The sequence below is a fragment of the Euwallacea similis genome, chromosome 36 (assembly GCF_039881205.1).
Source record: "Euwallacea similis isolate ESF13 chromosome 36, ESF131.1, whole genome shotgun sequence".
Lineage (NCBI taxonomy): Eukaryota > Metazoa > Arthropoda > Insecta > Coleoptera > Curculionidae > Euwallacea > Euwallacea similis.
In genome coordinates this window covers 147,629-219,717 of record NC_089644.1, presented here as the reverse complement: position 1 = coordinate 219,717, position 72,089 = coordinate 147,629, and the positions used below count along the sequence as shown (strand labels likewise).

The 72,089-nt window shown below is 37.6% G+C and overlaps 3 protein-coding genes and 1 long non-coding RNA gene across 4 annotated transcripts in view; 1 reads left to right on the top strand and 3 right to left on the bottom strand.

Moving 5' to 3' along the window:
- LOC136418591 (uncharacterized) overlaps positions 1-762 on the bottom strand; it is a 1,014-nt gene extending 252 nt beyond the window's left edge. Inside the window, exon 1 of the mRNA XM_066404694.1 lies at positions 1-762. This exon is cut by the window's left edge and continues 252 nt beyond it. Coding sequence (XP_066260791.1) covers positions 1-762 — 762 coding nt within the window.
- Positions 763-1,183: 421 nt separating this feature from the next.
- Positions 1,184-5,631, bottom strand: LOC136418590 (myosin-2 heavy chain-like). Its single transcript, XM_066404693.1, has 5 exons — positions 4,125-5,631; positions 3,316-3,962; positions 2,852-3,199; positions 2,116-2,805; positions 1,184-2,044 (listed from the first exon to the last, which is right to left on the bottom strand). The coding sequence occupies exons 1-5, from the start codon at positions 5,629-5,631 to the stop codon at positions 1,184-1,186; spliced, it is 4,053 nt and encodes a 1,350-aa protein (XP_066260790.1).
- Positions 5,632-23,868: 18,237 nt separating this feature from the next.
- On the top strand, positions 23,869-26,417 carry LOC136418637 (uncharacterized). Its single transcript, XR_010752938.1, has 3 exons — positions 23,869-24,014; positions 24,075-24,395; positions 25,211-26,417. It is a non-coding gene; the product is annotated as an uncharacterized lncRNA (long non-coding RNA).
- A 13,216-nt stretch (positions 26,418-39,633) lies between these two features.
- Positions 39,634-44,943, bottom strand: LOC136418588 (uncharacterized). The gene has a single exon (XM_066404692.1). It carries the CDS (start codon positions 44,941-44,943, stop codon positions 39,634-39,636), a length of 5,310 nt encoding a protein of 1,769 aa, XP_066260789.1.
- Between the last annotated feature and the right edge of the window lie 27,146 nt (positions 44,944-72,089).

Below are 72,089 nucleotides of genomic sequence, written 5' to 3'. Positions count from 1 at the left end.
TTTGAGCTTTCTCATGACGATCTTATAGCCGTCTCCCCAGATATCCTCGTCGAGTCTCGTGCACAATTCGGTCCAGCTCGCTTTTTTCCGCGAGCTTATCTCCTTGTGGAGGGACTTTTTCGCGTCTTTGTACCGTTGCCACGACGCCTCCTTTTCGACATCCGCGACATTCGGATTTCCGCGTGCGTGAATCGCACGACGTCTGGCTTTCAGGCAATTCTTTCTCTTTTGTTCGACTTGTTCCGTCCACCAGTACGGATTCGACTGTCCTGTTGCGACGTTGCGGTTTTCCGCGCACGCCGCCCGAAAAGCGTCTTTCATGACCTTGGAAATCTCTTTTCCGCCGTTCACTTCGGGACGACGTTCCAGTAGATCTCCGAAGGCTTGCACGAATTTCTGCTTGTCTGGCTTGTAACAACCAGACAATCGAGTTTTTCGCGCCGATATGCTGCCAATTTCGAAACATATGTATTTATGCGGCGAACATGGCTCATTTTCTAGGATTTGCCAATAAAGTGCGTGATTTACAAGTCCCAGACTCACGAATGTGACATCGATGCACGAGAACGTGGGTTCTCCCGTGTCGAGAGCCACCATTTCTAGGGCTCCCACCATCTGTAACAGCACCCCGCCCCTGGCATCTTCAATCGATGCACCCCAGTCCGGAGATTTGGCATTAAAATCGCCCATTAAAATTAATTTACCGTGTCGGCCGGCAGCCGCTTGTTGCAAGTCGTTCAAATATCGATCGAAGTGCTCCATTGTGCAGTTAGGCGAAATGTATCCGGCAATAATTGTATACTCTTTTCCGAAGAGTACAATAAAGCCGTTTCCGCGCGTTACTTTCGAGAACCTCGCATTGTTGGTTCTCGCCCAGATGGCTACATCACCCGAGTTGTCGCCCATCCATTTAGGGTTGTTTTTATTAGATTTTTGTTTGGCTCGCTGGCCACAATTAAATCGACATTTCGCTTAGCCGCTTCAAGCCATGTCGTGCGCATTAATCGAACGATCGGCACTGATCTGTAGGATTTTTGTTTTGAATTTTACTTTCATTTTATTGCAAATTATTTATGAACAAAACTAAACCAGATAGAATAAAGTTGTTGTCGAGAAAAAAGGTTTTAGGAAGTACGCTTTTTTTTGAAAAGGGAAAGAAAGTTTGTTTATTCCGATTTTTTTATTAACGATCTTCCGTGATCGTCGTATCGTTGTCCACGGCCGTTTCGCGCCGTTTTAGGAAGTCCCGACGTTGTTGTTTGGTCCTCTTAGCTGCTCGCGCGCCGTTAAGTGCTTCGCGGAATTTGGAGCACTTGCTGCTCCTCGGCCAGTGCCCCTTTACCTTGCAGAGGACGCATGTGCAATCCTCCTCTTTTTTGGGACAGTTTTTTCCCCAATGGTCCGGTTTTCCGCACCGGAAGCAACATTTCCTGCGGTCAGGACCGTTGCAGCTGGACGTCACGTGGTCGTACGCCCAGCATCTCGTACACCGTTCGATTTTGAGGTGCCGCTCCAGCTTGCACCTCACGAGTCCCACTCGAAGACGACTCCTGAGGATTTTTTCCGCGTGCTCTTCCGGGAGTCGCACGGTGACCGCTTCCTCGGATTTCGCGTACGGGCGCATTTTCCCGATCGCGACGTCCGTCTCTTTAAGTTCCGGGACTACCGATTTGAGTCCCTTGAAAACCTCTTGTTTAGAGACTGCGGCGTCCATGCCCCTGATGAAGATCGAGGCCTTCTCTTTACGTTCCTTGAGGAGACGGACGCTTTCTTTCCCGAGGGACTTCTCGATATCCCTGCCGATTTTCTCCAGCGCCGTATCATCTTTGTCCAAGGTAATGACTAGATTACCCTCGCCGTTCGTTTTGATGGTCTTGATTTTGTCCCTGCTATTGTTTCCGCCGAGGGACGTGTTTATTTTTCTTATTGTCTCCGCCGCGCTTTCTTTTTGCTTGTTTACGACGATCGCGTACGTCACAAAGTTTTTCGTTTGGATTGAGAGGGCGTTTTTCCCTCTGACGTCTTCGAGCGGGTCGTGAAGATCCTAACTTTCAGCCCGTCGCGGAAAATGAACTGCGTCATTTTCTTGAAGCTTAATAGCGACATCCGTTTTACGTGATGTAGCGCTAGCATTTTTTCGTAGCCGAATTCGCCCTTTAATTTGGCCATTTTCTCGAAAATATCCCTTTCTTTGATCGGGACGTTAACTTTGATGATCCTCTGTCCTGAGGATTTATCCGCTTTTTTTGATTTGATCTTCACGACCTGCTCGAGGACGTCAAAATCATCCAATTCCGCGAGTTCCGGGTGGCGGCTTTTAAATTGTGACTGAATACTCTCAGTCATTTCGCGGTCGTCTTGTTCGACGAAGACGACTTTTGTTTCCTCTGGGAGATTGTCTTCCAGAGGGTTCCCGATTACCACCGAAGTAGTCGCAAACACGGTGTTTGACCAAGTCCTGGATTCGCATTGCTTCCAGGCCTGGTACGAATGTTCTGACGGGAGTTGCTCGACCGCCGATTCTTCGCCCGTTTGGACGCTAATCTCGCGCGATTGCGGATTAGCCGTGCCGATCGTTTGGGTCCCGATGGATGCTATCGAGACCGATTTTTTTGGCACACCGATATTTGCTGCTTGCTTGAGGAAGATTTGTTCCCCCTCATACAGCTTATCGGTAAAGCCCTGGATTTTCCGCGCCGATTGCTTAATCTCGCGCTTGGTATTTCTATTGGCCCTAATAAGAGCCATTAGGTTCCTCCCTTCGAGGAACATGGCGTTGATGAGGAGCTTAAGCTCCTCGATCACCTGGTTGCTTTCCGCTTTTTTCGAGGCTTTTTTCACGGTTCCGCACCGTGCCGTCGCTTCTCCCGATCGCCCAATTTTCTTCTTCCCTCTTCGGAAACAGTTCCTCTATTACTTCATTTTCTTCCTCTATATTCATTTCCAAATTTTCAAACTTCTTTATTTTTTTTAATGCTATTTTATATCCTTGCCCCCATGGATTTTCGTTTATTTCCTGACAAAGTTTCTTCCATTCATTGTTTTTTGATTTTCTAATCATTTTTTTCAGTTCTCTTTTCTGTTCTTTATAGATCTTCCTTTTTCTGTTTCGATTTTCTTCTGTTTCCTCCCTCCTTTCATTCGTTCTGCAACTGGCTCTTTTTGCTCTAATGCACTTTTTCCTGGCTTCATCTATGTTCTTTGTGCACCAATATACTTCTTTTTTTTATTCAGTGTTTCATGCTTCAGTATTGTATTTTCTCCTGCCCTTTTTATAATGTTCTCTAATTCTTCTATTGTTAGTTCGTGGTCTACCTTGTCGAATACCATTCTTAGTTTCTCCTGGAATTTATGCTTACTTTTTTCGTTAATCCTCCATCTTATCTTCTCTGTTTTCAGTTTCTTTTTCGTTTCTGTATTTAGTGTCTCTCTTTCTAGTATGTAGTAAACATTATTATGATCACTCAGGTTCTCTTCTTCCCCCACTGTCCAGTCCCTTACCTTCCACTTTCCGTTATTTGACGCCATTGTAATATCTATTATTGAACTCGCTGTTGTTGTTTCAAAAGTTGGCTTATCTCCTCTATTGCACACTATCATATCCATTTCCGCCATAAATTCCTCCATAATTTTTCCCCTTTCTTCCGTCTTACTCGCGTTCCATATTATATTCTTGGCATTAAAGTCTCCTGCTACTATTGCATTCTTTCTATTTTGTTTCAGTTTTCTCTTAAGCTCTTCCAAGTATTTTTCAAATTCAGTTGTTTTTTTATTTGGTGAAAAGTAGCAGGAGTATATTGTCACCCCCTTAACCTCCACCCCAACAAACCCCCTCTCTCCCTCTATCGCTTTACTCGCTTTAATTCTTCCATTACAGATTTTTATTGCCACTGCCCCCTCTCTATTCCTTATCCATTCATCCCCCATTTTCCCCTTTTTTGATTCAGACATTAGGCAGATATCTATTTGTTTTTCCTTTATTGTTTGGTATAATAGATCCATAGCACCCTTTCTTCTTCCTAAATTCACTTGTAATATTCTAATTAACATCTACTTTATTAATTTTCTTTTTTTCTCGTTTTCTGTCCTCATTTTTTCAACTAGATTTCTGTAGTGTCTACAACCCATACTATCCGTCCTGTGTCCTTCTTCTCCGCATGATACACAAAAGGGGGTTTCCCTACATTCTTTTGCTGTATGTCCCGGTCTGTTGCATCTTAAACATTTCCTTTCCGCACCGACTTTCTCCCCGCATTCGTTCATTCTGTGTCCTATTTTCACACAGTTATTGCATCTACTCGGTGATATTTTCTCCAGAATTCTACATCTATTCCATTTTATCTCTATTCTTCGTTCATTCAGCAGTCTAATACCCATTTCTTCTGACGTTTCAATGTATGCATACCTCATTCCGTTTTTGTTTTCTTTCGCCATTATTTCAACTTTTATTTCCTGTTCCTTTTGGTTCACGTTTTCGTTGTTTTTGCCAATTGCCTCCTTTATGTCTTCCTCATTTATTTCTCTTGTTATATCTCTAACTGTGAGTTGTTTTTTCTTTACTATTTCCTGCACTTTGGCCTTTCCGTCTAGTTCTTTTTTCATGTCCTGTTTCAATTTTTCTATATTTCTTTGATCTCTGCTAGTTATTTTTAACTTTAAGAATCCTCTTTTTGTTGTCTCTTGCCTCGCTATTTTTAGGTAGTAGTTCTTTATGTTTATTTTGTTCTTCATATTTTTTACTGCATTTGCATAAGTTTCGTTTCCCTCTTCTTCTTCTGTTCTTATCTCTATCATTTCATTATACCATCTATCCGAATTTCTTTCTATTTCACTTTCTTCCTGTCCAGTGATGCTTTTTCTTTCTCGCTTTCTGTATATACTCGCTTCCAGATTCGTATTTCTTAGTAAATCTTCTAAGATTTTTCTTATTATGGTTTCATTTGTCACCCCTTCTATTCCTATTCCAATTTTTTCCTTGCTTTTACTTTCGACCTTGCTTCCTATTTTCCCAACAATATTTTTAAGTCTCAATACGTATTCGCTTCTACTCATTTCATCCTTTTCTTTATTTGGTATTTCTGCGACCCACAATATTTTTTCCTCCGTATCGTCACCGTCCTCAATCCTGTTTGTTATTTGTATAATTTTCCCGCCTTCCAATTTCCCTTGTGATATTTTACCCATCAAGGGGGGATGTTCCTGTACTAAAGATTTCTTTAACCCTCTGTCAATGCCAGAAGAATTATCGATCATAATTATAATGTCCTCAATGTTTTCAGGTAGTAGCGGATTTCCATATTTTATTTTCGTTTTTCTGTAGGTCGTAGTTGGCCAATCTGTCTCTATTAATTCCACGTAGGTTTTATCGTTTTTTATTTGTCCTATTTTACCTATTATTCCTTCTTCTAATTTGTCTGTACAGTCTGTTTGGCATCTTATTGCTATTTTTCCTTTAATTTCTTTTTCAGTTTCGGTCCATTTTTCCATTAAATTACGTATCTTCTTGGAGTTTAGTCTTTCTGTTTGTAGTTTTAGACTTAGAGCGACCTCTTTAATTTCGTTCTTTGTATTTACGTTGTTCTTTACTAAATTGTTTAATTTTGTTACTTCTTTGGCCAGGCGTCCTATCATCTCTGTTAAGACTGTAACTAGTCACATCGGACTATTTTCTCAATTAAGATACCCGATGCTACGCCCCTGTATTTGTAATTTCGTTTTAGTTCCTGAATCCTACTAGGTTTTTTTTGTAAATTATTTTAGTAATAGTCACGTGCATTCAAGGAATTCTCAGCGTTAGCATCCATCATCCCCAGATGGTGGTTGTTTTATGGTTGGGATCTCCAGCAATGTTCTTTGTCGGAGCTATAAGGTCCGTCCAATTTAAACGCCGGCCTGGCCAACGAAGGTCGAGTCGGCTATTCATCCGGACGTTGCGCGTTAACACGATGAGTAGCCGGGAAGCCGACAATTGCTTCCAAGTTAGGGGTACGTCTATGAGTACCGGCCCTTAGCTCTACCATTTAAGGCCTAGAAATGTAGAAATCTCCCTCTCATCTATCATCTCTCAGTGCAACAACATCACGACCAAGACACTGTGAGATCCTCAGCTACCTCGCGCACCCCTTTCCGACTTGTAACAACCACTCCGGGCGTGAATTATTAAGTTACTTAAGTGCATTACTTCGTGTATTGTTTAATAGTACAATAAATGAATTGTAAAGTACTCCCGAGTTCATTGTCCGCGAGTTACGAGATCCTGTAAAATATTCACGAGGGTGGTGCTCGCGCCAATCGAGGAACGAACCCCCTAACCCGAACAATCTCCAATATTTCTTCTGTTCCCTCATTTCTAATGCCTTTTTCTTTTAAGTTTTTTTCTTCCCGCCTTTTCCTTTTTCTATCTTGCTCTTCCGGGGAATTTTCCATCGTTTGTACCGGTGTTGTTGCTACTCCTTCCCAACCAACTGGACTTCCCGGGGGCGTCCTTTTTAGCGAGAATCTTCTCCCAAAAATTCCTCCCTCCGCTTCACAGTAAGTATATTCAGTTCCCTTCTCCCTGTATCCTCTCTCCCTCTCCCTCGTCCTCACACCTCTGTGTTCTGTCGACTGGTCGCTTGCGCAGGGCGGGATTCCCCGTTCCCGGAACCCGCCTGGGGTACTCTGTTACTTGTTGCACTTTCCATTTCCCTGTCTTGTGTCACTCTTAGTTCTCCTTCTCCCCCTCCGCCCGTCCAGCTAGGTTACACCTGCCAGTAGCCACGCTACCGCTGACATGACCTTCGGGATCATTGAAGTCGTACAAGCCCTCCCACCACACCAAGGTAGAGACACCTCGGGAGGGAACCTGAACTAACCTTTTTTTTTTATATACAGGGTGTTTCAGTTTTAACCCGCATAACTTTAATAGTGTATTGAACGTCCAAAAATAATATCAGTTTGCTATATAAACCAACGTCCAAAAAGGTTTCCTTTAGTAGATACACGGGGTTCAAATTTAATTACAAAATTGAAAAAATTAAATTTCTTTAAAACGACTAGAGATTCTTTAACGAAATTTTGGAGGTATTAACGATTGTAAATGACGCATATGTTTTACTGAAAAAATATTTCTTAGCTTTTCCAATGGCGTGCCTACCTCCATGTTAGAAGATATTAAAAAAAAAAAAGTGGTACGCTACTGACTTTTCTGAAAATAAAAATTATTTTTGGATTCCTCGTTTAGTTCTGGAGAAATAGTTTCTCTTGAGATTTTTTCGTCCGACTCACCATTTCTAAGTAAAAAAATTAAAATAATGTTAATTTACGTCCTAAATAAATAATTAGAACGTAGTGGTACCATCACTTTACTGGAAATTTTAAAAGAAAAGGAAAACAATTCACCGCATTTATTAAAGAGTAAAGATAAGTTTTGAATATTTTTACGTCAAAAATTATTATTATGTACATATGTATCAATTTATGTAAGTATTAAATTAACATTAATATGTAAACAAACTAAACCTTAAATTAAGTTTTCAAAATGTCTGCCATCTACTTTCAACTTTTTTTTAACAATGAGTTAATATACAGTCGGGGACAAAATTGTGGGTACCATGTAAACATTTTTGGTTAATGTTATTTTTCTCAAAAATTACAAAGACTTAGGAAATATTAATTTGCGCAAAAAATAGTTGTGGTATCTAATATACTATAATGCATAAAATATCTATATATAGTGCCACAAGTTGCTTTTACAGGACAGAATTTTTTATAGATTGACTGAATAGGAGGGACAAAATTATGGGTACAGTAAATTAATTGTTTAATTTCTAATATGCAAGTTACAAAACTTTATTAATTAAATAGAATTAATATTTGGTCCATCCTCCTTTTGCATCCACAACAGTTTGAAGCCGACGGGGAATACTGTCTATTAGTTTTTCAATAAATATTTGGTCGATGTTGTTCCAGGCTACTAATAATTGGTTGTACAGTGATGTCTTGTTTGTAACGTTTGTTCGTGTTATGTTTTCATCGAGCAATGACCACAAATTCTCTATTGGATTTAAATCCGGACTTTGAGCAGGCCACTCAAGACATTGGATTTCTGCTTCTGCAAAATATGCTTTTGCAATTTTAGATGTGTGCTTGGGGTCATTATCTTGTTGTAAAATGAAATCCCCAAGCCCCATTTTTTCCGCTGAAACTTGCAAATTATCTCGTACCATGTTTACGTATGAGGCTCCTGTCATTGTACCGTCAATTTTTACAAGATTACCAACGCCACCATAACTGAAACATCCCCACACTAAAATATTGCCTCCTCCATGTTTCACCGTACTTTGAACCATGCCTTCTTTGTATGCCTCGCCTGCTTTTCTCCATACTCTTTTCCTTTTTTTGTGCCCAAACAGTTCAAATTTGCTTTCATCTGTCCAAATAACCGACTTCCAGAAGGCCATTGGCTTTGCTAAATATTTTTGTGCAAATTGCAATCTTCTTTGTTTGTTTCTTTGGCTAATAAATGGTTTCTTACGTGCCAAAAAGCTACCTCTTCCCGTTTCGACAATTCTTCTACGAATTGTTTTAAGTGATACATTCAAATTAACGGCTTCCCGCACTTCGCGCGCGGACAGATCAGGTTTTTATTAAATTTCTCGTACTATCCGTATATCGTCCCTTACTGATGTCTTCCTTTTTCTACCACGCCCTGGTCTGTTTTCAAGTGTTTTTGTATCTTTAAACTTTTTACATATTCTCACCACTGCGTTCTTCGATATTTTATATTTTTTCGCCACTTCGCCATAACTTAGACCAGTTTCTCTATCTTCAACAACTCTTTGTCTGATATCTAAACTAAATTCTTTTCTCGGAGCCATGTCTTCGCTAAATAACTGGATAAATGAAGGGATAAGTAAATAAATAAATATTACACCTTACAACTACCGTCTCATACCAGCGTTCGTCGACGCTTGCCTATAAACTGATACCGTACCCACAATTATGACCGCACTCACACGTGCATTATTTGGATGTTTCATCAGTTGTGCGAAATTGGCAAATTGGGATAGCGACATAAAGTAAACAACCTCTTTGTCGGTCTATAATAATTCCTCCACCATAATTACTTCATCCCAAACAACATGCATTTTTTACTTTTTAAACAATTTAATTCTGTTTTTGTGCCGTACCCACAATTTTGTCCCTGACTGTATATACAGGGTGTCCGGAAAGGTCATGTCATAAATTCTAGGCGTTGTAGAGAAGGCTAAAATAATGCTAGAACTTCATATAAAAAAAATTCCTAGCGGCCTTCCTTACTACGTTATTTGCTCTCAAAGTAAGAAATTAAAAAAACAATTTTGCTGTAACTTTTAAACAGTTATAACAGTAACAATGAAAGTTGGGTAGTTTATTAAATAACTCATAGTCATTCTTATTTTCATATGTAATAGAATGTTTCATGTCTTCCTTATACAGGGAAAGTTAAAATTTCTTATTTAAACTCGTATATTTTTTTAGTGACTTAACCAAATGAGTATTTTTTTCCATAGCTCGGTTTTATGGTAATTTTCCTATAAAAAAGGTATACCTTGCTTTAATCGATATCTCGTACCGTTTTTGAGAAAATCGAATTTTATTATCAACATGTATCATACACACCCATAATGCTATCGAGTTAGCCATGATATATGGCGATGACATCTTAAACAATATGATGGTTTAAGTCATTTGAATAATATTAGTGTTCTTTTAAATGTCATGGAATTTAGCAACGAAGAGTACGCAGATATGCATTTAATGTTTGGACTTGCAGAAGGTAATGCTGTCGAAGCATGTGGGATTGTGTGATTAACACAATTCCACAAGTTATAAAAAAGATTAGTTTATACTTTGATACATGCAGTAAACAAAATCCTAATCAATTCATTGCTGCATTACTGTTGTATGTCATACAACATACCAATATCAAGGGTATACAAAACAATGCTTTAGAGAAAGGCCATTCCTAGATGGAAGTGGACTCTATGCATAGTGCCATAGAAAAAGCAAAAAAAAAATTGTGAAATCTAAAGAATGAATGGCTTTCTGTATGTATTTAAGCCGACGCGCTCAAGAAGGGTGAAAAATAAGACAAGCGACCCATAGTACGTCGAGGAGTTACGATTCTGTGACTTTTTGGACTTAAAATATTTGGCGTCAGTCTTTTTGAAAACTCGTAATAAAGACGATTTAGGAAATCAAGTCTCTTGGCCAAAGCTAAAAGTGATGAGATATGAAAAGACAAAATCCGGTCGTATACTCTTTTAGTATAATTACAGAGACCCTGAATTTCGTGTCTTAAAGATTTTTATTAGATTTATGTATCCCGCTAGTCTAGACCCAAAAAGAAATAAATAATAATATTAAGTTTCATTTAAGAGCAAACGTCTAGACTCATTAAGAATATTGATGACTAGATAAAATAAACAAAATGTGAAATAGGACTGCATACCCCATATAGAAGAGGTTTGTAAGTCAGTCTTAAAAAGGATACTGCCCTTGCCTTTCGATAAGGAAATAAAACGCTCCAGCTTATATTAACATTTAGTGCCGTGTTTCATTCATACTCATTTTCCTATGAAAATCAAATAGTTTTTGGCAAAGGAAGACTGGCTGAAATTCCCAAAGATATTTTGCCATTATATGTCACTTTTAGCAATCCCTGAATAGATAATATTCTGCTTAAGCTATGTTTAAACAACATTATTTCACTGGAATATAATGCCTGGTATAAATCTATTCCAGTGGACAAGAAAAAAGCTGTGAGCATACCTGAACCAATAAGTGATTTAGAAAATTTGATCATAAAAATAAAATATAATATTGTAATGGAACTCGCGAAACAAAACTCGGGAACACTTTGGTAAGTTTTTATTCTGCTAGTTATGATACACATAACTCTTAATCATTTACAAAAACTTGTAGTGTGCCGGTAGGAAATAATTACACGAAGGACTATTACAACACCTTTTTTATTGGTTCTCTATGTTACAAGACTCTAGATTTAAGGGGAAGAGCTCGACCGTGTTTTCTTGAGCGAGGAAGAAATCGTAATATCTAGTATGTAACACTCAAAAAGGATCTTCCAGTACCTAACTAAGGAGGAAAGACCATATATCAATATAAGATGTCAACCGGAGCATTGTCCGATTGCAATATATAGATGGGCAGTCAGAGACAAAAGGGCAGTTAGAACAAACAACCCTCTGACCCCTTTTTGCCCATTTGAAACTCATAATTTTTAGTATTTTAAGGTCAACTAGACATTTCAATTCGTCTCGGAGAATGACTATTTGATTCCCACGAAATGGTACTGGGTGAATTATGGGACAGGTCCACATGTGTACCCAAAGGGTACTTTACAAACTAAAGATCTCGGGATTAAACTGACATTTCAATAGAGAGAGCCAAGAGTTAATGAGGGAAGTGACAAAATTCCGGGAGCGTCGAGTTATATTATTATAATCGTTATGGTCAAAATGGTTATGGTCCTTTTACAAGCTTCGGGGTATCTTAAGTACCAAATCTGGGGGTCAGTACCCATAGGCGTACTCCGGTTTTAAGCAATTAACAAGACAATCCACAGATGGTAACTTTCTAAATCCTTAACCCGTAACGTTAAGATAATGGCAAGAAAAGATGATTTACGGGGGTGTTGCAGCTGTAGTGGGACTTTAGCAAAAATGTGGATATTTTAGACTTTTGTCTTGACGAGGAAAAGGAGTGAAAGTTTTTATGAAGGGTAACCCTTATTGGAAGATAATGGGTTCCTAACATATGGCCATCCTGGACATACCACCAAAGTAATGAAAAAAAATTCATAGGCGTAGCCTAAGGGTACATTACAATATTATTATTTTTATTTTGGTTTTTTATTCATGATCAACTTAATTTTGAATTATTTTAACTTACATCATAAAATTCCCAAGTCATATTTTTTCAAAAACTTACATTTTAGTAGGTTTATTAAAAAATACAGTATTTCATACATCTATATTCTAAAATTCATATACTTGCCAATATTTTTTGATTTTACAAAGAGCTTTAATATTAAAATGCTCCTAAGAATTTACTATTTTAATTTGGTCACTTTTGGCAATAAGCCCATGATATTTGATCATTAATATGACATATTGATGGATAAACACAAAAAAGAAACCCAACAAAAAGCAATCCAGGCCAAGTGTGACAAAAAAAATTATTCCACCCATAATACCCCAACCGATTTTGATTTTAAACTGGTCTGCTAATTTTTTAGGTGATAGTTGGAAATTCAATTTGGAAATACAATGGACCTAATACAATGAACAATCAGTTATAGCAATCAAATTTGCCAGTCATTTGGGTCCTCACATGGAGTTGAATTGCATATTAAAAATTAAAAACTGGTTAGAATATTACATACCTTATGAAGTTTTTAAGCTTTTCCACAACAATATCTTTCTCTGGTGGGGTCCTCAGAAAGAGTGTAATTGGGGGTTTCTGAAAGCGTCGGTTCATTTTGATTCCCCTGTTTCCCACCTCTATGAACCCATCAAGTTGACGTGGTTGGAAAGCAATCGGGTTAATTTCATCGTCATCCAGAAATATAATAACGCAATCTTTATGTATTTTTAGACGAGCGTCGAACTGCTGATCCTCGATTTCCACTCTGACTTTTCTCAGCGGCATTTTGTGGAGACGATGTTCTCGGAACTGAATCCAATCTTCCATGCACATATCTATTTTATCTGAAAATTAAAAAAAAAACAGTTTTTTTCCCTTTTTTACAATTTAAGTATCAGTACCTTTTCCCATGTTGGGTCTAATTCAACAAAAAATTCACGTTGTTGATAACAGAAAGCGGTGTCTGGGTTATGTTTGTGTTTACCAATGTGTCGGTGTCGGTAACAGTGTAGCGTGCACCAGGAGTAAACAGATTCGATTTGTTTTATAGTTTCCGGTGGAAACACAGGAAGGATCAGTATTCAACCCGACAGAGAAATTGATCCAGTAGATTGAATATGCGCTTTTCCTACTAAATCACTTTATTTGTACTAGGTATCACAGCTTGATATCATTAATACTAAGGGTGATGTGGTACTTTACCTCGAGAGAACTTAGAGCTGAAAAAGAGATTTTTTTAGCGGTTATTTTCCCCTTTAAAGGCTAATTTCTCTTTCTGTTCATCTGTTCCTGTCACCCGGCAATTGACACTTTCCTGACAGTGTCACTTGCCGGTGTAGGTTTTCGGAGCGGGCAGTCTCTCGAGTGATACACTACAACGGAAAAACTTCGGAATACTGTGTGGCGAAGCCAGCAGCGCGGTGCATTGTCATCCGTCTATTAACGACAGTGACAGTGCACTGCGAACCAGAGCAACATCTCGGTTCTGTAGAGAATTCAAACAACGGCGGAAAAACATTTTCGGTAACGGTTTCTGGCAATATATTTCGGATTGTTCGACCAAAACTTTATAAAATCGTTGATCACACCAACAATTTCCTTTTTCCTTTTTTAGGCTCTGTTTTCTCTATATGTACTCCAACAACTGGTAACATTAATGCTCTATACACAGTAGATATAAGTTTATTCTAAGTGTTGTAATAAAACATTCAGAAAGTTCCCGTTTTACGAATTCTGTTTGGAAATTCACGTTGGCGTAGGCAACTAACGAAAACGCCTAGCGATCTTATTCTGTGACCACGGGACAACTGATTGAATTTACAGTTGGCAGTTAGTGTAGCTGTCGAATTCCGAGGTGTTTGCGTATACCGATAAGGTGTTTTTTTTTTTTTGTAAAGGAGAAAAACCTTCGAAAGGTACCCGGTCTGGTGGTAGGGCGACCGGGTTATGTGGGATTCATCCCTCTGAAGGAGGGATGCCTATTTACTAAAAAACTCCCCTCCTCGCCTGGTTCCCATCTGGTACCGCCGTACGGGCATTCCTTCAGGTGGGGGCGGGTAAAAAAAAAAAATCTGCCTCCGTGTTTTCCCCGATGCATTAAATTATTTCATCGGAAGGAAACTTGCATCCTTCATTGATAGAGAATTTTCTCAAGCACGATACTCTCTAACATTTCCATTACTAATCTCCATGTTTTTTCATTTCGTAGTAGCAATTGTGCTACATTATCTTTCCGCACACGTACGCAAAACTCCCTTTCCGCTTTAGTTCGTCGCTCCTCAAGTTTGTTGCACTGAAAAATGATATGTTCCGGGGTGTCAATTTCTATGCAAAACCAACACTCATCTGTATCCACTTTGCCAATCCTTTTCAGATACGTGCCAAAGACACCATGCCCACTCATGGCTTGTGCACTGTAGTAACCAATGTCTCCAAATTTCCTCGTATACCAGGATTCCACATCTTGGACGAATATCTTCGTATATCCTTTGTATAGATTCCATCTTTCTTGCTAACCCTGTATGAGCGCCTTTCTAGCCTCTATCTTTGCCTCTTTATGTTTTCCCCACACATCCGCTCTCTCTTCAATCAGGGGATTGATCGGGGGCATGTGGGCGAGCATCTGCGCCGCCGCTAACGAAATTGTTCTATACTCCTTATAATGCATATCGACAATCTTCTATTTAGCCTATCGAGTTTGCAGAGGTGTGCCTTTTTCTTGGTTACATGGCCCCAAACAGGTGCAGCGTACAAAACAATTGATATGCCAACCGACGCTAAAGTCCTTCTTTTGTTCGTTAAGTAGCCGCCTGTCCTTGGCATTATTCTGCTCAGTGTGTTAATCATACCGTTAGTTTTTTTCACTATTTTATGTACATGAGTTCCAAAGTTTAAATCTCTTCCCACATACACTCCTAGGAATTTCGCATATTCACTACTATGTACAAATTCGCTATCTATTTTGAAACTAAATTCACGAATTTTTCTTCTACCCGCCAGCATGACCATTTCAGTTTTTTGTTTCGCAACCGATAGTCCCATGTGTTCCAGAGTGATGATCACTTTGCGTACCGTATAAGTAGTTTTCCTTTCCAGGATTTCTCTGTTCTTGCCTCTCACTATAATTGATAAGTCGTTTGCATAGGCAATAAGTTCTACACCTGGTAACGTGTTTATTTCCAGTACTTGATTATAGTAGATATTCCACAAAGCTGGCCCCAGGACGGGTCTCTGTGGAACGCCACAACTCATCGTGAAAGGGGAGATACCGAGACTATCTTCTACAACTATCTTCCTCTCTTCCAGGTATGACTTTATTAAATTAAACAGATAAGTACTGATTTTTTTCTCTTTAGTGCACTGATTACTCCTTTCCAGGGAGCACTATTGAAGGCATTAGTCACATCCAAGTATACCATAACACAGAAGTCTCGATTTCTGACACATTCCATCTTAATGTCATCAGTTATCTCCCTCATTTTCATTAATGCATCAATCGTAGATTTCTCCCCGCGAAAGCTGAACTGCATCTCTGACAAGGCGTTTTTCCACGATATCGGCATTTAATCTATCACAGATGATCTTTTCATAAACCTTCCCAGCCGTGTCTATTAGACAAATCGGTCTGTATTTGATTACTTCATTTCTGTCCTTTTTTGGTTTTTCCAAAAGAACCAGTTTTGCTGTCTTCCAAATTTTAGGAAAAATTCCTTCTTTGAAGTATCTATTATACATCTTTACAATTATCTTTTTGTGTTTGTTGGCAATCTTTACATATATTTCTCCGTTGATGCCATTGGGTCCAGGTGCTTTTTTTAGTTTGACATCTTTAAGTACTCGTTCCAGTTCTCCTTCATCAATATCCTTATACTCTTCTACGGGTATAGGCTCTTTTTCCCAGATAATTTCGGGGTTAATCGGAAAGAGAGTCTTTATTTGTTCAATTACCGTTTCCCTGGACTGCACCTTGAATGCTCCCAATTTTAAACGTTTGGTGACTATTTGATAAGCCCTTAAGTCAAAATTGATTTATTAAGTATGATAAGTTAAGTAAAAATTATTCATCACTTTGGTGGACAGCAACCGATACAATTTTGTCGTATGAAGAATTTGTAGTAAACACTATCGAATTTGAAGAGGTATCTTGTTGGTACTGAGGATCAATAATATGCTGCAAAGTATTTATTTTGCGGTGACTGGGTTTGATTTGCAGTGGTACACTCTTGAGAATGAGGAACATAAATGTTCTGCCAATTGTTTTGCAGTGCTGAATTTGAATAGGATATGTCTGAATATTGGCTTTGTAAAGTGTTAGCTTCACTTCTGCTATCGCTACTAGAACTTTGTAACGGTGTACATGTAGTCGAACCTTGATTTCTGTACATTCTCACGTCACGATCAAACAGAATTTGCATTATTTTAAATTCTGCTTGCGTGCGGGTATAAGCATCATAGTTGCTTAACTTGTTTGCTATATGCTCTCCAAAACCAACATACTCACTTCTCCTTTTTTCACCAGCATCACGTATAATCTTTTTAGCCGTTTCTAAAATTGAATCTGCAGTCGTGGACCTCTTAAAAACACGTGGTTTTTGATCGGGTTGTGAAGAAAGTAAATAGTCATTTGTTTCTAAATCCACGTCTTTTTGGGTAGCACTGATGTCAGTATCTAGGATTTCAGTCGTCTGAAAATCCCAGAAATAATTATAATACTATACAGGGTGGTCCACTTTTTTATAGCAGGACTTTAACAATCAATAGGAAAACTTATTTTGAGAAGAAAATTTCATATCAACATAGACCCATAAACGCTTCGTTTTAAAGATACCGGACGTTGAAAATAAAAAAAAAATTCAATTATTTTTTATAATACTCCAACCTTTGGAGATATTTAAACCAAATTTGGTGTACAGCATCACATTGTATGCTGCCATATTCTGTAATAATATCACGGCCCACGAGCAACCAGTGCCGGAGTTGTGGTGTTTTACTATCATAATATTCGATAAATTACTAATACGCTCCTGTCTAAAATCAAATTTCAATTTTTTTCCTAAATGAGTAATTCATTCTCTACAAAAAATGTCTCTTGACATTTTTTCGTATCTGTCTTAGTTGCGTAACAAATTTGTATTTTTTATTTAAATAGAACATCATTTTAATTAAAGACATTGCTCAAATAATGGGTTGTATTTTTTTTGGAAAAATACAAGTTTTTCATTTAAATAAATTAGCTAGGCTGGGAGAATGTGGAAGCCAAGTGACAGGCCATCTTCATCCAATCTATCTGGAAAATTATGGTCCAACCAGTTCTTTACGTTTCTATGAAAATGAATAAGGTGTAATAAATAAGTAGGGTGCCATGGGAAATAAAAAATCCACTTGGCAGATGTCATAATTTACACGAAGTGGTTGAGTGGTGCATAGTTTTCTTTAATTAAAAGTAAAATAATGCCTTTTCGATTTTCAAATCAGGAACAAGCCGATATCCATTTCTGCTATGGAGTCGCAAATGGTAACTCCATAGCAGAAATGTAAATGTCTGGGTAGGAATTTACAACAATCAAGCGTTTGGCCCATATTTCCTGCCACAACGCGTAAATGGGAAAAATTTGTTGCAATTCTTAAATGCAGAAATGCATAATATGTTGGAGGAGGTTCCGCTGAATTTGAGATTAATGGGTTGGTTTCAACTTGATGGTTGTCCAGCTCATTTTCATTGAAATGTAAGGAACTGGTTGGACCACAACTTTCCGGGAAGATGGATTGGATGAAGGGGGCCTGTCGCTTGACCTCCACGTTCCCCCGACCTAACCCCGTTGGACTGTTTTGTTTGGGGATTTTTAAAAGAAAAAGTGTATGCAACTCCTGTGAAAACAAGAGAAGAACTTATTGGCCGCATTAGAAATGCGTGTACTGAATTGAGAAACCATAATTTAAATGGTGTTCTCCGATCCATTAGACGTAGGTGTTCATATTTTGAACACCTACTTTAAATTAAGTGAATTGATTAACCGATTATTTGAGCAATGTCTTTAATTAAAATTATGTTCTATTTAATAAAAAATACAAATTTGTTACACAACTGAGCCAGATACGAAAAAATGTCAAGAGACATTTTTTGTAGAGAATGAATTACTCATTTAGGAAAAAAATTGAAATTTGAATTTAGACAGGAGCGTATTAGTAATTTATTGAATTTTATGGTAGTAAAACCCCACAACTCCGCCACTGGTTGCTCGTGGGCCGTGATATTATTACAAAATATGGGAGCATACAATGTGGTGCTGTACATCAAATTTGGTTTAAACATCTCCAAAGGTTGGAGTATTATAAAAAATAATTTTTTTTTTTTTAAGTTTTCAACGCCCAGTATCTTTAAAACGAAGCGTTTATGGGTCTATGTTGATATGAAATTTTCTTCTTGAAATAAGTTTTTCTATTGATTGTTAAAGTCCTGCTATAAAAAAGTGGACCACCCTGTATTAGAGCTTCTTCATTAATTAGGCCCCGAAAAACATAATTAATTACCCTTTGGAATGTAGACGGTGAGTTCTTTAACCCAAAGGGCATGCGCAAAAACTCAAAGTGTCCAGTACTAGTGTTGAAAGCTCTGTTCTCTTTGTATCTGTTTTTCCCATCTCTATCTGGTGGAAGCCAGAGGCTAGAGCCATGACAGTGAAGTATTTTGCTTTTCCAAGTAAGTCAAAGATTTCGTCTATTCGAGGAATAGGAAACTTATCGGCTTTTGTGATTTTATTAAGCTCACGGTAATCTATTACTAGCCTCCACTTAGGCTGAGCAGAATTATTTTGTTTTTTAGGGACAATCCACACGGGAGAATTTCACGGAGAAAAGGAAGGACAGATTATATTATTATCTAATAGATTTGAAATTTGCCTTTCAACTTCTCCTTTAAACGATTGCGGGTATCGATAATTTCTAGTTCGATAAGTTCTGGCGGATGATTTCCCGTTATAATTTTATGTTTTATCTCGTTCGTGAATGATAACTTTTCGCCATCAAGTAAGAAAATATCATGATATTTTAGATAAAGTTGTTCTATGTGCTGTTTTTCTTCTAAATTTAAATGTTGTAAATTCAGAAGATCTTTTATTTTCCTTAGGCGGCAAAAATTACTTAAATTTCCATTATTTGCCGCGCATGTTTTATTTATTATAATATTACTGAGAGGCTCTAAATTTATAGAAATGTCTTCTACCCGATGTTTGATGCCCGTATTATTGAATGTTGTTGTAACAAATTTGCCGTCAGTAACGTTAACTAGAGCATTGGGAATTTTAACGTTCCCGTTACAGATATTAGTTTCCTGACATAAATAATTTTTACCATTCCAGACGGTGTTTGTTTGTAAAACGACTATCGTTTGCGTTCCTGGTTCCAAGACTTGCTCCGATATAATCGTAGTCTTATGAATCGATTCGTCTGTATTTTGGTCTTTAATTACAACAGTGTCACTGATTTTTAAGGTCGCAAGGGAGATTCTCCGAGTAGCGGTTGTGAGAAGATGTTTGGAAAAATCAATTTGACAATTATGCGCTTTTAAAAAGTCTAAGCCTAGAATTCCATCGAAACAGGACTTAAAGTCGAGAACATAAAATTTATGGAGCTTATCTAGTAATTTTAAATGAATACTTTTGGTCGCCCTGATATTTTTCCCTTCGATACCGGAAACATTCATATTTTCGTCGCGAAACGCTTTTAACTTTTGGATTTTATTAGGTTTAACGGTTGTAATAGAAACTCCGGAGTTCATCAGAAATTTTAAATTAATGTTTTTTACTTTGCAAAAATAACAGTTCACATTCAGTCAGGGTTAAATTTCTAATTCGCTCATATCGTTGACAAGGTGAGATGGATCTAGGTTCTGACTTCTCGAGGCCGCTACACAAAAATTTTCGTCAAGTATTTCGCACTCCAAAATTTGATCAGCGGATTCATGTTTCGGTTGGTTATTGATAACAGACTGATCTGTACAGGTTTTAATTGCACTTGAAGTGTTTCTTCAGTTTTTATTGAGGCTCGTTTAGCGTAGCAAGATTTCACACTATGCCTGAGTTTATTACAAAAAGAACATTTTTTTAATAATAAGCTTAATTGGAGGTTTATTTGAAGAGATTTGAGGATGTTGCGGAATGGGGTTTGATGACAAAGTTTGTGAATTAGCATTAGTAAAACGAGGAGTGCTTTGTTTAAGCATGAATTGTTGATTTTCAAAATAATTTATTAAATTTATTAATTCTGCAATAGATGCGGGTTTCTGTAAGCGAATGGTTGTGCAAAGAGAATCTTTTAGACCATTCGTAAGGGTTAAAAGGGCGGATTTTTCATGATATTCGCGTAAAATATTCTGAGCAGATGCATTGTATCCAGTATCATATTTAATAATTTTTTTGGATTAGCAAAAAGGTGGTTTTCGACACGCTGAACAAATTGTAATGGCTTCTCGTCTATAAGTTGTTTCAAATGGGTCATTTTATAGGCTAAACAATGAATATCATGCGACTCGCCAAATTTCCTTATCAATTCATTTTTCATGGTTTGCCAATCATTTAGTTCCAATGACGCTACGTGGTCCAAAGCGGGACCTTCTAATTTTGCTTTTATAATAAATTGGAAAATATTCAGTTCTTGAGGATCAAAACGGTTGTAAGCGAAATCACTAACATCTATGAAATTATGCAATTGTGTTTTCGTGCCATCAAATTTTTGTATTCATTTAAATGCTTTATCATATGAAAAATAATTATTGGCAGAAGGTTGGCCTTGAGTAGGGCTTTGCGTCATTTTGACAAAATAAAACTGGGTGATCGCTAACTCTTAACTTAACGCGAACTAATAGATAGAAAAGAAAGAAAACAAATTTAGGTAGCAGTTTATATGGTGTAATCAACGACTTACCTTAGACTATTAGTAGTGGGGCGGGTCCACAGGTGATTCTAATAATCAGGGCAGTTGATCGTGAGGGCCAGGTTTGGGAATTTAGGTTTCTGGCGTTCTTCCAGATGAGTTTCCTCAGCGAGAATCAAAGGGTTTCGAAGTAACAACTAATGGTGGTCTTTGTTTTTTCGTCAAGTCGCCTCCAAAAGGTTTCACAATACCGAGATTAATGCGAAAATGCAAAAGATTAACGATGTCATCTTCTCGGAATCTTACCAACTGCGCCAGTTATAAATAATAAGGCAACGAATACCTAAAATCGTATATTGATTTTGAAAAACAAAATTTATTAAAACTGTTTATCTTAGAACGGACCAGTTGGTTCTGACACATCGGAATCAAGATCCGAGCTCGCAGGCTCGCCATAATAAACATAAAACCAAACAAACAAACAAAGGTTCAGACACTTGGAGAACGATGCCCGTTGTGTCTAACCAAATTACGTTACCCCACTGATTGTCACACATCACACAGGTTTTCGAAAATTAGAAGCAATCGAAGATGTGGTTCAAGAAGAATATGATGTGGAGGATGACATGCCATTGAAATCTTTAGTAGAGTTCTGGAAGAACGTAAAAGACATCGAGCCATCAATACAAGGAAATGACTTCATTCGGTTAGACGAAACACTATCAACTGAGGAGCTACAACTAAACTACGACAAAGAAAAAAACGACGTGAAGGTTAGTGAAGAAATCCTAGTTTTGGAAGACAGTGACAATGAAGAAAAAAAAGAAGACGATTCAGGAACTAGTTCAGAAATGATAGGGAATTATATTGAAGCTATACAAGTTGTAGAAAGCTTAAAGAAATTTTCTAAAGAGGATTTCATTGCTTTCGAATATTTAAAAAATCTTGAAACGCATTATGAAAAATATTATCTAGAAGCTAAGCGTAAAAAAACTAAGCAACTAAAAATTTCAGATTTTTTAAAATAGGTTTATAATAATAATATTTATTTTGAAATCTTATACATATTACAAGTTTTTAACATAAGTTTTGTTTATTTTTGTATTTATCCATTTTCTTTTGTCAACTTTCCCATGAACGGACAAAAATATCGAAACTGTCGGTGTCCGCTTGTGAGAGCTTTCACTAAAATATTTTATTAAAAACATAAGAATAATTCGTAATTTTACGGGGACAAAAGTATTGACACTCTTGATATTTTCTCCCAAACATTTCTAACTCTTTGACTGAATTAAAAAAAAAAACAATTGCAAAATGTTGTTTATATACATATCAATAATTAACAAATGCAAGACATTCGTTTGAATATCAGTCTGCATTGTAGATTGTTGTTAATAACAAAATGGGTCGTAAAGGTAAGGAAACCGCAGAGTCCGAACGAAAAATAATTCTTAATTTACATCGAGATAGAAAATCGTATTTCGAAATAGCAAATGTAATGGAAAAAAAGCCGTTTTACAGTCCGTAGTATTATCAAACGATTTAAAAACTGCAGTGATTTTAAAAATATGCCACGATCTGGTCGGCCACCAAAGCTGTCAGCCAAAGAAGAGAGACAAATTATTAAATAGATTAAGATAAATCCTCATATTTCAGCTTCGGAAATTACGTCTATGTTAAAAAAAAACACCATGAAGGTAAAGATGTTTCCGCGAAAACTGTTCGAAGAGTGTTGCATAGGGCTGATTACAGAGCTAGAGTTGCTAAAAGAAAATCATACATCAGCAAAATCAATCAGAAGAAGCGGTTGCATTTTGCAAATCAATATGTAAACCAATCAAATGAGTTCTGGGAAAACGTTATTTTTTCGGACGAAAGCAAATACAACATTTTTCATTCAGATGGAAAGTCTTTAGTGTGGAGAAAACAAAATACTGAGCTTGATGCAAAAAAATTGAGGCAAATCGTTAAACATGGGGGAGGCAGTGTGTTGGTTTGGGGTTGTAAGGCTGCAGGAGGTGTTGGAAATTTCATGTTTATCGACGAAGTAATAGATAAAATGGTTTATTTAAACGTTTTAAAGAACAACTTAAGACAGAGTGCTGAAAAACTGAATATGATCAATGATTACTACTTTCAACAGGATAACGATCCAAAGCACACGGCTTATATCGTTAAACGATGGATATGGAGTTAACAGGGTTCCCCATCAATTAGCAACACCTCCTCAGTCACCAGACATGTGAATCCGATCGAGAATTTATGGAACGATTTAGAAAAACGCATCAGAAAGTACCATTTTTCGAATAAGAACCAACTTAAAGATATTCTTCTTCGAGAATGGAATTCTATAAGTGAAGAATATAGTCGAAAATTAGTCTATTCTATGCAAAGACGGTTTCAGGAGGTTATAAAATGGAAAGGTCTACCGACGAAATATTAATTCTATTTTAGTACCATTCTTTTATTTCGTTGTGCCAATACTTTTGTCCACTTAAAATTACGAATTATTCTTATGTTTTTAATAAAATATTTTCCACATTAGCGTTTTAAATTTTAGTTTATATCAGAAATGAACTTAAAGGTTGAAAGTATAATATAGTATTATCCATATGATACGTATCCTTTTTATTTATAAGATATAAGGCTCTATTTTAAAAAATGTATGCTGTGCCAATACTTTGTCCACCACTGTAGGTTCTCGGAGCGGACGGTCTCTCGAATGGTGCACCACAGCAGTGTGGAGAGACCGTCCGCTTCGAGAACCTGCACCGACAAGTGACACTGTCACGCAAATCTCACTTGACGGGTGACAATAGCGGTCGAACAAGAGGAGGGGTCGTTAGCCTTTAAAAGGGAAACGACCCCCAAAATCTCTCTTTCTTCACCCTGAGCTCTCTCGAGGTAAAGTATAACCGGCATCACCCTTAGTATTGGTCGTACCAAGCTGTGATAATTAGTGCAAACCTTAGTCCTGTGTAAATAAAGTAGTGGTTCAGTAGGAAAAGCGCGCATTCAATCTACCGGATCAGTTTCTCTGTCGGGTTGAGTACTGATTCCTCGAGCGTGTTCACCAGGAACTATAAACTATAAACGTAAGACGAGCCCGTTCACTCCAGGTGCACGCTGCACCGTTACCGACACCTTGATCGGTACACACACTCACACATAACCCCGACACCGCTTTCTGTTATCAACAACGTGATTTTGTTGGGTTATAATCAACACGAGGAATAGTACGTATACTTAAATTGTAAAAAGGTGAAAAAAACTGTTTTTTTTCCCCTTAATTTCAGATAAAGTGGATACACTAAGAGTGGCTGGCTTGAAATTCAATAATTTTGTCTCCACAAAATGCGTATAAAGATCAATGTAGAAATAGGCGGCGAGCAAATTTACGCCGACCTTACGATTACCGATATATTAATAATAATAAACCCAGACGACAGAGACATACCCGTAATAAGTTTACGGAAAACCGACCTCGATGAGGTAATTGAGGTCGGAAATAGAGGCCTAAGGTTAAATCTACGTCTTGGAAGATGTCCTATAACGTTATTTTTCTGGGAGTCAAAAGAAAGGAACGTGGCTCTGAAAGAGATAGATGGGCTCCAGAGGTATGTAACATTCTAACCCGATTTTAATCTTTAATATACAGTACAACTCGCTTAACACGAATACCCGAGCGACAGGCATATTTGCTCACTGTATCGCTCACTCATTGTATTTCCAATGTACATGCATGTATGTGTATGTATGTAGACATTCGTATTGAATAGAGAGCACATGTTGAACAATATTTTCTTGGTTTATGCAATAAAACGATAGATAGATCGCATTTAACCTCTGAAAAAATATTAACGAAAAAAATTTGCCAAGTTTTTGCTCAAAACTTTTAACATGCACCAATCGACAGGTCACAATTACAATATTCCTTTGTGTGACAACTTCGAGTATCGATTGAAAAACCAAACTGAAAATTAAATACAATTCTAGGGTCTGCTGAATTCTTAAAAAACAATATAAGTTCAAAGGTGTCGGTTAATTTCTTTTGGTTGCCAAACTTGTTCGTTATATGTATATCTGAATATTTATATATTTATTTTTTTATATTAGGATTTGCAAATGTGCTCCTTTTAAACGGTACCTCACCTCGTTATAAACATACACAAATATATATGTGTTTATATGGAACTTTTGAGGGGACTTCATAGCCGTGATCTCGTATTAAGCGAGTCCTATCGTAGTTACGTCTACTTTACAAGCACCTATGGAAATAGTTTAAATGAAAATTGAAGGTCTGTCGCTGACGTTTAGCTGTGGTTTTGTTTGCTAAATGTAGCGGTTAGATATTCTTATTAATTCTTTTGAATGCAATCTGTGTTTTGCAGTTTATATTGTGTTGTGTAATGAACAATTATATTTTTTACAGAATTCAATTCACATCGCACAGGGATTGGCACTCGGACTCTGACTCTGACTCTGACTCTGACTCTGACTCGAACTGAAACTAGGATTAGTGAAGTTGAGAATCTGCCACGTGAAGAGTTGCAATTGTAGTGTGCCGAAGTGGAAATTATACTCGATCAAAAATGCAACACCATCATTAGTCAGTTAGGATAAGATACAGAGTTTTTCGTGTAAGCGTAAGAGAAGAACGACGAGTCGAATGTCGAATGTTCTTATTGAATTTTGTTGGACTCTAATTCTAGTAGTGACTCTCTTTAGAAGGGTCTCAGACTACTTATACTAGAGAGAACCGTGAACGTACCGTTGATGACACGAAATTTATCAAGGAATACATTATTAAGGGTAGTTTAGAGTTGGACAGAATTTCGACCTTTGGTAATCATGTTGAAACATTACCATCAAGTTCCCATAAGTAATTGCTTTTAAATATTGTAATTAGTAATTATGTAAATTTAATCGTAATTAAAGTTTTTACCTGTGTAAAATTACAATTTTAAAAATTTAGTTTTTTGAAAGTAAATTTTTTGGCCGAAATCGAATTTTATATTACTTAAAAAATATGATAGAATTCTTAAAATGTTGATTTTTTTAACGAAAGTGCCTTAAAAACGGAGCAAAATCTTGTATATATAAATATATGTATAGTACAAATAAATTAGGAATAGGGAATATCGAGTAGTAGTAGAGTTATTGTTTAAGTTGTTTAAGCTAATTAACATTACATCGTTGTGATATAAATGAATTGGGAGTAGAAAGTACTGAGTATGGTTATAGTGTATTATCGTTAAAGTCATTGATCAGTATTATCTAGAAAGGGCAGAGGGTCTGTTTTAGTCTGTATTAGTTCGTCTTAAGTTAAATGTGAGAAAATGGAGTAAGTTCTTTGAACGCGCGAAGAACGACGGAATGTGGTTTCTCAGACCGTTTGAAGGAAAACTGATGCACTCAAGGTGGCTACGACAAGTTGCATCGGGAGAATTCAACGTGTTCAATTCCCGGACTTGGGACAGTACGTTGTAAAGACTCGCATTTGTTTCATTCTTGATAAAAACCCGAACCACATACAGTAGACTCTCGATTATCCGTGCTGATGTGGGCTGTACCCATGCTCGGATGATCCGACTTACTTTTCCTTCAATAAACTATCGAAATAACGTGTGTAGGAGTACATATTTTATTTATTAATAAACTACATAAAATAAATATTATTGTTATTTAATGCTTTTTATTTTTTATTAAGTACATCAAAATCATTTTTAAGGGCAACACATCTGAAGGCGTAAACTCCGCTTGCTGCTCTACATATTACAGTGCTCTTTTTAAAGCAGCAAACCCTCCTTGACTAGAGATGCGCTGAACAACTGATGGCATATCTTCATCTTCACTTTCAGATTGGTCTGCCAAAGTTTGTTCTACCCGGGATTGTTCAGAGGCAGCAATTTCCTCTATTGATAGTTCATACTCGTGATCATCAGAAGCAATCCACTGTTGAACATCTTCTGCAATTTCTTCACATCCTTTTAACTTCTTCGTTAAGTCAAACAAGCTGAGTTCTTCCTCGTAATCTGTGTCGCTTTGAGTATTCTTCATTTTTTCACTAAGCTCATTTAGAGGTAAGTCATCTTCCGAGTTCTCTTCTAAGATCAGAAGATTGTTCCAGGACAGTTTTGTATTGTGGTAGATCGAAATATTCATAAAAATTAAATAATATAAAAATATACAATGGCTTGATATTTTTTACATTTCGCAGTATTCCTACTTACTGCTTCCGTTAAAAAATAAAACCAAACGGATTATTGATCATCAGCTTTCTTTTTGTGAGATTGATATTTTGACTCGGATGGTTCGCGTACACTTTCGGCCATGTCTAAAAATAAAAACAAATTCAATCTTCAATCATAATGTATAATCGTAATTATTTATGAATAATGATACCGATTTATTTTATAACTATTTAAATAATTAAAACTACCTGCATAACAATCGTAATTTTCGTATGTAAAACACATTACGAGAACCGACAACAACGACTTCTTCTGCACGGCTCAATACACTAGTTATATTTCGGAATTAAGCAACTTTACACCTTTATAAGATTATTTATTAAATTTGGGGTTACAAAACCGAAAGATCTACTAGCTACAATCAAAGCTTAAAAGGAAAAGACGATCTACAGAGATGCGTTTCTGGTTTTTTAAATTAATATGTAGTCTAAACAAAATGCGTTGAAGTTTACCTTTACCTTAGAGTAGGGAATTGTACGGGAATAACATTTTAAATGGGCCCGCGCATCTGATTTATTGAACAATATAATTCACTCACACAAAACTTAAACATTATTTGAAAAATTTGTTTTTGTTTCATCTGGATACCTTTAAAAACAAAAAAGTTACAGCTGATTAAAATGTTATCAAAGATATTGAAACGCCCTGTACATGTCGAATAAACCCTCCAAGTACGGAATCAAAATATTTGCTCTGGTTGACGCTAAATCTTACTATTTTAAATCTTGAAGTTTATGTAGGAACAACCACAAACCAAATGATGTGGTAATTAGACCGATTGAATCGATATCCGAATCTGGCAGGAACATATCCTTTGACAACTGATTTACCAGTTATGAACTGATAACAACATTACTCAAGGATCATAATCTGACATCTGTAGGTACTGTCCGGAAAAATAAAAGCCAGTTACCTTCAAGTTTTGTAGAAAGCAAAAATCGTCCAGAGTTCTTGTCGAAATTTGGTTTCTAAAAGGATATCACTTTGGTATCTTACGTACCTAAGAAATCGAAAATTGGTTTACTTATGTCATCACTTCATCACACCTCAGATATTGATAATGAAACCGGCGATTCATTAAAACCTGAAATAGTAACTTTCTACAATCGCACGAAGGGCGGAGTGAATATGGTCGATCAAATGTCAACCTACTACAACGTTTCACGTAATAGTAAGAGGTAGCCACTTACGATTTTCTATATTGTTTCTACTAAATTGTGCTGGAATCAATTCGGAAGTTATTCATAAATGCAACACAAAGGAAAAAGGATATTTTTTCTAAAAAATCTAGCTTATCAGCTTATAGCTAAACATGAAGAAGTTCGCTTCCAAAATCAATGACTCCCAAGAGGCCTTCAGATGAAAAAACGAAGCTCTGATGTTGAAGATACCGATGTGCCTGACAAAAGGCAGCGATTTTCAAAAAGGTGTCACTTATGTCCGCGAAATGTTGACAAAAATACGTTTTATAAAGGTGCTTCTAAACGAGCAATATTTTTATTACAATATGTGGCTGCAATATTGGCAACTATAGACTATCCATCATGACAACATTTAAATGGAGCATGTGGTTTGGCAAGACATATTTCGGATATATTGTCTGTAACAGTATGGTCAAACATTTTGTTTCGTAGATGAGCTACAAAATCGGGCAAGAATGGCTGACGAAATCATTCACATCACATCGGCTTATATTGTTTTAAATGAAAAATTAAAGATAAAAAGAGAAGATTGTAGATTCGGCCTTACTTTAATAGGCGTGAAACTTTAGACAACATAAGTCTAGAAATAAGTCTTGATAATAGCTTATTTAAAAATGTTTCAAGAATGTCAAAGAGTGACTGAATTTTTTTTTAAACATAATTGGACTAATAGTAAAAAGAAATGATACAAATATGAGAAAAGCGATACCTGTTACCACAATATTGGCGATAATTCTACGGTTTTTAACGATTGAAGGTTCATATAAAAGTTTGATGTATCTGTCCAGAGTGTCTAATGCTTCGATTTCTGTTATTGTTCCAAAAGTTTGTGCAACCTTAATAGAAGGATTAAAAGAATATATCAAGGTAAGTCAAAATTGATTTATTAAGTATGATAAGTTAAGTAAAAATTATTCATCACTTTGGTGGACAGCAACCGATACAATTTTGTCGTATGAAGAATTTGTAGTAAACACTATCGAATTTGAAGAGGTATCTTGTTGGTACTGAGGATCAATAATATGCTGCAAAGTATTTATTTTGCGGTGACTGGGTTTGATTTGCAGTGGTACACTCTTGAGAATGAGGAACATAAATGTTCTGCCAATTGTTTTGCAGTGCTGAATTTGAATAGGATATGTCTGAATATTGGCTTTGTAAAGTGTTAGCTTCACTTCTGCTATCGCTACTAGAACTTTGTAACGGTGTACATGTAGTCGAACCTTGATTTCTGTACATTCCCACGTCACGATCAAACAGAATTTGCATTATTTTAAATTCTGCTTGCGTGCGGGTATAAGCATCATAGTTGCTTAACTTGTTTGCTATATGCTCTCCAAAACCAACATACTCACTTCTCCTTTTTTCACCAGCATCACGTATAATCTTTTTAGCCGTTTCTAAAATTGAATCTGCAGTCGTGGACCTCTTAAAAACACGTGGTTTTTGATCGGGTTGTGAAGAAAGTAAATAGTCATTTGTTTCTAAATCCACGTCTTTTTGGGTAGCACTGATGTCAGTATCTAGGATTTCAGTCGTCTGAAAATCCCAGAAATAATTATAATATTAGGTGTACAACTTTGCTTCCGCCGTTTTTTTTCCGAATTTCGCGATTTTATTGTAAAAAACTAATTATACCTTTAGGATCCAAAGTATTGTCCATCGCTGGCCACTACTTTCTCCCATCTTTCGGGCAGCATACGAATCCCGTGTTGAAAAAATTGGACATCTTTTGAAGCGATCCACGATTCTATCCAATTTCTTACTTCTTCATAAGACCGGAAGTGTTGGTCAGCTAGCCCATGTGCCATGGATCGATACAAGTGATAATCAGAAGGAGCTAGGTCAGGAGAATATGGCGGGTGGGGTAGGACTTCCCATTTCAATGTTTCCAAGTATTTCTTGACCACTTGCGCAACATGGGGTCGAGCATTATCGTGCTGCAAAATCACTTTATCATGTCTCTCGTTGTATTGCAGCCGTTTCTTTTTCAATGCTCGGCTCAAACGCATTAATTGGGTTCGATAAAGAGCACCTGTGATTGTTTCAGTTGGTTGTAACAGCTCATAATATATTACGCCGAGTTGATCCCACCAAATACAGAGCATGATTTTGGAACCATGAATAGACGGTTTGGCCGTCGACGTGGAAGCATGGCCGGGATATCCCCAAGTCTTTTTGCGTTTGGGATTATCGTAATGAACCCATTTCTCGTCCCCAGTCACAATACGATGCAGAAATCCCTTCCGTCTTTGCCTTGCAAGCAACTGTTCACAAGCGAACAGACGCCTGTCAATATCTCTTGGTTTCAACTCGTACGGCACCCAATATCCTTGTTTCTGAATCATTCCCATGTCTTTGAGGCGTTTTGAGGTTGTTTGTTGAGTCACTCCCAATGATTGTGCCAATTCTTGTTGACTTTGACACGAGTCTTCGTCAAGTAATGCTTCCAAGTTCGCATCTTGGAAAACCTTCTTTCTTCCACCGCTATGTTGGTCTTCGACGTGAAAATCACCGTTCTTGAAGCGCTGAAACCACTCACGACATGTCCTTTCACTAATAGTGGCTTCCCCATAAGTATCTGAGAGCATTCGATGAGCCTCAGCAGCAGATTTCTTCATATTGAAGCAGAAAAGTAAAACCTCCCGCAAATGACGAGAATTTGGCTCGTACACTGACATTTTCAATCGCGAATAACTTTATGATGAAGACACAAATAGACTAATATTTTTATGAGGTTATGTTAACAGGTGCCCAAGGCTCCTGCATGCCCACATGGGGTTATTTATTTCGATCATTACTTACCGCTACATACATCTATTCAAAAACGGCGGAAGCAAAGTTGTACACCTAATACTATACAGGGTGGTCCACTTTTTTATAGCAGGACTTTAACAATCAATAGGAAAACTTATTTTGAGAAGAAAATTTCATATCAACATAGACCCATAAACGCTTCGTTTTAAAGATACTGGGCGTTGAAAACTTAAAAAAAAAAAAATTATTTTTTATAATACTCCAACCTTTGGAGATGTTTAAACCAAATTTGATGTACAGCACCACATTGTATGCTCCCATATTTTGTAATAATATCACGGCCCACGAGCAACCAGTGGCGGAGTTGTGGGGTTTTACTACCATAAAATTCAATAAATCATTCAAGAAATAGATGAAAATTCCTTTTCTGATAGTGACTCTGATGATGTTTCAGAAATTCCACGTTTAGTAACAAGTACTGATGCAGTGTCAACTTTTAACACTTGTATTGCTTGGGCAAAACAAAATAATGTTCCTGAACATCGAATGATTTTTCTGCAGGAACTGTTGGTTCAAGCGCAAGATGTCGCATTTAAAAATAAAAAATAGACTCAAATAACAAATTTTTTTACCAGCACGTCAAATAAAAAATAATTCTTAATTACTTTTCGTTGACACTCATTTAGGTATATGCCAGTACGTAAATACATACAAGACATATTTGATAATTTTTAAGAAAATTATTTTGAGTTCTATGTCATATAATGTATAAACGTAACATATGTACATAAGTGCTAATGTTAGGATTAATGTATATCTTGTTAAGATCAGATTAATACATGTCTAGAAAATATGCATTTCCATTCTGTGTTCGTTAATCCGAACCATTCGATAGTTCGAATCAGACCTGGCAATGTGGTGTTCAGATTAAAGAAGTTGCACTGTATTTGCATAGGTGCTTGTAAAGTAGACGGAACTACGGTAGAACTCGCTTAATACGAGATCGCGGTTATGAAGTCCCCTCAATAGTTCCATATAAACACATATATTTGTGTATGTTTATAACGAGGTGAGGTACCGTTTAAAAGGAGCACATTTGCAAATCCTAATATGAAAAAATAAATATATAAATATTCAGATATACATATAACAAACAAGTTTGGCAACCAAAAGAAATTAACCGACACTTTTGAACTTATATAGGTTTTTAAGAATTCAGCAGATATTGAAATTATATTTAATTTTCAGTTTCGTTTTTCAATCGATACTCGAAATAGTCACACAAAGGAATATTGTAATTGTGATCTGTCGATTGGGGCATGTTAAAAGTTTTGAGCAAAAACTTAGCACAATTTTTTCGTTAATATTTTTTTAGAAGTTAATGCGATCTATCTATCGTTTTATTGCATAAACCAAGAAAATATTGTTCAAAATGTGCTTTCTATTCAATACACATACAAGGTGTTTTAAAAAAGGGTTCAGGAATGAAGAATATGATTCCTTGGCCCATTCTAAGACAATTCAATTTCCTATTAATATGGTTCCGCAAACATACAGTTTTCGAGATACAGGATGTCAAAAAACCATGATTAAAAACAATTTTAACTTTTTTCCTTACTTAAAGAGGATGTTCTACATGTCCACCTGCCATTTGTACGCAGAATTCACATCTTCGCTGAAAAGCTCTTATTCTTTGGAACAATCCGGATGATGTCTAATTGTTTGACTCATTTTCTAATTGGTGCTGTAGTTCATCCATATTATTAATTGGCCTCGAATATACCAGTTGTTTTATATATCCCCAAATGCAAAAGTCAAGTGGGTTTAGATCAGGAAATTTAGGTTGCCATGATACAGGATCTCCCTGTTTTATCCGTTTGTTATGTTTCAGTTAAAAAACGTCTTACGGCAATAGCAAAGTGCGGTGAGGCCCCATCGTGTAAAAAGCATTGATTAGCTCTATCAATTAAGGAAACATTTTCAAGTAATAAGGGTAAAGTGTTAATTAAAAAGTGCAAATAATTTTCTCCATTTAAAGGATTTGGTAGAAACACCAATCAAACGATCTCTGAAGATGCCTAGCCAGACATTCACAGAATACTGGTATTCATGTTTTGCTTCCACAACAGCATAAAGGTTTTCATCTGCTTAAATATGGTTGTTGTGAAAGATTATTGTATTGTTTGTAAGAATTGTTTTTGGTCGTGTTTTTTTGACAAATTTTTTTTTTTTAAACCCTGTATCTCGAAAACGGTGCGTTTGCGGACCCATGTTAATAGGAACTTTTTTCTTAGAATGAGCCAAGGAACCACACCCTTCATTCCTGAATCCCCTTTTTAAACACCCTGTATATGTCTACATACATATACACTTAAGGGTGTTTCAATCTGAAGTGTTTTGACAGGAAAAACCTATTTCCTGACTAAATAGAAGAAAACTAATTTAGGTGTAACGAGCTCGATTTTTGAGAAATGTTTAATGCCAAAAACCGTTTTCCGATATCATCACAACTCACTAAGATACAGAAGGTTTTTCGATTCTTGGCCATTTTGAAAATTGCCTATAACTTTCTTATTTATTAAAATATTGGTTTTGCGTAAAAATACGACTATAGCAGTTTTTTAAGAGGAATCCAATGGAGTGCTCAAATTTTTTCTGCTGTTCACCATTTTCCTACAAATTGCTACAACTTCATTTTTTCAAATATAAATCATAGGTGGCCCTGGCTTAACAAAATAGTCAATTTTAAACCCTTTTCAACGATATATATGTTTTAATATTTATTACCGAAAATGATGGAAATATAACGTATTCATTTTTTTTACATGATTCGGCCATGAAAATTGTTGTCAAAGGCGTTAAAACCTAAGAAAAAAGATCATTTTTATGCTTTCTAATGAGATGAAATACATTTTAAAACATACTTTCAACGTAGCTATTCAAACTGAGCTCCTCCGTTTTGAATACATTGCAAACATCTTTTTCCCACAGAATTACAAGTATTTAACAGTTCCACAGCAGTGATTCTTGCAAAGCATGTCGAATGGCTTCTTCTAATTCTGCTCTTGTTTGAATATTTCTTCCCTTGAAGATAAGATCTTTTAATCTCCCCCACAAGAAAAAATCCATAGGAGTGAGGTCACAGGACCTTGCCGGCTACGGTATGGGACGGTTTGTTCCGATCCACTTCTGCTGAAACTCTTCATTTAAAAACCTAGTTGTAATTCTAGCATTATGAAGAAGACATTCGTCTTGCTGGTAATACAAGTCTTCAACATGAGCGAGAGGTGAATTTTCAAGAAACGGAATAAGGCAAGTGTTCAAAATGTGTAAGTAACTTTCAGTCGTTAAATGTCCTTCGTACAAATGAGGTCGACAAATCTCCCTCTAATATACAGGGTTATCCACTAAACGCGCGTCGGACGATTACGGCCCTATTTACAGTTTTTTTTGGAAATTCTCTTCACAGTTATATGTACGACCTTATAAGGTACATTTTAAAAATATTTTCATTTATACAGGGTCTGTCAAAAAAAAGATACAACAAAAAATGTTGTTTTTTTAAATGGAAAACCCTAATTATTATTGCATTTCTCGATTCTGCGTTCAATTTTAGTACAAGTTTATTAACACGTTGACATTCTTAGAATTAATAATTTTCAAGATATGTACAATTGAATATTAAAAGTGGCAGTTACTGATGTTTACAAAATTACAGATTGTTAACAAACGGAAAGGTATTTGGGAACTGCTTTTTCTCACAATACAATAGAGGATCTGTATTTTAGTATGGTATCAAGCCTTACTTAACACTTTCAACTGAGTGTTCACAAAAATAAAGCTAACTTGAATATCAAAAAATGGTCAAAACTTAAAAATTTCAAATGGGACTCTACTATTATTTTGATGTATTATAAAACTACATCAAAAAAGAGTTCATTTTCACATTTAATTACCTATACTAAAGTTGCATAATTTTTGGGTAATTTTGTTTTACAAGTTTATGCATGGGCTGTACATCCCTAATTCTAATTTATAATGTGAATATGATGAACGTATCTATGGAAACAAGCCAATAGAGATAATATCAGTTAGCGGTAGAGCCATAATGTGTCTCAGAAAAGTAATTTCTTTACCTAAGAAATCCGATTTATCGAGTTTAATTTTAAGGTTTATTTCTCTAAATTTTTTTAATATTATTCTAATATAATCAAGATGTTCCTAAAGGGATTTTGAAAATATTACGACGTCGTCCATATATATAATACAAAGCAAAATTTATAAAGAAAATCACGGAGAACTTCATCCATGATTCGTTGAAAAGTGGCGGGCGCGTTCTTTAAGCCAAAAGGCATCCGCAAATATTCATAATGACCGTTTTCAACGGAAAAAGCTGTTTTTTCGATGGTAGAAGGGGTTCATGTCTATTTGGTGGAAACCTTGGGCCAGGTTAGGAGTTATGAAATAAGTACATTTTCCAAGGTTATCTAAGATATCCTCAATCCATGGTAAAAGGTATTTTTCTTCTATTGTGACTTAATTTAGCCTCGTATAATCGACTACCATGCGAAATTTCGGTTATAAAGAAGCGTCGAGCTTTTTGGAAAAATCCACCCAGGGGCGGAGTATGATAATAAAGAGGGTCGAATAATTTTATTATCGAGAAGTTTTTGTATTTGAAGCCGAATTTCCTGGTTCAGTTTAGGGGGGTGTCTCAATGATTTGCCATAGATTGTTCTATCTTCCGTTGTTTGAGTATGATATTTAGTTTGACTAGTGAAAGTCAGATATGAGTTATCACGATACATTATGTCCCTGAATTCATGACAGACAGGTATCATTTTTGACTTTTCTAACAAAGTTAAGTGGTCCGATCTTAGCTGAGATTCAACATTAAATTTCTGTGAATTTGGCGACGAGTTAAGTAGCCTAAATTGATCTTTAGGTATTACCCTTATTCTTTGATGAAAATTGATTTGCATACCCGGCAAGTGATTAGGAATTTTGCAAAGTCCATTGTCTACCTTGACTAGAGAGTCAGAGATGACATGGTCATTTATCGTAAATGAGGGTAAAATAGCAACGCCTTGTTCTTGATTTACGGGGATAATCAGATACCCGTGGTGGAAAGAAACGCGAGCCAATTAAAGAACAAGGTCCTAAGGGAGTCGCAGGATTTGATTTACACGGTAGTACCGAGGGAAATCAAGGAAATCCCGAAGCATCTCAAGGTACGCAAAGCCCCTGACCGCGATGGAATTTCTTACAGAGTTTTAAAAAATATGACGAGAAAACACGTCGCAACTTTTTGCGCTATTGCCAACGCTACACTCAGGTTACGACACTTTCTTGTTAGGTGGAAACAAGGAGTGGTCAAAATGCTCCACAAAAAGAGCAAGGACAAGAAATTTCCATAGAACTATTGGCTAATCACGCTTTTGTGTGGGGCTGGGAAAGTCGTGGAAAAAGTCATACTGCGAAGACTGACCGACAACTGTACGAAACTAAACATCGTGCCAGTCGAACAGTACGGTCTCAAGGGGCTGCATTTATCAGAAATGCAGCTCCTGAAGATCGTAGAAAATGCCATGAAAGGCAAGATTAATCGATTGACTTCCGGATCGGTTCTGCTGGACATTTAACGAGCATTTGACAGAATTTGGCATGATGAGCTGATCTACAAAATGAGGTGCTTAGATATATCGGCAGCTATCTGCCAATTTATCGACAGCTACCTCCAAGATCGCATGATCGTCGTCCAAGTAGGTGACGTCTCTTTTGCTCCCAGAACACTGGAAGCAGGCGTACCCCAAGGAGCTGTCTTATCACCACACCTGTATACAGTCTATACGAGTAATATTTCTAGAACGACTAAGACTGCATTAGCACTCTATGCTGATAATATTACTACGACTATACTATCTCCAAACACCGGAAGAAAATGGTCATACAAAGGAATCTGCAGTGAGCATTGAACGACTTGCAGGAATGGCTGGTTATTTGGTGGATCAGAGTCAAGCCAACAAAATGCTAGGCCGTATTATTAGGGAAACTGCGTGATGAGGTACCAGATTCTTTAGAGATCAATGGTATCGAGGTGCCGTGGCAGGATTCAGTCCAATATCTGGGAGTAATACTGGATAAAGAACTGGCCTGGGATTCCCACATAAGAGTGGCCGCTGCAAAGGCTAAGAGGGCAATGATCTCGCTATACTCCCTACTCATTAGAAAAAGCCACATGTCCATCGATGGGAAACTGTGGCCAATCCTCACATATGGATCAACAGCTTGGGAGCACGTCGCGGAATTTCATCTTAGACAGACAAAATCGGTTGAAAGTATTTACCTCCGAATGACGGTGAATGCTCCAAGATTCATTAGTAACGAAGTAATGCGTTATAATCTAAATTGGCAACCAGTGCGCAACTTCATGAGAATCAAAGCCGACAAAACCTTTAAAAAGACAGAGATACATCCAAACGAATTACTGAGGTCAGGTTCGGGTAAATTACACATCAGAACTCGAAATAACTCAGTAATGAAAGGGGTAGCGACACTAGCTGTAGAACTTACAGACAACACAAGTTGAGAAGTAAAGGCCCAAAAACCCCAAAGATAAGTCGAGCTGCAGCCATTAAATTGGCGAGCTGTGAGATATCTTAAAAAAAGGAGAATGAGTTCCAACGACGACTGCCACGGAGAGATCGAGGATTTATAGGAACTAGGACCAAAATCCTCAGAAGATACGGGGATTGTTAATAGGTAAAAATCTCACACACAGACTGGAGTACGGGCTCCAGTACGTCTTACCGAGATTTATTTTCCCCAGGGTCCCAACCTCTCCCCAAAAAAAAACATCCTCTTTTTTCATTCGGGATTCTCTTACCATTCTGGGCTCTTTCTCGAAGTAAAGTACCACTGTCATCACTCTCAGTATTGCATACACAAAGCTGTGATACTTAGTGTAGTATTAATCCTATGTAAATAAAATGGCTGAGTAGGACAAGTGCGTATTCAATATCTAGGATCAGGTTTCTTTGCCGGGTTTGACTACTGATCCCTCCAATCTCTTTATCCAGTAACGAGACTTCAGATTACCACGTTAACTCCAGCTACACGTTACACTGTATCAACATCTAATCGGTATACGCAAACACCTCGGAACTCAACCGCTACACTAACTGCCAACTGTAAATTTAATCAGTTGTCCCGTGGTCACAGGATAAGATCGCTAGGCGTTTTCGTTAGTTATCTACGCCAACGCGAATTTCCAAACAGAATTCGTAAAACGGGAACTTTTTGAATGTTTTATTACAACACTTAGAATAAACTTATATCTACCGTGTATAGAGCATTAATATTACCAGTTGTCGGAGTATATGTAGAGACAACAGAGCCTAAAAAAGGAAAGAGGAAATTGTTGGTGTGATCAACGATTTTATAAAGTTTTGGTCGAACAATCCGAAATAAATTGCCAGAAACTGTTACGGAAAATGTTTTACCGCCGTTGTTTGAATTCTCTACAGAACCGAGATGTTGCTTTGGTTCGTAGGGCACTGTCACTGTCGTTAATAGACGGATGACAATGCACCGCGCTGCTGGCTTCGCCACACAGTATTCCGAAGTCTTCCCGTTGTGGTGAATCACTCGAGAGACTGCCCGCTCCGAAAATCTACACCGGCAAGTGACATTGTCAGGAAAGTGTCAATTGCCGGGTGACAGTAACGGACGAACAGAAAGAGAAGTTAGCTTTTAAAGGGAAAAACAACCGCTAAAAAATTGCCCTTTCATCTCTGAGTTGTCTCGAGGTAAAGTACCACAACATAACCCTTAATATTAATGATATCAAGCTGTGATACTGTTCGGGTTAGGGGGTTCGTTCCTCGATTGGCGCGAGTACCACCCTCGTGAATATTTTACAGGATCTCGTGACTTGCGGACAATGAACTCGGGAGTACTTTACAATTCATTTATTGCACTATTGAACAATACACGAAGTAATGCACTTAACTAACTTAATAATTCACGCCCGGAGTGGATATTACAAGTCGGAAAGGGGTGCGCGAGGTAGCTGAGGATCTCACAGTCTCTTGGTCGTGATGTTGTTGCACTGAGAGATGATAGATGAGAGAGAGAGTTCTACATTTTTTGGGTCTTAAATAATAGAGCTAAGGGCCGGTACTCATAGGCGTACCCCTAACTTAGAAGCAATTGTCGGCTTCCCGGCTACTCATCGTGTTAACGCGCAACGTCCAGATGAATAGCCGACTGGGCCTTCGTTGGCCAGGCCGGCGGAGCGGCGTTTAAATTGGACGGACAGTATGGCTCCGACAAAGAACATTGCTAGGAATCCCAATCATAAAACAACCACCATCTGGGGATGATGGGTGCTAACGCTGAGAATTCCTTGAATGCACGTGACTTTTACTAAACTAACTTACAGAAAAAAAACCTAGTAGGATTCGGGAACTAAAACGAAATTACAAATACAGGGGCGTAGCATCGGATATCTTAATTAAGGAAATAGTCCGATGTAACTAGTTACAGTCTTAACATATTCCCCCCCTTGAAAGGCTATGCTCTGACTTTCAATGACCGCGGACACTTCACTTAATCCTGCAGGCGCGTGGGCGTCAGCGAGCCTATTGCACCGGCAGTAAGGACACTCTCGTGACGGCCCTTTTGACGACACCATTTTTAGTCTTCACAGTCACGACCCGCACAATGTCATCCTTCCCTGGGTGGAGGGCGGCGATTCGTCCTAAGGGCCAGCATTGGGGCGGTACGTGGTCCTCTTTCAATAGTACTAGGGAACCCACATGTGGGTTGGGGCCGCTAGCGCGTTGCCACTTGTTCCTCTGCTGAAGGTGATGAAGATACTCCTTTTGCCAGCGGGACCAAAAATGCTGCTTCATAAGTTGTACGTGCTGATAACGTTTCGTGAAGTTGATCTTATCACTGGTTAGATCACGCTCGGGTATAGCCGTGAGCTCTTGTCCAATCAGGAAGTGAGCCGGTGTGAAAGCATTGAGGTCATTAGGATCGGAGCTCATGGGAGCCAATGGTCTTGAATTCAAGATCGCCTCGATTTGCTTGGTAAGAGTATAGAACTCTTCATAATGAAGGTGGGTACCGTTTAAAACACGCTTTAAATGGTGCTTACATGACTTCACGGCTGCCTCATGAAGCCCGCCCCAATGAGGGGACCTGGCCGGCATTAATTGCCATCGTATATTTGAATGTAACGTGTAGGCCTTGAATTGACTGGAATTCATCAGGGTTTGTATCGAAATGAGCTCATTGTTACAGCCCACGAAGTTCGTAGCATTATCACTATAGATGTTCGAACAGAGACCGCGTCTTGAAACAAACCTCTTCAACATGCTTAAAAAACCGTCACTAGTTAAGTCCGTGATGACCTCGATATGGACTGCCTTGGTCGCGAGGCAAACAAAGATAGAAATATACCCCTTTATTAGTTTTCTGGACCGAGTTTTACCGTCCTTTAATTCGAAGGGTCCCGCGTAATCAACAGCCACGGATAAAAATGAACGCGACGGGGTGACATGGGATTTGGGTAGCTCGCCCATCTTCGGGTTAATCGCGGCATTGGGACTAACCCTGAAACACGTCACGCATTTTCCAACGTGTGTCTTTACGATTTGCTTGCCATTAATGGGCCAATATTTTTGCCTCACGTGGGACAACGTACCTTGAATACCAGCGTGGAACGTACGCTTGTGCTCGCGATCCACGACAAGCCTTGTAAAGGGGTGTTTAGCCGGTAAAACGATCGGATGCTTGCTATCATGCGGGCAGTTCGAATGAGCTAGTCTACCACCGAGCCTTACGACACCGTCCTGGTCAATAAACGGCGATAAAGAGTTTAATTTGCTCTTCCTTGAAACGTGATTTTTTCGTTTTAGATCTTGAATTTCGGAGGAAAAGGCTTGCGACTGCGCTAATTTTGCCATGAGCAGTTCACCCCGCTGAACCTCGCGAGAGCTTAAGTGACCCGTGTTTCTCTTGTCCTTGGGCAGTTTTAAGTTCTCGATGAATCTCAAACAATACGCGATCACACGTATTAATTTGTTCAAGCTTGAAAATTTTTCAAATATTTCGTAATTTTGAGCTCGACTGTTCAGGGATAATTTTGACACCCCCCTTGTTTCGGGAATTTTTGCGGTCGCACTCGTGAAATTCGAAATATCTGAATTTTCAGGCCATGTATCGGGGTGGATGAAAAAGTTAGGACCGTGTAGCCACAACTTGGAGTTGGCTAAGGACTTTATACTCGCACCGCGGGATATGATGTCTGCCGGGTTATTTTCCGATTGGATATAATTCCAATCTTCGACGCGCGATAGTAGTTGGATTTCCGCAACCCTATTAGCAATGAACGTTTTCCATGTTTTGGGCTCGTTCGCAATCCAACATAGTACAATCGTGGAGTCCGTCCATAAAACCGTCTTGGTTATATCGAGTTTTAGCGCTTCTAAGGATTTTTTCATCAGTCTTGCCAATAGCAACGCTCCCAGGAGTTCTAACCGCGGTAACGAAAGAGTCTTCAGAGGACTAACTCGAGACTTGGCACACAACAAGTGGCTTTCGATTATGTCATTTGCATCTACCGAGCGTAGGTATATACAGCATCCGTATGCTCTTTCGCTTGCGTCCGAGAATCCGTGGAGTTCTACGATTTTCGGTTCTCGTACGAGAACGTGACGCGGAACATGTATCAAACCTACTTGTGCTATTTCGTCTTTCAATTGTAGCCATTCCGAGTATAGTCTACTGGGAATGCTCTCATCCCAATCAATTTTTAATTGCCAAAGACCTTGAATTATCAGTTTTATTCGTACCGTTAAGAAGCCTAAGATACCCAATGGATCAAAAATCTTTGAGACCATGGAAAGAATGGTGCGTTTCGTGACCTTGCAGTGATCCTGCGAGATATTCTGCGAGTTATATTCGAAGGTGTCGAGACTTGGGACCCACGAAACGCCCAGCGTTTTGACACTTGAGCCATCGGTAATCAAATATTTGTTAGCCTCGTAATTAGTTTGAACGATATCCTCCACCGCCCTGCGATCGTTTGATTGTAGCTTTCTCAATTCGAACCCGTACTCGGACAGAGTTCGCAAGATATTGTCCCTCATGCCCTTGAGAGACTGGAGGTCCGATGCGCCCGTGAGCAAATCATCCACGTAGAAGTCCGAAGCTATCACATCACTCTCAGTAGGCCATTTCTCCGCGATGTTAGATGAAATTTCTAATAGACATCGCGTTGAAAGATACGAAGCCGAGGCTGTACCATATGTCACCGTATTGAGCTGGAAGTGCTTAACTTCTTCGTTCGGGGTGTCTCGCCAAACTATCCGCTGTAGGTTCCTCTCGTCCTTGTTAACCAGGATTTGTCGGTACATTTTGGCTAAGTCACCGATTAACACAAATGTATGTTTTCTGAATCGTAATAATATCGAAAACACATCGTTTTGTATGGTAGGTCCGACCTTCAAAACATCATTTAGTGACAAGTCTTTGGTTGTTTTACACGCGGCGTCGAATACTACTCGTAACTTGGTGGTAGTGCTGTCGGGTTTTTCAACGCAATGATGCGGGATGTAATAAATGGGAGTTTTGGTAGAGGGTAATTCGCGTGGTATCTCCGTCATATGACCGAGATCTTGATATTCGCGCATGAAAGCTCGGTATGCGGCTCCGAGTTCGGTATGTTTCGCCAGCCGCCTCTCAACGGAATACAGCCTGCTGAGCGCTGATTGCTCAGATTCGCCCAATTCCTTGAAGTTGTCCTTTAACGGAAGCTTTACTACGAATCTGCCATCCTTGTCCCGAGTTGTCGTTTGTACAAAATGGCTTTCACATTCCAATTCTTCCCTGGTCATTTTGGCCCGCGGATTCGGGTTGACTTCTTCTACTAACCAGAACCTTTCTAGCTTCTCATTCAAGGAATCTTGAGTGAGACAGCAGTTCGATAATGTGGCATTTGCCTTGCCTACCTTACCTTGACCACACGGGACTCGACCAGCTACTATCCAGCCAAGTAGGGTTTTTTGCAATGTCGGGAGATTCTTGCCTAATTTTATTTGTCCTATACAGAGGAGGTCAAAGAAGACTTCGCAGCCCAAGAGCATGTCGATTTCGGCGGGAACGTTGAAATTTGGATCCGCCAAGATCAATTCGCGGGGAATATTTAATTTGGATTTATCGAAATAATTTTGCGGTGAAAATTCCGTGATTGTTGGCAACACGAGAAAATTTAGCCTTGTTTTGAAGGCTGTATTTCTAGAAGCTAACGATATTTCGGCGGTGTGTGAAATTTTCGTTTTTATTTGATTTATTCCTATAACAGGAAGATCAATTTTCGAGAGGTTTAAATTTAGTTTTTTGACCATTGATGAACTGACGAAGTTCGATTGGCTTGCCGAGTCTAATAAAACTCTGCATGGGACTCGGGTTTTGTCTTTACGATAAACGTCCACAATCGCGGTCGATAAAAGGATGAAGCAATTCGTAGGATTTTGACAGGCATTTGTCATTGTTGCGTTTACCGAGGCTTGTTCATTATCATCCCTTGGAGTATTTGAACGATTATTAATCGAAGGAGGACCGCTACCGGTATCGTGGTTGGTGTTAGAAGTAGCATTTCGTGAATATTCTTGCGACTTGTGTAACAATGTTGCATGCTTCTGACGGCATATTTTGCAACCCGATGATCTACATTCAGAAGATTTGTGCCCATATCGCAGGCAATTTGTGCACAACTTCATTTTCCGCACTCCTTCGAAGCGATCTGATATCGATAGTGTTTTGAATTTGTCGCAAAAGTATATAAAATGCTCTTCTTTACAGAAAGGACACCTTGCACGATGGGGTTTGTCAGCGGCAACAAAAGACTTTGATTCATTCGATTTTTTCGAGTTTGAACAAACCTTCGTGTCCAATGTCTCCAACATCTGACACCGTCGGATTATAAATTCGTCGAAGTCGTCTATCTTCGGCGAATTCATGTCCTTGCAATAATTTTCCCATTCGCGCCTTGTATTGCTATCTAATTTGGACACAAGTATGTAGATTAAAAGGGTTTTCCACCCACTTACATCTTCACCTAAGGATTCGAGTGCCCGATAATTTTTGGAAAAACTATTCGAAAAATCCCTTAATAGCATGTGCGACTCTTTGGTTAACGTGGGCAACCCCATTATTTCCTTCAAATGCGAGTTCATGATGATTTTTTTGTTTTCATACCGTTTTTTGAGTAGCTCCCACGCGGTTGCATAATTTGCATCAGTGGGGGCTAGAGAAGCTATTATGCCCTTTGCTTCCCCCTTTAGGGAGGCTGCTAAATAGTAAAAACGTTGCGCATCAGACAATGTGACATTATTATGCACTATCGCGTTAAACATGTCCCGAAACATCTGCCAGTCAGCGTAGTTTCCATTAAATTCCGGCAGGGTTAACGACGGAAGCTTAACTGAGGCATTCGGTAGGGCGCCGGTGCTAATTTGACTGGCGCCGCTTTGGGAAACGACGCTTGACGACGCTCCTCCCGCGCTTCGATTTGCCGCGACGGCCGCGAATTGCTGTTGATCACGCATGTGCTTATTTAATATGTCATGCGCCGCGGCCAAGGCCTCATAATACCGGGTTTCAAATATATTGCGTTCCTTTGCAAGCTCATCTTCATCATAATTGTCGGGAAAATCATTAATTAGTAACATCTCATATTCAGCTTGAATCGAATTAAATTTTTCTAGGAATGATTTCGCGTTATCGTATCTTACTTGTAGAACATTAATAGACTTATCTAAATCCGTCTTATTCAGAAAATTTGAGAAACGCGTTAACTCGCCCTTGATTTGAGCCTTGCCATTTTTTAGTCTTTTAAAATCGAGTTCCGCGGTAATCTGTTCATCACCTGAGATTGACATCGTGATAACGTTACGAACCCTTTCTTAGTTTCAACGAGATAACGAGATGTTTGTTTCGATATTTGAGAAATCCAGTCTACAAATGCACTACGTGATTTTTCGTGACTTTTAATCCTTTGCCTACAAAGTTGTAACTTGTAATCGAATTACCGAGAAGTCATGGATAAACGTGCCCAAATGACTATTGTCTTTCGAGACGATACCGTGGCGATTTATGAACACAGTACCAGATAGGAATTAGGCAAATGATTCGGAGTAAAGGTTATAATTATGGAAAGGACTGACCTTTTGACGTGCGACTCCTTGTTGCTTACGCTGCAGCTTCCTGAATTCCGACGGCTTCCGTGAAGGTGCTGGAAAAATCCGGCTCGAAGGACCATATGTTCGGGTTAGGGGGTTCGTTCCTCGATTGGCGCGAGTACCACCCTCGTGAATATTTTACAGGATCTCGTGACTCGCGGACAATGAACTCGGGAGTACTTTACAATTCATTTATTGCACTATTGAACAATACACGAAGTAATGCACTTAACCAACTTAATAATTCACGCCCGGAGTGGATATTACAAGTCGGAAAGGGGTGCGCGAGGTAGCTGAGGATCTCACAGTCTCTTGGTCGTGATGTTGTTGCACTGAGAGATGATAGATGAGAGAGAGAGTTCTACATTTTTTGGGTCTTAAATAATAGAGCTAAGGGCCGGTACTCATAGGCGTACCCCTAACTTAGAAGCAATTGTCGGCTTCCCGGCTACTCATCGTGTTAACGCGCAACGTCCAGATGAATAGCCGACTGGGCCTTCGTTGGCCAGGCCGGCGGAGCGGCGTTTAAATTGGACGGACAGTATGGCTCCGACAAAGAACATTGCTAGGAATCCCAATCATAAAACAACCACCATCTGGGGATGATGGGTGCTAACGCTGAGAATTCCTTGAATGCACGTGACTATTACTAAACTAACTTACAGAAAAAAAACCTAGTAGGATTCGGGAACTAAAACGAAATTACAAATACAGGGGCGTAGCATCGGATATCTTAATTAAGGAAATAGTCCGATGTAACTAGTTATAGTCTTAACAGATACCTAGTACAAATAAAGTGATTTAGTAGGAAAAGTGCATATTCAATCTACTGGATCAATTTCTCTGTCGGGTTGAATACTGATCCTTCATGTGTTTCCACAAAAAACTATAAAACAAATCGAATCCGTTTACTCCAGGTGCACGCTACACTGTTACCGACACCGACACATTGGTAAACACAAACATAACCCCGACACCGCTTTCTGTTATCAACAACGTGTATTTTTTGTTGAGTTAGATCCAACATGGGAAAAGCTACTGATACTTAAATTGTAAAAAAGGGAAAAAAACTGTTGTAATGTACCCTTAGGCTACGCCTATGAATTTTCACTACTTTAGTGGTATGTCCGGGATGGCCATATGTTGGGAACCCATTATCTTCCAATAAGGGTTACCCTTCATAAAAAACTTTCACTCCTTTTCCTCGTCAAGACAAAAGTCTAAAATATCTACATTTTGCTAAAATCTCACTACAGCTGCAACACCCCCGTAAATCATCTTTTCTTACCATTATCTTGACTTTACGGGTTAAGGATTTAGAAAGTTACCATCTGTGGATTGTCTTGTTAATTGCCTAAAACCGGAGTACGCCTATGAGTACTGACCCCCAGATTTGGTACTTAAGATACCCCGAAGCTTGTAAAAGGATCATAACAATTATAATAATATAACTCGACGTTCCTGGAATTTTGTCGCTTCCCTCATTAACTCATGGCTCTCTCTATTTAAATGTCAGTTTAATCCTCAGATCTTTAGTTTTGTAAACGATTAAGGGTTGTGTGTATCATAACGAGCGGAATAAAAAATCTACCGAAGTGTTTCCGAGTTTTGTTTCACGAGTTCCATTACAATATTTTTTTTGTAATTGTCAGATAAAATAGATATGTGCATGGAAAATTGGATTCAGTTCGAAGAAAATCGTCTTCACAAAATGCCGCTGAGAAGAGTCAGAGTAGAAATCGAGGATCAGCAGTTCTACGCTCGCCTAAAAATACATAAAGATAGCGTTATTATATTTCCGGATGACGATGAAATTAACCCGATTGCTTTCCAACCACGCCACCTCGATGGGTTCATAGAGGTGGGAAACAGGGGAATCAAAGTTAACCGACGCTTTCAAAAACCCCCAATTACACTCTTTCTGAGGACCCCACCAGAGAGAGATATTGTTGTGGAAAAGCTTAAAAGCTTCATAAGGTATGTAATATTCTAACCAATTTTTAATTTTTAATATGGAATTCAACTCCATGTGAGGACCCAAATGACTGGCAAATTTGATTGCTCATTGTATTAGGTCCATTGTACTTCCAAATTGAATTTCCAACTATCACCTAAAAAATTAGCCGACCAATTTGAAATCAAAATCGGTTGGGGTATTATGGGTGGGATAACTTTTTTGTCACACTTGGCCTGGATTGCTTTTTGTTGGGTTTCTTTTTTGTGTTTATCCATTAATATGTCATATTAATGATCAAATATCATGGGCTTATTGCCAAAAGTGACCAAATTAAAATAGTAAATTCTTAGGAGCATTTTAATATTAAAGCTCTTTGTAAAATCAAAAAATTTTGGCAAGTATATGAATTTTCGAATATAGATGTATGAAATACTGTACTTTTTAATAAACCTACTAAAATGTAAGTTTTTGAAAAAATATGATTTGGGAATTTTATGATGTAAGTTAAAATAATTCAAAATTAAGTTGGTCATGAATAAAAACCAAAATAAAAATAATAATATTATATTTTATTTTTATGATCAAATTTTCTAAATCACTTATTGGTTCGGGTATGCTCACAGCTTTTTTCTTATCCACTGGGATAGATTTATACCAGGCATGAAATTCCAGTGGGATAATGTTGTTTAAACGTAGCTTAAGCAGATTATTATCTATTCAGGTATTGCTAAAAGTGACATATAATGGCAAAATATCTTTGGGAATTTCAGCCAGTCTTCCTTTGCCAAAAACTATTTGATTTTCATAGGAAAATGGGTATGAATGAAACACGGCACTAAATATTAACACAAACAAGCTGGAGCGTTTTATTTTCTTATCGAAAGACAAGGGCAGTGTCCTTTTTAAGACTGACTTACAAACCTCTTCTATATGGGGTATGTAGTCCTATTTCATATTTTGTTTATTTTATCTAGTCATCAATATTCTTAATAAGTCTAGACATTTGCTCTTAAATGAAACCTAATATTATTATTTATTCCTTTTTGGGTCTAGACTGGCGGGATACATAAATATAATAAAAACCTTTAAGACACGAAATTCAGGGTCTCTGTAATTATACTAAAAGAGAATACGACCGGGTTTTGTCTTTTCATATCTCATCACTTTTAGCTTTGGCTATGAGACTTGATTTCATAAATCGTCTTTATTACGATTTTTCAAAAAGACTGACGCCAAATATTTTAAGTTCAAAAAATCACAGAATCATAACTCCTCGACGTACTATGGGTCGCTTGTCTTATTTTTCACCCTTCTTGAGCGCGTCGGCTTAAATACATAGAGAAAGTCATTCATTCTTTAGATTTCACAATTTTTTTTTGCTTTTTCTATGGCACTATGCATAGAGTCCACTTCCATCTAGGAATGGCCTTTCTTTAAAGCATTGTGTTGTATACCCTTGATATTGGTATGTTGTACGACATACAACACTAATGCAGTAATGAACTGATTATGATTTTGTTTACTACATGTATCAGAGTATAAACTAATCTTTTTTATAACTTGTGGAATTGTGTTAATCCATCTTAACAATGCCGTTCTAATTTCTGCACTACCTCTTTGACTGTTTATTTCGGTCCATGCAAAACAGAATACATTATTGGGAGGTGCCGCTTCATAAATTGTGAAGTTGTATGCACATAATTTTAACAAGTAATACATTTGAGATACTCCAGAGGCAGGTATCTGAAGTATACTTTGTAAGTCAAAAGTAGCGCTAAAGAAGGTACCATCTATCTTCAGTAGTTCGAATTTTGCCTAAACTTTTCGCATTGATTACCTAATTTTTTCGTCGTAGATGTTCATTGTAGACCTCTTCTGGGATTGTTTTATTTTTATGTTGCGCACAGATTTCACACTAGTCTTTTTTGGGGTGGAAAAATGTCATGTTGTAGTTGTTGCAAAATGTTCTCCGGTACGTTATTTCCGACATAAAATATTTTTCGTTCTCTTCTCTGCATCATTGTACATAGAGGTCATATATTTTGCTAATGGACAAACTCGGATCTAGATATAATTTACTACTTTTCCGACAATAACGTGATTCCATAGTCACAAAGTTTTCAATGTGGATCTACATTTTTTATTAGATCATCATGTGTTTTATTTTTGGGGAATTCTTTTACCCCTCCTGTCAAGCAATTCAAAAACGCCTGTTTCGTTTACCCCTCGTAATGCGTGATCAATAGGTTCGTGGCTGATATACAGGGTGTTTTTTTTGGTGTGCCTACCATTGCTATCTTCGAAACGGTGAGAGTTACAACTTCAATTAAATTAGACTAAATTGGTGCCTTATGGAGCTGATTAAGGAAACTGCTGCAAGGTTGCCACATTTTCGGTAGTTTCCTAGATATTTGAAAAAATATGAAAATAGTCCAAAACTTCAATCTCTCGTATTTCGTATACTATTTGTTGCAGAAAAGAAGTTTAAATTACAAAGTTTCACGACTTTTTACTCTCTACAAAATAACATATCGAACGTCATTGTACAGATTTTAATAACTAAGTAATCAGTATCAACTTCATTATTTTAAATACGGTCCTGGAATTTTTGTTTCATATTTCGAAAACGCTTCTTATTCTTGACAGACCCATGTATAAAATGTTTACATTTATTAACGTTTCAACTCTAATAATTCATCCTCAGACTATTTTTATTTACCTTTTTAAACTAAACTATACAGGGTTATTCACCCAAACCGTTCATTAGAAGTTTACTAGGATCTAAAAGTGATGCGAATTTGAAAATTTGGAGTTAAGTTAAGTTCGACATATACTATTTTTAAAAAATATTTTCAACTTGCTGTCACTTCCGGTTTAACCGGAAATAGAACCCCCACTATATTATTTTATTTTTAGATTCTACGTAATATTTTAGGTACATTTTCTGTATAATGTTCTATACTTAGTTCTTACCGTTTTTGAGATATTTGACTTTGAATTAAAAACGTGCCTCTGTAATGACCAATTTTAAAATTGCATATCTCCGCAGTTATTAAAGACATAATCTCCATATTTTGCAGAACGTCAATACATAGTCTTAGGTTCACACTTTCACTAGTTACATGGCTTAGTATTATACAGGGTGTCCAAAATTCAACTCCTAACATTTACATTTTTGAAGTTGCAAAAGTCGTTTTTTTTAATGGGACACTATAACTTTAAGCAGTATCAAGTAGAAAATGTAATTCTCTATCGAACTGTATTAGGGTTACCTATATCTATTCCAAACCATTTTCGAAATAATTAAGTTTATGGGAAACTAATAGTATATATTCATTCTGGTAAATTTTTATTCTTCGCGTAATTGGCCATGGAAAAGAAATAATGACAGTTATTACTTTCATTGTACGTTTTTGTTTTTCGGTGGCTGTTAGTAGCAAAATTAAAGTGAAATTTTGAATCAAAATTGAGAATATCAGCGTTTGTGTATTCTTCCATTTTGATTGAAAGTTTCACTTTAATTTTGCTACTAACAGCCACCAAAAACCAAAAACGTACAATGAAAGTAATAACTGTCATTATTTCTTTTCCATGGCCAATTACGCGAAGAATAAAAATTTACCAGAATGAATATGTACTATTAGTTTCCCATAAACTTAATTATTTCGAAAATGGTTTGGAATAGATATAGGTAACCCTAATACAGTTCGATAGAGAATTACATTTTCTACTTGATACTGCTTAAAGTTATAGGGTGTCCCATTTAAAAAAACCGACTTTTGTAACTTCAAAAATGTAAATGTTAGGAGTTGAATTTTGGACACCCTGTATAATACTAAGCCATATAACTAGTGAAAGTGTGAACCTAAGACTATGTATTGACATTCTGCAAAATATGGTGATTATGTCTTTAATAACTGCGGAGATATGCAATTTTAAAATTGGTCATTACAGAGGCACGTTTTTAATTCAAAGTCAAATATCTCAAAAACGGTAAGAACTAAGTATAGAACATTATACAGAAAATGTACCTAAAATATTACGTAGAATCTAAAAATAAAATAATATAGTGGGGGTTCTATTTCCGGTTAAACCGGAAGTGACAGCAAGTTGAAAATATTTTTTAAAAATAGTATATGTCGAACTTAACTTAACTCCAAATTTTCAAATTAGCATCACTTTTAGATCGTAGTAAACTTCTAATGAACGGTTTGGGTGAATAACCCTGTATACTCTACTTTCTTATTAACCTATAATTATCCTAAATGTTCAAAGTGTCTCTCATTCTCCCTTAGACATAACCGTACATTATTTATAAGTTTTTTCTGGATACTTCTAAGTGTTCTGGGTGTAATGCTTTGACACGCAAAGATAGTTTTATTTTTAAGTTGTCAATATTTTCTGGTGGGGAGCTGAAAAACCAACTCCAATTTAAATTTATATCTTTGTCTTGCCGAATGACAACTTTGCCTTGAAAGTCAGGAAAATCAGGAAAGGGTTAGTTGCACTTAAAAAAGTTTATTTTACTTTAAACGATTTTTAACTTTTTTTCATAACTATACTTTATACACAGTGTTCCTAAATATCATTTGTAAACGAAGGGGGGTGATTTCCAGACTTAATAATTTTAACCTAGTTAGAGCCAAATTAACTTTTTATTACTACAAACACTACTACCAAATTTAAAAAAAATCGGTCACAGAATATTTTAGATATTTTTAAAACACCGTTTTTTAAAAAACAATTAATGATCTGTATCTTGGAAACAATGTATTTCCGGATCTATGTTTATAATAATGAACTGTTTTTCGTAAAATGACTTGAGGAATTACCCCCTTTCGTATGTACATGATATTTAGGAACACCCTGTATGAAATTAGTTTCACCCGAGTCTATTTTATTTTCTTCCTTGTGTAGCTCAACTGAATCTAAAAGTAAAATAAATCATGGTTTTACTAACAACAAGGTATTAAACATCCTTTATGATAGTTGAGTTGTTGAGTGTTTTATGCGAGCCCAAAAAATATCGGTGGCCTTTACTCTGTACTATAAATCTATTTAAGTCCGGATTTGCCACTCATTTTTGTACAATATTTGGTCTCTTTATCAACAAAATAACGATATTTATATCACTCAAACCAAAAGGATGACATGTCAAAACACGGTTATCGCTACAGCAAAAATTGACCAAGTCGATTTGATCATTTTTATCCATTGGAAATTTGCATTTTCGCTGACATCATAAAATGCCTCAGCAATCATAAAATGTCAAAGCGATTTAATCAATTTTAACTGATGTTATAAGTACATTATTATTTAATTTGGTGACTTTGGGTGAGTTTAATTGAGTAGCGTTATGATGACGTATATGATTTAGTTAATTTTTTTATAATACATTTATGACTTTTACCTGTTATTTGGTTACTTTACGTCCACGATATATACGAGCCCTAACACATAAAAGTTCGGATATCGACGTTTAACTAAATAATTAACAAAAAAATTAATAACACCGTTCAAAGGCTTGTTGAAGCGAAAAGATTACGTTTATTTGTCATATCAAGTGTATTTCTTTAACAACAAAAACATATTTGAAAGACAAGTTGAGTTACTATAACAAATGAAAAAAAAAACAATTAAATTGACAACGCATAAATGTTTGGATGCTTCATAATTTTTGAACAAAAAATAAGAATTAGTAGGAAGTTACATCACCTTTCGACTGAATAACTGCCTCTATACGATTAGGCATTGATTTAACCAATGATAAACACATTTCCAGCGAAAAAAGGCCTCTCATGTGTCAGTGATTTTAATTTTTAACTCAAGAACGGTTCGTTGTGGATAGTTTCTTAATTTCTGCTTTATTTTATGCCATATGTCTTCAATAAAGTTAAGATCGGGACTATTGGTTGGCATTGAAAGAACTTTTAGCTTGTCTTCCTCAAATCATCTTGTAAATTTAGTTGTATGAGATGTAGCACCATCCTGTTGGAAACTAGTAGTTTTCTTCCGGATACAAATTACAAACATTACGCGCTTGGCAAAAGATTTTCTTGTAGATTGTTTTGGTACTTTTCGGCGTTTATAGCTTCATCTATGAACTGAAACTTGCCCAAACCCCGTGCAGACATGCACCCTCATATCGTTACACTTTTTGGGAATTTTACTTTTTTTTATTTTTTTATTTTACTTTAATTTTACTCAATGCAATTTTTGTGGACTGTTTCTGACCTGTATAGACCTAATTACTCGTTTTTCAATAAGAAGAGGTTTTTCCTTAATCAAAAATAATTCGTTCATATTTTAATTTTGGCAGATAAAGTAATAAAAAACAAAGCGGAATGCACTAAAAACCTAAACCAGACTTGTGAATCAGTCTTTTGCATGTTTCTCGCGAAATATTAAGCTCCGCTTGATTGTTCCTGTCTGCAGTTATTTCGCGCAAAGTTTCTCTTCGAGATACTTTGCACACTTTTACAAGTTTTCTTTGATATCTTGATGTTGGCTGTTTCCCTATACAGTTTAATTATGTATCATAAACTGTAGATTTTGCCAAACTCAGCTCTACAGCGATCTTGCGAACGCTATTACATATTTTCAAGGTATTTTTTAATGATTAAATCGCGAATTTTAGTATTTGTTGCTGCACCACGTGCAGTTTTCACTAAATTATGATCAACAACCAACAGCAACTGTCAGTAAATAAAGATTCCATATTTTGTTTTTAAAATCTACTCTTAGACATGGAATTTTTAGACGATGTCCGAATGTTAATGTGCCACGATTTTTTGCCGAGGTTCAGAAATTGGTTATGCAACCTGGTTAAATATTTTCTAAAATCCATAATCATTATAGATTATAGACAGAAATACAGGGTGATTGGGATCTAAAGGGACAAACTTTAATGTTGGATGGAGGGTTCTGCTGTGATACCACATTGACTATTAAAATGTTCCCTTAGTGTATTAACAACAAAGATACAGGGTATTTTATAGGTATGATCCAAATCTTCTTTTGTTTATATCTTTTTTATGGCTTGAGATATTTTCTCAAAATTTGGTAGTTTTATATTACTGTCTATGCCTAAGAACCTCTAATAACAAGAATTGAAAAATTCTAGGTCGGAACTATTATAAGCGATTTTATTATATATTCCTTAAAAATAAAAGGCACTGTGTATTTAAAAAAAATGCATATGTAGTTATTTAGATCATGATATAGTAGAAACATCTTCACATCTAGTTTTTGTGTTGCACCTCTCCCTTTGTTTGTCAAATTAATTAAATGTCTGATAATTTAAAATTTTTATCATAATTATAAGAATCTTAATTATAAGCATTTCCAAATAAAGTAGGAATTACAATTTAGTTAATTTATACTAATGAAATTAGATTAAAAGAGTATTAAAAGAAATAAAACAACTCGTTTTTTCAGATTTCAAATGAGTAGGACTTGACACCCTGATAACCACTAACTGTTTGTTTACAACAATTGACTGTTGTTAAAATACTTTTGCACAGGTACTTTTAGTTGATTCTATTATATTTCAATTTAATCAGTATTTTCTATTATTTTCTTCTTTTCTCTCTTTTACTAAGTGTATTATTAGAAATTGCAAAATGCCTTACAGTTTTGCGAATTCTAAAAAATAAAAATTGAACTTTTTTTAATAAAATCTACACTACATCTATTTTCTCATTACTCTCTTCTTCATTAGTAGTTCTTTTCAACCACCAACACAAATCGCCTAACATTCTATCAAGATTTTTTTTTTGTATTTATTTTGCATCGTCAAGGCTACTTGATGAAATCGTTCACCTTGTTCATCAGACTCAGTAGTCAATTGCTTTTCAAAATAATCCATATGATAATGAAGGAAATGAATTTTTACTGAATACTCGTATTAACACTCTGTTTCTTAAATTCTTATAAAATATATTCTACTCTTTGTCTGTAATCATTTTTTATTTTTACCAAGAAAACCAGTGACAACTTCTTGAATAGCATTCTAAGCAACTAACTGATTTAGATCTAATGAATTAGCAAATTCATCATTTTTCATTAATCTTCTTATATCTGGCTCGTTAAACATACCTGTAAATTATAAAAGAATTATTCATTTTAAGAATTTAATTTATTTTGTATTATTTTTAACCATTCATTTTATTTATTTATTACCTTCTTTTATTTTGGCAGCTCTAAGTTTACCTGGACCAATACACCGGCCCCAAATTCATAAACTTTCTTTATGGAAACATTGCAAGCTTATTACTGATCATTCAAACAAGTGAAATACATCATTTTGTAGAGAATTTAAAGCCCTATAAAATGCACAATTTTGCTTTTGCATAACCTTTATTTATAACGTAACAATTTTATTTAAACAAAACAAGGTAAAAATTCGACCGGACAAAACATCAGTCTCAAACTCAAGTCAAATGTTTAATTTTGTTTGTGTCAATATTTTTAAATGTTTTTTACGTTATGTTTAGATTATTTTTTTGGAATGTGTATTTTCACATAAACAAAATTAATCATTTGACTTTTAACCAAAGTATGTAAAGCAAATTATGGCTCCCCCGCAAGTTGACGATTGTGTACAGAGTTTAATTGTGCGTCTGCGAGATGAGGAAGGATTGACGATGGAAGTTATCGGAAACCATGTTAAAATGCACCGTAATAACGTTTCACGAATTTATCGCCGTACAAAACACCCGAAGGAAGTAAACAAAGAAGGAAGACCTCAAAAAGCCGATGATAGACGTGCGCTTATTATTGTTATTTCTTACATTAGGATTACCGTAATTGGGTTTCGGTGAGAGAAACTAAAAGATTTTCATTTTAGAACCGATAGAAAGATTATGGTGTAGAGTCGTTTTTCATGGTGCGGTATTGGATCGTTGCATCGAATAATCGACACGATGAACCAAACATAGTCAACACAGTCAGATGGCAAAGAATACTGGGAGAAATGAGAAAGAGGAATATTCCGGACTATTTGATAAACGTTATGGAGAATTATTTGGACAATAGAGCAATATGGGTAGATGGCAGAACAAAACGGAGAACTTTTATGGGAATACCACAGGGATCGGTGCTTGGGCCCCTGCTCTGGAACATTTTTTATGACCCAGTGATGGAGTTGGAGTACGGGGAGGAAGTCACGGCTGTTGCGTATGCAGATGATTTGGGGCTGGTTGTGAACAGTAGAGACTGTAACGAAGTGAATTATAGGGCAAATAAGACACTGGAACTGGTGAGAAAATGGATGCGAAAAAATGAACTGAGTTTGACTACTGAAAAGACGGAGGCGGTTGTGTTGAATGGACGTAAAGTGAGAGGAAGTTTTGAGTTTGTGGTGGACAGTTACGTAGTATACCCGACCAGATCTGTGAATTACTTAGGGGTGATTATAGGGACGAATATGTATGCGGGAGAGCACGTAAGCAGGGTGGTACAAAGGGCATCAGCGAGACTAAACATCCTGTCGAGGCTGATGCCGAATGTGGGAGGTCCGGGGTATTTGAAGAGGTGGGTGTTATGTGGAGTTGTGTAGTCCATTGCGCTGTATGCTGCTTCATCCTGGGGCTGGATCCTGGGCGTCAAAAAACAGAGAGAGGCGTTGGAGGGGTTACAGAGGAGGGCGCTTTTGAGGGTTATGTGTGGGTATCGGACAGTGTCATTAATGGCAGTGCAAGTGATAGCAGGGGTGTTACCTGTTGATTTACTGATAGAGGAGCGGGCAGAGGTGGAGGGAGCTACATTGGGCCTCACGATGGGAGAAAGGAAAGATGTTCGGAGGAGGAAGCTGATAAGGATGCAGGAGAGATGGAATGGATGGACGGCAACAGCGCAGTAGACAAAACAATTGGTACCTAGTTTTATGGAGTGGATGGATTGCAGGCATAGAAATGTGGATTACTATCTGACCCAAGCTCTCAGTGGTCATGGATGTTTTCGAGGATACTTGAACAGGATAGGGAAGGGAACGGCGGACTGTGGTTATTGTGGAGAGATAGATACCCCCGAGCACACTTTGTTTGAGTGCCTGGAGTGGCAAGTGGGTAAGCAGGAGATGGAGATTGCGTTGGGGGTCAGATTCGAGAAGGAAACACTTGTCAGGGAAATGCTGAGGAGCAGGGAGAAGTGGTCGCTGTGCCACGCCTACGTAAGGAGAGTGTTGCAGGAAAAGGAACGAAGGGAGAGGATGGATGGTTAAATTTGAAGGAGGAGAGGGACTGATGAAAGCTCGACGCAGGGCAGTCCCGGTAACTCTCCAGGATACAGGGGAAAGAGTTTTTAGTCGGTCGGCACGGAGTTGCCAACCCGACACTACCTCGCCAAGAATTGTGCACTTCTGCCGACAGAACTGCAGGCGGGGTGTCTGGCACGCAGATTTTCCTAAATCCCTCAAAAAAAAAAAAAAAAAGTTCAGGTTAGTTCAGGTTAGTACTGACTGAGTTATTTAACGAGACAGACGTGTTTTTGAGTCGCTGAATAACTCTGGTTATAGTGCTAGTATTTCGGTTTCTCTTTACGAGTCGTTTCATTAGCCCCTAGTGACTGTGTGTGAACGTTTGTAAATCTGTGGAATTAGATCTGTGCCATTGGAAGAAACTACAAGAAGTGGAGACCATTGTGGTGTTGGGTGACAACCTGCATAAAAACCGCTGCTAGCGGCCTGAAGGGTGAGTCAACCCGATTAGCTTCACAGTTAAACAGGACTCCGAAATACTGTAATTAGGACGCTTTTAAGCTTTTAAGTTAGATTAAGACAGTGACATTTATTGTGACAATTTGCCACATAGACATTAAGGACACTCAGGTACACAAGTATCCAGGTGTACGGGTGTATAGGTTAAAGGTAGACAGGTGCACAGGTGGGCAGGTGAGCAGGTACACAGGTGTACAGGTAAACAGGCACACAGGTGGACAGATGAGCAGGTACACAGGTGTATAGGTGTGCAGGTGCACAGGTGAACAAGTGATGGAAAGAAAAAAGATGAATTAAAACTTACTTTAAAGAGTATGCATGAAATTATTGAGAAAATTTCGGGACATGTACTACGAAACATAAATACGAAGAAGGAAATCAAAGATGGCATTACTGCTCTAAAAAGGAAATCTAATGCCATAAATAATGAAGAGATTTGATCTTTGATAGAGACTATAGGCAGTAGCGTTAATCAAAAGGATTAAAATACTCAGATTCTAGCACCTGAGACTATCCAAAAATCCTTTAGCGCCATGGGCACCCAGACTACAACCACATCCGAAAAAGATCTTGCTAAAATTAAAAAAATAAATTAGATATTAGATGGTGATGGAGATATTGAACAAATACACGAACTAATTAAAATTGATTGGCCAAACCAATGTTATACGAGGACATCTACAGAAAAGGGCAGCATTTTGGAGCAAGAGGATCGGGATATAGTTATTATCTGCGATATTGATTAGGAAAATAGCAAATTGTTACAAGAACTCTGTGAAATCAACAATCAGCTGGCTAGACTGGTAAAAAGCGGAAATATGATCCCTAATAAATTGTATATATTAAAACAACATGACATACTTACTAATGATGGGGATGAAGCTGTGAGGGACGTCCGTCGGCACATCTTCTTGACTAAAGTAGATCCTGAAAAGAAAGGAGAAAGCAAAATTAAAGATGTCATGGAAGTATTAAGAAAAATAAAGAGAAAAACTAAAGAATTTGGATGTAGAAAATTGGCTTTTGCTACAACATCTGCCAATACTACCGTAGGAATTAGGAGGTTATTGGAATTCAGCTATAGGGAGGACAGGGAGGAGGATCTCTGCATATATGGAGTCCCCACTAGGAAAAAGCGACTGGAAAAGCTACAGGAGAAGGATGATCGCATGCAGGTGGATGAAGCGAATGCTACAACCGTGAGAGAGCCAGCATGAAATGTAGTAGGAGGAAGAAAAGTCCTGGATATCATTAGGATTAAACTACAGGAAGACCAAAAAGGAAACTATGCAACGATAGTAAGAAATTTAAAAAAGCAAATAAATGTAGATGAAATTGGAATTAAAGTTAAAAACCTAAAGGTAACTAAGGATGGTTTGATTAATGTAGGATTCGCAGGGAAAGAGGAGGATAGGACAAAATTCCTGGAAAAAATCAAGGAAAATGTTAAAGAAGTGGAAGTAAGTGAGCTTGTATCCCGGGTAAACACTATTTTCATAAAAGACCTGGATGAAATGGTGGAGGAGCCGGAAGTGGCTTTGGCAATTGAAGAAGTCTGTGGTCCAATCCAAGATCTGAAAATAGGAGTAGCTAGGAGGGCCAATAGAAGAGGACAGAAACATGCATTTGTGAGACTTCCAATTGAACATGTTGAAAAATTAATTAAATGTGGACATATAAGGATTGGATGGTCCAAATGTAGGATTGAGTTGGCTGATGCACCTATCAGATGCGTTAAATGCTGTAGGTACGGACATAATGCGGCCAAATGTCAAATTAAAGAAAGTATGGAGGGCATATGTCTCAATTGCTGTGAGGAGGGACATATTCCACGCGAGTGCAAAAACCCTTCGAAGTGCTATGCATGTACCGAAAACAGAGGACATAAGGCACAGAGTATGGAGTGTCCCAAATATAAAACTGCAGTGGCGGATTGGAGGAGGACCACGAGATCGTCGGCGTCTAAATTTTAAACAATGGCTCATGACCGTAAACGTACTAATTTTCAAACGTTTGGAAATCGTACTTTGTCAGTGCTGCAACTAAATTTTAATAGATGCAAGGCAGCCCACGATTTAGTCGATAAGGTGATTAACGAACAAGGAATTGACGTTATTATTGGCTGTGAACCAAATGGCAAAGTAGACAATTTCGATATTGTTGATGTAAATAATGATTGTTTTCTTAGGCTAATTAATTTTAAGAATGTATCTCGTAAGTTTGCCGGAGATGGCTTTGTTTTTATTGAGCTAGAAAAATTAGTTATTTTTTCTTGTTACTTTTCCCCAAACGATTTGGACTCTAAATTTATTGTTTTATTGGACAATTTGTCCCTATATTTCTGCAAATATAGGAATAAGAAGATCGTCCTCGGGGGGGACCTAAATGTCAAAACTCCAGTGTTTGGCTCAGATGTAACAAACAGCAGGGGTGTACTGCTCGAAAATTGGATGTCTGAACATAATTTGTTGGCCTTCAACATTGGAAAAGAACCCACGTTCGTCAGGAAAACTGGGAAATCTCTAATCGACATTACTTTCGGGAACGATAGGGTGTCTGGAGAAATTATAAACTGGAGGGCGGACAACGAGGAGGAGAATTTGAGCGATCACAGAACCATGAGGTTTTGCGTTCGGATGTGTGATGATAAGGGGAACGAATTTTCAAAGAGATAGATAAGTGTTTTCAAAAGATGGCAGATAACATCTACAAATAGTGCAGGTTTCGAACGAGAGTTGCCAGAACTTTTCCAGGAATACCAAGGACAACATGAAAAAGAGATCGTTGGTAAAATAACTAGTTTCTGTGATAGGCACTTAAAAGTCATAAACTTTACCAGACCTCCTGTCTACTGGTGGAACGATAAAATTAAAGAAAAAAGAGACAGATGTATTGTAGCACGCAGACATCTGTCCAGGGCTAAATCACGAAATTCCTCAGATAACATGGTATTGAGCAGTCTCAGGGATACATACAAACGTAGGAAGAAGGAACTTAAAGGGGAAACATGGAGAAGCAAAAAGGAAAAGTGGAAGGACCTATGCGAGGAACTCAACGAAAATATATGGGGTAAAACCTATAAAATTGTAGTTAAAAAATTGAAAATAGGTGCTTTTAACTTACCGTCTGATGAAACAATCAAGGAGCAGATTAGAGCTCTATTCCCGAATAAATCTGAAATCGTTTGGAGCAGGACACCCGCACCGATACGAGAAATTGAAAAAATTCCAGAAATGGAATTTGACGAGATTCTGAAAGAAGTCAAAATGAAGAAGGCGCCCGGTCCGGATGGAATAACTGGGAAGATATTTATTAAAATAGCTAAACAGCATAAACAATTTTTATTAAGTTTTTATAATAAACATTTTATAGAAGCTACCTTCCTCAAAATTTGGAAATTTGCAAAGTTAGTCTTGATAGAGAAACCTAAAAAAGATAAAAAAGATCCTGTCAAATATAGACCTATATGTTTGACAGATATATTTGGTAAGATCTATGAAAAAATTATATGTAATAGATTAAACGATGAAATAGAAAGGAAACTTACCTTATCGATGCAGCAATCCGGGTTTCGTAAGGGAAAATCTACGGTTGATGCTATGCTGAAGGTGAAGGCGATGATAGAAGAGATCAAATTGAAGTGTGTGAAAAATCAAGACTTTTGCGCGATGGTCTGTTTGGACGTCGCAAACGCATTTAATACTGTTCCTTGGGATGGGATCGTTGAAACCCTGAAAAGAAAAAAGATTAATACTCACCTGATAAATCTGATCTGTTCTTATCTGGAGGACAGAAAAATAGTAGTTGAAGGATCCGAAATTCAATCTTTTCCTATAAGTTGTGGTGTTCCGCAGGGATCCATGCTTGGCCCGACCCTGTGAAACATATACTATAATCAAATACTGGAGATGAACATGTTGCCGGGAGTCATGCTAATTGCCTATGTCGATGACTTATCGATCGTCATGAAAGCAAAAAGTCGTGCGATTCTGGAAGATAAAATCACTAAGACTGTCAGCAAGGTGATCGTGAAACTAGAAGAAATGGGACTTACCGTGGCTAAACAAAAAACCGAAATGGTTATGCTCTCTGGAAGAAGGAAATTAAGAAACTTTTCTTTTAAATTAGATAAGGAAATTGTACATAGTAGAGAGTATGTCAAACCTTTGGGTGTGTACTTTGGGATGGGTACCAAATTTGGTACCCATGTACATAAGATAGCAGAAAAAGTAAGTGGTGTTGTTAATTCTTTAAATAGGATCATGCCAAGAATGAGAGAATGCTCTTCGGACAAGAGGAAAACTTTAGCCACAGTTGGTATCTCTATGATTCTATATACTGCCCCGGTCTGGGGACATATAGTGGATAGAAAGGTCCATCTTAATAAGTTTGAAAGAATTAACAGGAGACTTTCGATCGCTATCGTGAGTGGATATAGAACCATATCCATGATGGCGGCCCAGATGCTAGCTGGTATGGCCCCAATAGATCTTTTAATTAAAGAAAGAATTTTAATACACAATGGTGGCGATGACGCAAGAGCTTCAGCCAGGATGGACATGATGCGTGAGTGGCAGCATAGATGGAACAACTATGAAGGACATGCTAAGATTTTTATAAAGGACGTTGAAGCGTGGACAAACAGGAAATATGGCACGCTTAATTATTACAGCACCCAAGCGCTAACTGGGCATAGAGTCTTCGGGTCCTACCTGAAGAGAATAGGTAAATCCGATACGGATTCATGCTGGTTTTGCGATGAGCCTGACACTCCAGTCCACACAATATTCCTATGTAGGAATTTTGACTCACTTAGAGCACACGCGCAAGTTGAGTGCGGTGAATCAATTAGCTTAATAAACATTGCGAGACTTTTATTAAAAAATGAAAACTGTTGGAACTCTATCATGAACATGATGGAAAAAATTATGATTGCAAAAAGTTTGCATGAAAGGACACTCCAAGGCCCCCTTGAGGAAGAGACGTAAACGGTGAAATATCTTCCAACAGCCCCCGTTTGAAGGAATGCTTTGTCGGCGATGCCAAATGGGAAATTTGGCTGGAAGAGAGGGAGGTTTTTAGTAGGTAGGCGCCCTCCCTTCAGGGGGGTGAATCCCACATAACCCGGCCGTCAGAACACCAGGCCGGGTACCTATGAAGGTTTTCCTTCCCTATATATACAGGGTGTCCGGAAAGGTCATGTCATAAATTCTAGGGGTTGTAGAGAAGGCTAAAATAATGCTAGAACTTCATATAAAAAAAATTCCTAGCGGCCTTCCTTACTACGTTATTTGCTCTCAAAGTAAGAAATTAAAAAAACAATTTTGCTGTAACTTTTAAACAGTTATAACGGTAACAATGAAAGTTGGGTAGTTTAAATAACTCATAGTCATGCTTATTTTCATATGTAATGGAATGTTTCATACGTCTTCCTTATACAGGGAAAGTCAAAATTTCTCATTTAAACTCGTATATTTTTTTAGTGACTTAACCAAATGAGTCTTTTTTTCCATAGCTCGGTTTTATGGTAATTTTCCTATAAAAAAGGTATACCTTGCTTTAATCGATATCTCGTACCGTTTTTGAGAAAATCGAATTTTATTATCAACATGTATCATACATACCAACAATTTGAAATTAAATAAAATAGCAGTTTATTATAAAAAAATTATATGTATTACAACTAAAGTTACTAAGAATGTTCAATATGAGCACCTTGGACTGCAACACATTTTCTGAAGTTCTCTAAACATCTTTTTTGTACCCGAAATAACATGTGGTGGTCATTTTTAATGGAGTCAGCAGCCATCAAAATGCGATTTAATAATTCATCTCTATTGTTTACGGGCGTTTGATATACTATACTTTTGAGATGACCCGAAAGAAAAAAATCCAGTGAATTAAGATCGGGAGACCGAGGCGGCCATGGAAAAGCCGCACCTCGACCGATCCAGCGGTGAGGAAAAGAAATATCTAAATAATCTCTAACAACTCTGCTGAAATCAGGAGGTGCACCATCGTGCATCAGCCACATGTTATTGCGAGTATCCAAAGAGACATCTTCTAATAGCGCGTTAAGATGTTGTTGCAAAAAAGTTAGGTATTTATCGCTATTTAAGGTACCATCAATGATATAAGGCCCTAATAAATAGTTATCAATTACTCCCATCCAAACATTTATAACAAATTTATGTTGATATTTCGTTTGTACAATAGCATGTGGATTTTCATCACTCCAAATGTGCATATTATGGGAATTAATTATTCCTTCACGGGTAAAACCGGCTTCATCGGTAAAAAGAATGCGTTTTATAAAACAATTGTTTGTTCTTTGGTTTTCCAGAAAAGTAGTGCAAAATTCTAACCGTGCAGTATAGTCAGCTACATCCATAGCGTGAACTTTTTGGATATGGTAAGGGTAAAACAATTGTTCTTGAAGTACGTCATGAACTAACGTTTTGGAAATGTTACATATTGCTGCTATTTTTCGCACACTCGTTGCAGGATTTTCCTCTAGCAAATTTAAAATTTGTTCTTCAGTTTCAACAGTTCTGGTGCTCCGTGGTCCCCCGACTTCGCCACGTTTTGGTTTGAAACAACCTCATTAAAAAAATCATTGAAGCATAGTAACAGAAATCTAGCATATTAAGATACCTGTTTCTCGCCAACTTCTATCAACCCGTGTAAAAGTTCTCCTATTCGGAATTTTTCGATTCGGAAAACGATTCGCATAACAGCGAACAGCTTCGACAGTATAACCTTCTGCAAGTCCAAACATTAAATGCATATCTGCGTACTCTTCGTTGCTAAATTCCATGACATTTAAAAGAACACTAATATTATTCAAATGACTTAAACCATCATATTCTTTAAGATGTCATCGCCATATATCATGGCTAACTCGATAGCATTATTGGTGTGTATGATACATGTTGATAATAAAATTCGATTTTCTCAAAAACGGTACGACATATCGATTAAAGCAAGGTATACCTTTTTTATAGGAAAATTACCATAAAACCAAGCTATGGAAAAAATACTCATTTGGTTAAGTCACTAAAAAAATATACGAGTTTAAATGAGAAATTTTGACTTTTCCTGTATAAGTAAGACGTATGAAACATTCCATTACATATGAAAATAAGCATGACTATGAGTTATTTAAACTACCCAACTTTCATTCATCATTGTTAACATTATAACTGTTTAAAAGTTACAGCAAAATTGTTTTTTTAATTTCTTACTTTGAGAGCAAATAACGTAGTAAGGAAGGCCGCTAGGAATTTTTTTTATATGAAGTTCTAGCATTATTTTAGCCTTCTCTACAACCCCTAGAATTTATGACATGACCTTTCCGGACACCCTGTATATATATATGTATATATATACAGGGTATTTCAAATTAGACCCTCACCATTGGGATCTCGGAAACTAGAGGAGATACGAAAAAGTTTAAATAGGGGCAAAGTTGCGCAATCTAGTGCTTGATCGAATACCGTTTTCAAAATTTTAATTTTCGGAGTACTTCCGGAGATATCCGAGAAAAATTAAAAATTGGAGAATCCATTTTTTTTTTTTAGCGTTATTTGACAAGAAAGGTTAAATCTGTAAGCACATTTTCATTGTCACTTTTTCTCAGCTACACAATGACATATTCAAATTTGCGATCCGACGTTTCGTCTTTCGGCTACCATCATCAACTTTATTTTTTCTTATGGGCGCCATATTGGATTTTTCGACAAAAAAATAGTGCGTTTCATTCTGAATTCATTGATATAAAACTTCTTATAATTTACTTTTTTAAAAGCCGAAATATTTAAATAAAAAGAAATATTACATAGTTGGCCTTGACTCCATCGAAAGACTTTCTTTTGTTCGCGTAATATGACAGAACTTCTCAAACGAATTTAGAGCTTGTGCAGATTTCCAATGAAAATGAGTTTCCGAAGTGAAGAAAAACGAGATATGTTAAGACTTTATTACAAATTTGATAGGAACAGTACGAAAACAGCTCAAATGTATTTTGAGTCATATCCGGAAAGACAACAGCCGCATAGAACATTATTTAAAACTTTGGACGAACATTTAGCTGAGTTTGGTGCTTTTGAAAAACCTAAGATGAAGTATGGAAGCAGAATGAAAGAAGATACTAGAAATAACCTACTGGCAGAGACAAAACTAAATTATTATTAAATGATACAACAAGTGTTAACAAGTTACAACAAGTAAGTAACAGAGTACCCCAGGCGGGTGATAGTCCCGCCGCCGGCTCCGACAGGGTGAAAGCCCCGGTGGCCGGCGCTGGCCCCAAGGATTCTGGATGGGGCCAAGCTCGCTCGAAATTGTTCAGGGGAGTGTACATGGAGAGGCGCCAGTCGGAGCCGTCCATGTATGGGGGGGATTTGAAATACAGGGAAGGGCGATCATGACAGGGACAGACAAGGACGTGACGGGACAGGACAGGGAGGGAAAAAAACGAAAAATAATGGACACTTCGATAGGAAAAAGCTATGGTGGTGACGCTTACAAAAAAAAAGAAAGTACAGTTTCGTATTGACTGAGACTATTGAAAGGGTAATAAAATTAATAGGGGAACTTGAAGATAAAATAGAAAAAAACACACAAAGAGACATAAAGGAAATAAGCAAAAAACTGACAAAACAAGGGGAAGTGCTTAGAAGGGACATTATCAAGGGATGGTTGGATAAAAATAGATATGAAAGAGCTGAAATAATGACTTTTGACGCTGACACACAAACGGAGCAAGTGAAGGAATTAAAGGGGGAAGGACAGGAGATTGGGACACAAACGGGAGGGATAGAAAGGGTGGACAGTTATGAGGGATTCTTGGGACAAGTCGAGGGAAAATGGGATGATACGAATTACAAAAACATTGAAATGGAAGTAGAAAGTTTTCTGGAAACAAAAAACAACGGAACAAAAATCATAATAATGGGGCCGAAAGAAAGAAAAGGAAGTATACAAGAAGAATTTAAAAAAAGATATCCGGAGATTACAGAAATTAAAGAAAATGTAGGAATAATTGAACATGAATTTAGGATAAAAACAAAAGGAATGGTGAAGCCAGTTTCAAGAAGGATTGTAAAGTTGGGGTATGATGGGAGTGAGAGAGACTTGTTCGCAAGGATTCTGGAGCTGAAGGTGGAAACGGAGAAGGACGAGTGGTTAGAAATACACGAACTGGAGAAAATGTCAACGGGAAGGTTCAGGAAAATGTTAGAAAGTGTCTACCACGGAACAGATACAAGGATTGCTATATATGCAAAATCGGAGAGGAAGAAGACGTATGCCATGATTGTGGACAAGAAACCTGGTATGGGATTAGAAGAGACAGTGCGAGAGATAAAAGAAGTAATTGGTCGCTTTAAGGCGGGAGAGCAAGTGATGGGGCTGAGGACAGTGAGGAATGGAGTTTTGGTGAAGATGAGGGACCAGGAGTGGGAGGCCAGGACACTGAAAACGTTGGTGCGAAAGGACATGATGACTAAAGTGAGAATGGTGGGACCGGGAACGAAGAGAATGGCGATACATGTGAAGAAGATGGACATGACGGCGACGAGAAAAGAGGTGATGTGCACGATGAAAAACAGGATGCCGAAGATGGATGAGGGAGAGCTTATTGTGGGAGAGATGAGAAGAAATTGGGGAGACACGCAGGCCGTCACAGTGACAGTGGAAGAGAGGTGGGGGAGGGAACTTATGAGAGAGTCGTACCTGAGGGTGGGATACTCTCGATGTAGAATGGAGAAGAGAATCGAAGTGGGAAGGTGTTTTCGGTGTTGGGAGCTGGACCATGTGGCCAGGAATTGTAAGGGAGAGGATCGGTCGAGGTGCTGTTTTACATGCGGGAAACAGGGACATGGAAGAAAGAAGTGTAAAGGGGAGGAAGAATGCGTGAATTGCGGGAATACAGGACACAGGACAGGATCTGGAAGATGCGAGGCGTTTAAAGAGGCACTAGCGCGAGCAAGGAAAGAGGAGAAGACAGGGAGAAGTGATGCTACGCCACCTCCTGGAGGAGGGACGTAACACACGACGATACCACCCCCCCTGAAGTAATGCCTAACGGCGGTTCCGGGGGGGATCCGGGTGAAGAGAGGAAGGGGGTTTTAATGGGTAGTTGGCATTTTTGCTGTTCACTGGAGCCCCACACGGCCAGGCTGACTTACCAACATACCAACAACGGCCTGGCGGAAGTGCGTAAATGCATTTCCCCTACCTCTATAAAAAAAAAAGGTTAATTCAGGTTAGTTCAGGTTCCCCCCCGAGGTGTCTCCACCTTGCCGTGGTGGGGGGGCTAGAGGGTCCCTGCGACCCCAGAAGCCATGCCGCTGGGTGCAACCGTGCCGGACGGGTCCTGGGAGAGGGACCGGACAAAGAGGGACACAAACCCTGGCAGTAGTGCTAAAATGCAAAAATTTGGAATGTTGAATGAGGAAACAAAATTACCCCAGGCGGGTTCCGGGAACGGGGAATCCCGCCCTGCGCAAGCGGCCAGTCGACAGAACACAGAGGTGTGGGGACGAGGGAGAGGGAGAGAGGATATAGGGAGGAGGGAACTGAGTATACTTACCGTGAAGCGGAGGGAGGAATTTTTGGGAGAAGATTCTCGCTAAAAAGGACGCCCCCGGGAAGTCCAGTTGGTTGGGAAGGAGTAGCAACAACACCGGTACAAACGATGGAAAATTCCCCGGAAGAGCAAGATAGAAAAAGGAAAAGGCGGGAAGAAAAAAACTTAAAAGAAAAAGGCATTAGAAATGAGGGAACAGAAGAAATATTGGAGATTGTTCGGGTTAGGGGGTTCGTTCCTCGATTGGCGCGAGCACCACCCTCGTGAATATTTTACAGGATCTCGTAACTCGCGGACAATGAACTCGGGAGTACTTTACAATTCATTTATTGTACTATTAAACAATACACGAAGTAATGCACTTAAGTAACTTAATAATTCACGCCCGGAGTGGTTGTTACAAGTCGGAAAGGGGTGCGCGAGGTAGCTGAGGATCTCACAGTGTCTTGGTCGTGATGTTGTTGCACTGAGAGATGATAGATGAGAGGGAGATTTCTACATTTCTAGGCCTTAAATGGTAGAGCTAAGGGCCGGTACTCATAGACGTACCCCTAACTTGGAAGCAATTGTCGGCTTCCCGGCTACTCATCGTGTTAACGCGCAACGTCCGGATGAATAGCCGACTCGACCTTCGTTGGCCAGGCCGGCGTTTAAATTGGACGGACCTTATAGCTCCGACAAAGAACATTGCTGGAGATCCCAACCATAAAACAACCACCATCTGGGGATGATGGATGCTAACGCTGAGAATTCCTTGAATGCACGTGACTATTACTAAAATAATTTACAAAAAAAACCTAGTAGGATTCAGGAACTAAAACGAAATTACAAATACAGGGGCGTAGCATCGGGTATCTTAATTGAGAAAATAGTCCGATGTGACTAGTTACAGTCTTAACAGAGATGATAGGACGCCTGGCCAAAGAAGTAACAAAATTAAACAATTTAGTAAAGAACAACGTAAATACAAAGAACGAAATTAAAGAGGTCGCTCTAAGTCTAAAACTACAAACAGAAAGACTAAACTCCAAGAAGATACGTAATTTAATGGAAAAATGGACCGAAACTGAAAAAGAAATTAAAGGAAAAATAGCAATAAGATGCCAAACAGACTGTACAGACAAATTAGAAGAAGGAATAATAGGTAAAATAGGACAAATAAAAAACGATAAAACCTACGTGGAATTAATAGAGACAGATTGGCCAACTACGACCTACAGAAAAACGAAAATAAAATATGGAAATCCGCTACTACCTGAAAACATTGAGGACATTATAATTATGATCGATAATTCTTCTGGCATTGACAGAGGGTTAAAGAAATCTTTAGTACAGGAACATCCCCCCTTGATGGGTAAAATATCACAAGGGAAATTGGAAGGCGGGAAAATTATACAAATAACAAACAGGATTGAGGACGGTGACGATACGGAGGAAAAAATATTGTGGGTCGCAGAAATACCAAATAAAGAAAAGGATGAAATGAGTAGAAGCGAATACGTATTGAGACTTAAAAATATTGTTGGGAAAATAGGAAGCAAGGTCGAAAGTAAAAGCAAGGAAAAAATTGGAATAGGAATAGAAGGGGTGACAAATGAAACCATAATAAGAAAAATCTTAGAAGATTTACTAAGAAATACGAATCTGGAAGCGAGTATATACAGAAAGCGAGAAAGAAAAAGCATCACTGGACAGGAAGAAAGTGAAATAGAAAGAAATTCGGATAGATGGTATAATGAAATGATAGAGATAAGAACAGAAGAAGAAGAGGGAAACGAAACTTATGCAAATGCAGTAAAAAATATGAAGAACAAAATAAACATAAAGAACTACTACCTAAAAATAGCGAGGCAAGAGACAACAAAAAGAGGATTCTTAAAGTTAAAAATAACTAGCAGAGATCAAAGAAATATAGAAAAATTGAAACAGGACATGAAAAAAGAACTAGACGGAAAGGCCAAAGTGCAGGAAATAGTAAAGAAAAAACAACTCACAGTTAGAGATATAACAAGAGAAATAAATGAGGAAGACATAAAGGAGGCAATTGGCAAAAACAACGAAAACGTGAACCAAAAGGAACAGGAAATAAAAGTTGAAATAATGGCGAAAGAAAACAAAAACGGAATGAGGTATGCATACATTGAAACGTCAGAAGAAATGGGTATTAGACTGCTGAATGAACGAAGAATAGAGATAAAATGGAATAGATGTAGAATTCTGGAGAAAATATCACCGAGTAGATGCAATAACTGTGTGAAAATAGGACACAGAATGAACGAATGCGGGGAGAAAGTCGGTGCGGAAAGGAAATGTTTAAGATGCAACAGACCGGGACATACAGCAAAAGAATGTAGGGAAACCCCCTTTTGTGTATCATGCGGAGAAGAAGGACACAGGACGGATAGTATGGGTTGTAGACACTACAGAAATCTAGTTGAAAAAATGAGGACAGAAAACGAGAAAAAAAGAAAATTAATAAAGTAGATGTTAATTAGAATATTACAAGTGAATTTAGGAAGAAGAAAGGGTGCTATGGATCTATTATACCAAACAATAAAGGAAAAACAAATAGATATCTGCCTAATGTCTGAATCAAAAAAGGGGAAAATGGGGGATGAATGGATAAGGAATAGAGAGGGGGCAGTGGCAATAAAAATCTGTAATGGAAGAATTAAAGCGAGTAAAGCGATAGAGGGAGAGAGGGGGTTTGTTGGGGTGGAGGTTAAGGGGGTGACAATATACTCCTGCTACTTTTCACCAAATAAAAAAACAACTGAATTTGAAAAATACTTGGAAGAGCTTAAGAGAAAACTGAAACAAAATAGAAAGAATGCAATAGTAGCAGGAGACTTTAATGCCAAGAATATAATATGGAACGCGAGTAAGACGGAAGAAAGGGGAAAAATTATGGAGGAATTTATGGCGGAAATGGATATGATAGTGTGCAATAGAGGAGATAAGCCAACTTTTGAAACAACAACAGCGAGTTCAATAATAGATATTACAATGGCGTCAAATAACGGAAAGTGGAAGGTAAGGGACTGGACAGTGGGGGAAGAAGAGAACCTGAGTGATCATAATAATGTTTACTACATACTAGAAAGAGAGACACTAAATACAGAAACGAAAAAGAAACTGAAAACAGAGAAGATAAGATGGAGGATTAACGAAAAAAGTAAGCATAAATTCCAGGAGAAACTAAGAATGGTATTCGACAAGGTAGACCACGAACTAACAATAGAAGAATTAGAGAACATTATAAAAAGGGCAGGAGAAAATACAATACTGAAGCATGAAACACTGAATAAAAAAAAGAAGTATATTGGTGCACAAAGAACATAGATGAAGCCAGGAAAAAGTGCATTAGAGCAAAAAGAGCCAGTTGCAGAACGAATGAAAGGAGGGAGGAAACAGAAGAAAATCGAAACAGAAAAAGGAAGATCTATAAAGAACAGAAAAGAGAACTGAAAAAAATGATTAGAAAATCAAAAAACAATGAATGGAAGAAACTTTGTCAGGAAATAAACGAAAATCCATGGGGGCAAGGATATAAAATAGCATTAAAAAAAATAAAGAAGTTT

What these genes read in the sequence shown, in the direction of transcription:
- LOC136418590 (XM_066404693.1), bottom strand. Translation starts at nt 5,631, where the DNA reads ATGATAGGACGCCTGGCCAAAGAAGTAACAAAATTAAACAATTTAGTA. An exon ending in TCGGGAGAAGCGACGGCACG is followed by an intron (nt 2,806 to 2,851) that starts GTGCGGAACCGT and finishes GAAAGCAACCAG; the next exon opens with GTGATCGAGGAGCTTAAGCT. An exon ending in AAATGCTAGCGCTACATCAC is followed by an intron (nt 2,045 to 2,115) that starts GTAAAACGGATG and finishes GCTGAAAGTTAG; the next exon opens with GATCTTCACGACCCGCTCGA.
- LOC136418588 (XM_066404692.1), bottom strand. Translation starts at nt 44,943, where the DNA reads ATGTCAATCTCAGGTGATGAACAGATTACCGCGGAACTCGATTTTAAA.